Below are 72,089 nucleotides of genomic sequence, written 5' to 3'. Positions count from 1 at the left end.
TTGCAACACTTGCTGACTTTGCAGTGCCACCTAATGGACACATAAGGTTTCCCGTTGAATGTCTCACCTGATTCGAATACTACAGCTTCTCACCTTTCCACTGATGCCCAATATGTCCATATTTACTGTGGAAACTTGGAGAAAATCAACTTCAAAAATCAACATTTTGACGTTTTCATTGCAACACTAGCTGACTTTGCAGTGCCACCTAATGGACACATAAGGTTTCCCGTTGAATGTCTCACCTACAGCTTCTCACCTTTCCAGTGATGCCCCATATGTCCATATTTACTGTGGAATTTTGGAGAAAACCCACTTCAAAAATCAACATTTTGACGTTTTTATTGCAACACTTGCTGGCTTTGCAGTGCCACCTAATGGACAAACATGGTTTCCCGTTGAATGTCTCACCTGATTTGAATACTACAGCTTCTCACCTTTCCAGTGATGCCCCATATGTCCATATTTACTGTGGAATTTTGGAGAAAACCCACTTCAAATATCAACATTTTGACTCTTTTATTGCAACAGTTGTGGGAAGGTTCTTTACTTCTAAACTACCCAGTGAGAGTTTTCACTTTGTTCATTGATGTTATTACGTGCCAAGGTGCTGAGTGAGGCATCCTGTTTCTTGGTGTGCTTTGTGGGTCCGCCCATGTCTGCTTTTTCAACAGGTGCCTCAACTCAGCAATCAAGTGGAAGGCCATAAAGATGAGGAAAATGTGGGATGACTCTCTCTCTACCCATGGTGTCACCCTGTGAGCCTGCGAGCCACTGAGCGTGTGTGTGTTCTCTGTGCAGCTTGGAAAGCTGTGTGTTGCTGTCTCAGTGTGTTTTAACCATTCAACTTGGTACGTGAGATACTTTCTCCAGTGAGAAAGGGTGATCATTTTACTTTAGTGGTTTACGTCTGGTTGTTCTCTAAGTTAACAGCATTTTTTCTCTGTCTTGTAGGCCCAACAGCTACTTTTGGAGCAGCTCAATCTAAGTTTATATTATGTTTGTTTATTGTAAATAAATTGTTTATATGCGATTACGTTTTCGTTTCGTCTCAGCGTGTCTCCTTTTAAAATATCCCAATATCTTATTTTGTACGTTGTTACCCCTTCCCCGTATCCCCTAGACTTAACGGGGACGTAACAGATGTCAAAATATTATCCTATCCTCTTCCAAAGAACCCACTTCAAACTGTTAACTCCCCATTTCAGTTGTGACGTGCAACCACATAAACTCTAGAATTTTCTCACTTCACAATTGCTCATGAATGCACCTAATGACTTAAAGAAAGAAGGCACAGCAGGTTGCTTGTGGTAGTGCCAATTGCAACATGTAAACAATTCCCGATGAAGTGTAATACCTGAAACAGTTAATACACAAAGACCTATTATTTTTATGTTTTTCAATTAACCAGAGTGTGTTTATTGAACTAAAGACACATACATTTACATTTTTGTATACATTTATTACACATTTCGAATATGCATTTCTAAATAAACATTTATAACAAGAGTGGAGATGTGTACATGTGTAGACAGACCTGAGTGAGTGAGTGCACACATTCCTAATTAAGCAAGTCTCATCACTTGTGCATCAGTAACTTTAACAACTCCACCCCATTTTAGGAGTGCCATCCTTTATTGTAGTGCACATAACTATTTACTAATTAAACCTTAATTCCACAGTAAATATGGACATATGGGCCTTCCACTTGATTGCTGAGTTGAGGCACCTGTTGAAAAAGCAGTCATGGGCGGACCCACAAAGCACACCAAGAAACAGGATGCCTCACTCAGCACCTTGGCACGTAATAACATCAATTAACAAAGTGAACACTCTCACTTCAGAAATGGGTAGTTTAGAAGAAAAGAACCTTCCCACAACTGTTGCAATAAAAGAGTCAAAATGTTGATTTTTGAAATGCATTTTCTCCACAATTCCACAGTAAATGTGGATATATGGGGCATCAATGGAAAGGTGAGAAGGTGTAGTATGTGAATCAGACATTCAACGGGAAACCTTATGTGTCCATTAGGTGGCACTGCAAAGTCAGCAATTGTTGCAATAAAAACGTCAAAATGTTGTAAACACACAGTAAATATGGACATATTTATGTGTTATATCAGTAACATTATAACAATTTATATGAACAATCTCCCCCTCACAGAACTAAAAATATATCAAAATTAAAATGACTAAATATTATTGAATGCTGTTCTTCAAAAGTTTTTAATTTTTTTGTTGTTTAATAAATACAAGTATGCACCAGCATATTTTTATCTATTGTATGTATATGCACCTGTATGTGCTGGCAAGTTTTTTTTAACAAAAAAAAAAAAAAACACCCCCACATCAACAGCTGTGTGATCAGCACTGCTCTGCAGAATAGCTTGCCACCCAGTGGCCGAAACTTGCGCTTGCCACCCAGTGGCCGAAACTTGCACTTTTTAAGGTGGAACGGAAAATTAAAGAGAACCGGAGGCGAATGTGGTGCCAACTTCAGCGTCGTCAGTTACGAGAAGTGCTTGGCGATCATATACAAGCAAAGCAACGGAATCTTGGCAGAGAACACAAATTAATACAAAAGCAAATAAACATAGCAGAGTTGGCAGACGGCAGGCCGCACACGCTGGCACCATCTTGCGCAGACTCATCCAGAAAGAGTCTTCAGGGAAGTTCAGCTGTATTCACTATGCGTTGACGTGATCTCCTACTGTACTCAGTACAGCTCCCGCCCCACACAGTGATGCAGCTGGACAGGATGCTTTCGATGGTGCCCCGGTAGAATGAGAACATGATGGTTGGGGGAGCTTTCGCTCGCTTGAGTTTGCGCAGGAAGTAGAGGCGCCTCTGGGCTTTCTTCGCCAGTGATGCAGTGTTGGTGGTCAAGGAGAGGTCCTCGCTGATGTACATCCCCAAGAATTTGGTGCTTGTCACGCTCTCCACAGCAGTGCCATCGATGGACAGTGGTGGGTGTACAGTGTGGCCTCTCCGGAAGTCAACAACAATCTCCTTAGTTTTACTGACATTCAGCAGGAGGTTGTTGTCTCTGCACCACGTGGTCAGAAGGTCGACCTCCTTCCTGTACTGGGTCTCGTCGTTCCTGTTGATGAGACCCACCAGAGTGGTGTCGTTGGCAAACTTCACCATGTGGCTTGAGCTGTAGGTTGGTGTGCAGTCGTGAGTCAGCAGGGTGAAGATGAAGAGCAGGGGACTGAGCACACAGCTAGGGTTGCCACCCGTCCCGTAAAATACGGAATCGTCCTTTATTTGGCAATCAAATGTTGCGTCCCGTATTGAACCAATACGGGACACGGTTTGTTCCGTATTTCCTTAAATATCCAATCCACGTCACACACACATCAACACTAAAAAACACAGTGAATAATAAGGCCAGCAAACTTGTCGTGGCGGGATCTATGCAGGATCCCGGCCGCCCCGGCTCCAGTCCTCTGTGCGCGTGCTGCTGTCACGGTTGCCTAGCAACAGACGCCACACATTGGTGCTGCTCACAGTTAACTAAAGACATCAGCTCATCTGATTAATCGGTTATTCCCTTAATTACAACTAAACTAAAGCTCTTCTACAAAAAGATTGAGACCACGGAGTGAAAACAATGAAAAGTGCGCTGTTAAGAGTTGTCGTCATCGCGACTGTACTCGATCCTCGTCATAAAGATTATTATTGGATGTAAAACTGCGTGTAGAGAAATAATCCAGTCTGTGCTGATACGGAAAGATCGCTTGGAGGAAAAGTGCAGAGCTCAGCAGCGACGCACAACGCAGCAGAGAGAGAGAAACCACAGTGCAGGTGCGGTGCGCAGAAAAAAAGGCCCGTCTGCACCAGATGAGGGGGCGCACTCTATAATATAATATACTATAATTGCAATGCCTTGACCTTAGTGAGGTAAGCACACACAGTCCCTGCCATAACAACATTAGAAAAAAAACAAACAATGTTACAGAATTAGCACAATAACTTATTTCGGTTTTTCGTTTCGGCCAACTGTTTCCTGATTTTCGGTGCATCCCTAGTTATATTGCTCTTGCCAATAAAGACATTTCTTATTCATGTGTTCCCCCAGCTGCTTCCCAAAGTAGATGTTTTCTGTAATACAGAGTTCTGTAATGTTTTGAGTTACTTGGCCTTACTTCATGAGTCATCATAATGGTCCTTCAAAAAGCCTCAGAATGCCCCATTTTTACCTCAAATTTTCAAATGCTCCACACCAACCCGCCTCCGCTCGGTCGCTCCGCTCCCTCGCTATGTACTCACCATAGTGAAATTTTACTTGAAAAAAACCCAGACACCCTTACAACACGTGTCTAGATGTCCTAGATTAGTCGGCTCCGTGGTGGTCATGGCCCAGAGGAGCCGTGGTGGGGCGTCCCTTATTTTCATTTCTGAAAGGTGGCAACCCTACACACAGCCTTGGGGGGCCCCTGTGCTAAGTGTGATGCTGTTCGAGGTGTTGTTGCCGACACGTACTACTTGTGGCCTCTGACTGAGGAAGTCCAGCAGCCAGTTGCAGAGGGAGGTGTTGAGTCCCAGCTGGTCCAGTTTACAGATGAGCTGTTGTGGGATTATGGTATCGAATGCTGAACTGAAGTCTATAAACAGCATTCTCACATATGAGTCTGATGTGTCCAGGTGGGTGAGGGCTGTATGCAAATTGAAAGGGGTCCAGGGTGGGGGGGAGGATGGACTTAATGTGAGACATGACTAGTCGTTCGAAGCACTTCATGATGATGGGGGTCAGTGCCACAGGGCGATAGTCATTGAAGCAGGATGGAGCAGGTTTCTTTGGCACAGGAATGATGATGGTGGCCTTGAAGTGTGATGGGACAGCAGCTTGACTCAGAGAAGTGTTAAAGATCTCTGTGAAGACTTCCTTAAGCTCCTCTGCTCCTACAGCACACGTCCTGGGATGTTGTCTGGGCCTGTTGCCTTGCGGGGTTGATGTTGGAGAGTGACCTCTTCACACTGGCAGCAGACAGGCACAGAGCCCGGTCATGGGGGGAGGGTGATGTTTTCTGTGGGTTTGTATGTATATAGATGGATGTATATACTGCGACTAGCAAAACCGCAGTGAACTCCCTCGGCAGGTAGAAAGGACGGCACCTTATAATCACAAACTCCACCTGTGTTTACATACTACGTCAGTGTCCTGGCACCACGCATCCCGGATGTAAACACACTCCGCCGCCATACCTCCGTTAACGAGGACTCTGTCCGCTCTGTAGCATGTTAGCTGTTTCAGTTGTACAGCAGAGTCGGGGATGTTGTCATTTAACCATGTCTCGGTGAAAACAAGCACACAGCAGTTACTCACTGTTCGATTCGCTGACCTCAGCAGTTGTAATTGATCCATTTTGTTGTCCAAGGATCGTACATTCGCCAGGATGATAGATGGTATGGATGGGCGAGATACGCTAGACGAGCCCGGATACCTCCACGTTTGCCCCTCTTCTGCTTCCTCGCACACCGATTCCGATGTCTCCGTTCCGGGGGAGAAGTGGCAGTCGAGTCCATTGTTGTCGCAGGCCGTCGATATCTGCAGATGAACTTACATAACCATTTCCCAAGGAAATAGAGAAGGATATTTTATGATCAGGGTCTTTACAGCTTGCATATACTCCAAATGTGTGGGATACCTGTGACAGGGAACAAAATGTTAATCTATTTAATGTAACCTACCCTTAAAGCGTCAAACACCAGGGCTAATGCCATCCATGTATTTTTGTCATTGTTAAATTTGTGTTGTTTCCTAGAATGACACTGCGATGTGAACTGATCTAAAGGTTAGCTAAGGCTTATATCTAATATTACCTCCACACTTACATTGTGTATTGTGCCACAGCTTCATAGATAACTCTGATTATTGTGTTTCTGTCCTTTGGGTTTTTCTGCCATGATTCTTTGTTGTCTAGTTTTCTTTATAGATGTCTGAGGAACGTTGGGATGTCAAAACTAGCAGGCAGTCTCACATTACCTCCGTTGCTGTAATATAGCAGATTGTCCCTTTAAAATTTGTGTAGATCAACTCAAAATACAAAACGTGCATTGCTATGACTAGCAGTTAATAGACTCTACTAATAAATCAAATGCATTTACAGTCTTTCATGACATTTTTTACCAAGCTAGTGATAAGTAATATAGGCAATAATAACTAGAACCTCAATTGTGGTAGCTGAAGCTAAATAAATAGATGGCTGCCATTCCTCTAGGTACAGGCTCTAAAGTCAATGTTATTACTGGCTCTTTCAGAGCCCAAATTAATTTAGCTTTATTTGCTGAAGGATCCTTGAAACGGGTTCACATCATTCACCACCATCCACATCATTTTCTGAAAAAGTCAACAGAGAGGGGATTAAATAACATCAAAGATTAGATTCAGATTAGATTAAAAGCAGTCAACTGAGTCCCAGCTAATTCAACTTGGGAGAAAACACCAGATTTACGCCTAACCAGCTAAATTAAAAATAAGTAGTGTTTCCTCCACCATAATCTAGACCAAAAATGTATTCTATAGCTGTGTAAAAAGTTAAATTGCAGTACTACTGCAGTATACTCATTTCATTGTTTATTACTGTGTAAGGAAGTGTGATTAGTTAATGTCAACCACGTTAGCCAGCAAGTTACAGGCACCTTTTATAACAAGTCAACCTTGATGAAAAACAGGTGGCTTTTTTTACATTAGCCGACTATGTGCACAAGAAAATCAGATAAGTGTGCCTGTCTATGTAAGCTGACTCATTATCTTAGTATTAGCCACATTAGCTAGTGAGGAACTAGACCATAGTATAGATACATACAAAATAAATTAGCAAACAAGCTAAAGTTAGCTCGAGACAGAGACATGTCCTATAGGTACTGGGCAGGACAGGATTCAAAAAAAAAAAAAAAGTTTGTGCTGACATCTTAAAAGGTGCTGAAATAATAACATTAACAGATATTCTAATACTTATAATCATAATAATATAATATTGACTAAATCTCGATAAGGAGGAAGTCAAAAAAGTGTCATCACGAATTTGGTATGGATGTTATTCATATTTGGATGGATCCGCCCACCCCTATTTTGAAGTTTTTTATGATCAAAATGTTTTCACACAGTCGGCAAAATAGACGCGTACGTGGAGAAAAAAACAATTGTGTTGAATTGCTTTCACTCTGTTGCTTTATGGGTTTCCACCTTTGCTTTTAGGACAATCAGCTTCACCTCTGTGCTTTACAACCAAGTGCCACCTCAGCCCCTGTCATATAGAGTTAGATTTGTGTTTAATTAATCAATCAAAAAAACTTTGTTTCAAACAAAGTATATATTTTCAATGAATCCAGTAAGTTTCACGTTACGTTAGTTTGTTTACTTGACTGGGTTTGTTTAGGGGCTACCGGTTAGCAGATGAGAGGCTGACAAACTCATCTCATCTCTCATCTCATTGCTAAGTTAACTTTAGGGAATTGAAAAAAACACTCCTTATACATGACATCCATCCGTCCATTAACTACCACTTTATCCTCCACCGGAGGGTAGTTGGGGGTGCTGTGCCTATCTCAGATGACATAGGGCAATAGGTGGGCAACACCCAGGACGGTTTGTGATCACAACATTTGATATTAATATTGCAGTGATATTAATAACACACACACACAGAGATCTAGAGAGAGAGAGAGAGGACAGAGAGAGAGAGAGGGAGGGAGGGAGGAGCAGTAAAAGAGAAACTATTCTGTGACTTTTGTTCAGACTTTATTTTTATATTTAACCTGCCCTGCAGAAGGACATAAAAGTGAGTGTTCATACAATTGTATATGATTAGGGACCTCGCGCACAAGGGTCACTTTGTGAACTGTACCAGGCCATCATTGAACAACCCTATTGTAATTCAAGGAATTATTTATTTTTATATATTATTATAAATACAATTATATATAATTTAATAGGATTCTATATCATTTTGTAATATTATGATCGCCCCACGCTCCGCGACTCCAACGAACTGGACCAGACCCAAGGACGGCACCACACCCAGTGTTGGGGGTAACGAGTTCCAAAGGAACAGATTACGGAAACGAAGGTAAAAAATTACTTTTTTGGGTAAAAATTATGTTTATCTCGTGAGAAACATTATACATATCTTCATCGACTGGTCAGTTGGGAAATATCCTCTAAAAGTCATGATTTGCACTTCCCTTTGCTCCATCTTGCCATGGTTCAATTTTGCCACAGCTTCCGTCACCATCATTATGAAGACCTCTTTTAAAGCCTTTAATGTTGCCTGTGTTATAACCACTTTATCTTATAGTGCTATTATTTCTCATTTGAGCAATATGATTACAGTAATTATCACAATTATGGATACCTGATTGAAAAAAATCCAGAGTTTAAATATTAGACCGGCTTATCATTTGTCACACCGTATTTTATCTCCTACAGACATACTTCACAAAAATTAAGCTAATTCAGGTGTTATATTGGTTTGCTATTAATTATTCAGGTGTGCTATAAGTACATCCATTGCATACCAGAATACATTTATTCTTTTTAAGGCTTAAGCCTGGCTGTAGCCACTCTATTTCACTATTAGTTATTACTGTGATTCATTTCAATTTCTGGTTTGTCAAACAAAAGACATGAATAGTGTTGTTGTGAAGTCAAGACAGTGTTATGCCATAATTATTGTCCATACTTACCCTGACCATGACAATGTAGCTGACTTTACTCTTAGCTTTAAGCTTTAGCTTTTTTTTCATTAATGTGTCAGTTATCACAACATCACCCTTGCCAGGGTTGAGCAGTTCCATGGTAAAAAATGCCAGCAACCAGTTTGTAATGCCACAAAGTGATTCTTTGTTCCCAGGTGGTATGTCACTGCAGCTATCATTTGTGGATGTTTACAGTTTAGCAGAAAAATGTGATGTGGGACCACGCCTTCTTTTCAAAATGTTTATGGACTTGTAGTAAGATGGAACTTCCATTAACCCTTTAACACACCTAGACACCTTTTTGTGTTTTTGACTTTTTCTTTTTAGCATATCTTTTTCATTTTTTCATGCATATTGTTCAATATTTGCTAGGTTGTGAATTTTTGGGTGCTTTAAAAAAATGTTCATGTTAATTTTTTTTTTAGTCCATTCTAAACAACTGTGACAAATTTACTCACGTTAACACACCTTTGCACCAAAGTGTGCTCATTGAAACCCATTCAAATCACTATTTTTGATCCTGCTCAAATGTAAAGTAAAAAACATGAATCATCTAATTTTTTCACATCATTTGAAGCAAAAGGCTTTAAATGTGTGCTCTGACACATTTCCATCAAGATTACGTCATTTTTCTTTTTTTGGCACATGGAGAAAAAAACTGCTTTTTTCTGATCGAGGGCACTCCCACTAAACCCCGCCCCCCCTCTCTCCACATAAGGTCTGAGGCAGAAATTTTGTGTGGGTGTGTGAGTACATGTGTGTGGGCATGTGTGCATGTGAGTGTGCGCGTGTGCACATGCACGTGCGCGTGCCTTTAACGTGCACAGTGCATTAACAGTGTGACACAATGCGTAAAAGCGCAGGTGGCTTTCAAGTGGCACCTTTTCCATGCCCTCCTTTCATGTAAAAAATTTTTTTCAAACTTTCAAAGCACCAAAACTTCAAAGTACAGTCTCCAAAGCACCCCGACATCTAAATTGTGGGGTCCCCACAGCTTTTGAAATATCCATAATGCAGGCGATTTCCCAGCACATGAAATGTACAGCAAAAATTAGAGCCAAAACAAACCAGTGCAGGGTGTGCAGGGTTAAAAATATAAAAAATATATTAATATTTGATATGTATGGAAAGAACAGATGTTGGTCTAAAACCTAAAAAAAAAAAAAAGGCAAAAATACAGATGTATACTATTTTTATAGCTGTGTACTTTATGAGCACCATTTGGTGTCCTAGGTGTGTTAACGTGAGTGTTTTAGGCCATCTGACATTACAAAAAAAATAATAATGCAAAAAAAATGTTTTTTCTGCTAATCTATCACATATACCAGGCTGCAATAATCCAAACAAAAAAAAATCCAGTTTGCATGAATTATATTGAAAATATTTCATTTTTTGTCTTTTTGAGATCTTAAAATAAGGTTCATCATGACTAAACCTGGCAATTTAAGGGTTAAAAATAAAAAATATATATTAATATTTGATATGAATGGAAAGAAGAGATGTTGGTCTAAAATCTAAAATAAAAAAAAGGCAAAAATACAGATGTATACTATTTTTATAGCTGTGTACTTTATGAGCACCATTTGGTGTGCTAGGTGTGTTAACGTGAGTGTTTTAGGCCATCTGACATTACAAAAAAAATAATAATGCAAAAAAAAAATGTTTCTGCTAATCTTTCACATATACCAGGCTGCAATAATCCAAACAAAAAAATTCCAGTTTCCATGAAGTATATTGAAAATAATTAATTTTTTGTGTTTTTTAGATCATAAAATCAAGGTGCATCATGAATAAACCTGGAAATTTAAGGGTTAAAAATAAAAAATATATATTAATATTTGATATGGATGGAAAGAGGAGATGTTGGTCTAAAACCTAAAAAAAAAAAAAAGGCAAAAATACAGATGTATACTATTTTTATAGCTGTGTACTTTCATGCGCACCATTTGGTGCTCTGGGTGTGTTAACGTGATTTTTTTAAAGGCACGTTTAAGGGTTAAGGTCCGTTTTAATCCCAGGTCTCCTGTTACAGTTTTTCTCGATTGTTTACATTCATTTTCTGAAAGCATGCCTCATGCTCACAGAACTCTACACAAAATCCAAAAACACACAATGTGCAAAAACTCTCAATTCTCCTGCAAAATGAAACCTGAAAAAGCATTTGACACCGTTAACCATGAGATCTTGATAGCAAAACTAGAGAGATATGGTATTAGGAGGTATAGCACTGGAATGGGTCAAGAGCTACTTACGCAATAGATCCCAATATGCCAAGATATGCCCAAAACTGTTTATATTATATATACATGACATATGCAAAGTGTCCAATATTCTAAAATTAATATTATTTGCAGATGACACAAATATCTTCTGCTTCTGGGATGATTTGAATCAATTAGTGGAAACAGTCAATAATGAAATGGCCAAACTTCAGGTGTGATAAATAAATTATCACTGAACTTAGAGAAGACTTAATATATCCTGAGGGGGAACTTAGTTTTCAGACAGAGGAAAGTGCGGACAACACTAAAGTCTTTCATCATGTCGGTCACGGGGGTCAAGCTGTGGAACAATTTAGATGACGAGATCAAAAATTCAGCTACGCTGAGTGTTTAAAAAGAAGTATGTAAACATGATTATGACTGGGTACAGGGCGACCCAGTAAGATTGTGGATGAGGTCATAGTCAGATATGTGTTGACACTTTACGGAGATAAAATGACGGAATGCCTTATGTAACATGTAAACGTATAAAGCTGTGTTCCATCACCTTGAGATGAACTGCAACCTTATGCTATTGCTGCTGTGACGTCAATATTGTCAAAATATAAGAAAATAAGAAAAAGAAGAGAAAATAAGAAATACAATTTTCTGTGGTAATGGGGGCGGGACTAGATAAGCTTTGCTTCTCCCGCTTTCCCTTTCGGTCGTGTGTATGAATTTAAATGCTCATGTGTGCAGATGTTGATTACCTGTCATGCCCGAAATAAACGATTCATTCATTCATTCATTCAAAATGAAACTTTACATTCAAAACAATGGTATTTCTTCTCAAAATGGTATTTTGTTTTCAAATGACACACACAAACCATCATATAAATAGACATTTATAAGAACCAGTTGAACACTGATGTGATCAATGTAAAACACTATGATGAATGAAAAACACTTAGGCCTTTTTTTGTTTAGTGTTACACTTACTACAGACAGTACATACATAAGTGTGTTGTAAAATATTTTATAATATTGTTTTTATAAGCCCTTTGATGGACTGGCGAACTGTCCAGGGTGTGACTGTCCCCGCCGATCGCCCTATGTCACCTCGCGAATGAAGCGGTAGATAATGGCTCGATTGTTTTTATACTCAAAACACACAAATACACAGTAACAAATATATTTTATTTCCCACAAAAACAATGCACACAGTGTCCATCCCAACCAATACAAAGGTGCACATACAGTGGTCTACATACAAAACAGAAGAGCTCACCTTTTCAACCTCAACCTGTCTGACAGGTGTTTTCCCATGTGATGAGTCAGTTGGCATAATAAGGAAATTAAGTTTAGAATGTTGAATGCCAGTGTGTTCCTTGTGAAAACAAGATATTTTCTTAATGTGCCAAATGCAGAGAATTGTGTGTAGTGTTTTGAAAAAAGTGTGTTTTAGAACTGCAATTTGAGTGTAAAGCAGGAATTGTGCTTATAGTTTAGCAGAGTTGATTCAGCAGGCTTTGTCATTTTTCCATTTTAAAACGTATACAGAGGCTTTAATAATGTGCAATTTTTTTTTAATTATAAATATTGAATGTTTTGATTTATCTCACTGTCACTATCAGTAATAATACTAATAATAATGACTTAAATTTCCAGGTGGATTTTCATGTCAAGGCACACAGCAAATTCAGAAGTGTTAATTCAACTCCTAGGGAGTTAAATTCAACACTTTCAAAGTGTCTATATTGGTCCACTCTAGATCGAGTTAAAACAACACTTTGGAAAGTGTTAAACATGACAGTGTTGAAACAACACTCTCAGTAGTTGAAATTTAACACACACGAGTGTTGAATTCACCTAACACTAGTGTGTAGTGTGAAAAAATTAACACTGTCAAGGTATTGTTTCAACACTGAATAGTGTTCAAATTATATTGAAGGTCACATAGAGTGGTCCTGTTGCACATATATGTGAGTTATGGAGGTCTACTTACATATATTAAGTTGTTTTTATGGTCAAAATCCTCCTAGTTGATGTAAACGAGCCGATTGAAACCTGTCCTTTTCGGAACGCTTGTCAGTCGTGCTATTTTTAGCCATAAATCTCGCCGAGAAGACAGAGTGTGTTGTGATTGGCCAGCCAGCGTAGAGCCTTCCCACCTGTGTTGTGATTGGCCAGGTATCTGGAAGTGACGTAATCTATCACGTCAGCTCTCAGAAGCGCAGCTCCCTCTCTGGAGCGGTGGATGCATTGCTACTCATTATCAAAACATTGTTTTAACAGTGTTTAAAAATAGCTTCGTCACGACTCCCCGCCGCAGTCCCTTTATGACTTTAAACCGGAGTCAGACCCAGAGTCAGAAGACACTGTTGCTCGTGAAACACCTCCACAACGGACGTTATTCTTCTTCTGCGGTTCAATGTACGCAACCGGATGTGCCCGGACTACCGCCCGGAGCAGGACGATCGGTTGTTCAGGAGAACCGCTGCTTACGTAACGTTAACGGGATTTTCAGTGATCTCGTTGAGCCCCGAGATTACAATAAAACACAACTTTCTCAGCAATGGCTGAACTGTTTGTTTCGAACCGTCAGGCTTCATAAACAAGGTAATGACGCAGATACACACCAAAAAAAACAGCGATAATAGGAACTTCCGGTCTAGTTCCGCTTTAACACTGGACAGTGTTAGTTAGAACTCAATTTTTTTTTTTTTAATAGTTGATTTCATTATTAAAAAAATACTACTACCAAAAACAAGAGAGCCACTAGAATTCACAGAAAAAAACACACAAGTTGCAGTTTGAAGCAATCTGTATTTCAAACAAGCACACCACATAAAAACAGCAGGCTTCACAACCACAACACAGGTCAGAAAATATGACAATGTGGAACAATGTATATTTTTTCACACATCTCATTAGAAAACTGTTTGTCATATGGTCTGTAATAAATCAACTCCTTAACTGCAAAAACAGAAAATGAATCTGCTCTCTCATCGACACAGTATGCATTGAAATGATCATCAAAATAAAGAGTGTCAACTCTGCAAGTCAAAAGGAAAGTTTGTTCATCATGTATAATGATGTTGGTGACCTTTCTGAAAATTGGAATTTCTGTATTTGTTCCAGTACAAACAAACATTCCAATATGATATTCTGTTCCATAGTTCTTCACCCAATTAGTGGTTGACACTTCACAATATGCATTTACATTTAAAACAGACCCCTCCTTGAACTGGCACCTTATCGTGGTGGAGGGGTTTGAGTATCCGTATGATCCTAGGAGCTACGTTGTCCGGGGCTTAATGCCCCTGGTAGGGTCTCCCAAGGCAAACAGGTCCTAGGTGACGGATCAGACGAAGAGCAGTTCACTTAACCCCTTATGAGAAAACACAACAGCAAGACGAGTACGTCGCCCGGACTGGCGTTACCGGGGCCCCATCCTGGAGCCAGGCCCGGGAGTGGGGCTCGCAGGCGAGCGCCTGGTGGCCGGGTCTTTGCCCACGAGACCCGGCCGGGCTCAGCCCGAAAGAGCGACGTGGGCGCCCTTTCAAGTGGGCCCACCACCCACATGAAGGGCCATAAGGGGCCGGTGCAATGTGATTTGGGTGGCAGTCGTGGGCGGGGGCCCCGACGGCCCAATCGCGGGACAACAATCCTAGCTATGGGGACATGGAATGTCACCTCGCTGGGGGGGAAGGAGCCTGAACTTGTGCGGGAGGTGGAGCGATACCGACTAGAAATAGTCGGGCTCACCTCCATGCACAGTCTGGGCTCTGGAACCCAAATCCTTGAGAGAGGCTGGACTCTCTACTACTCTGGAGTTGCCCAGGGTGAGAGGTGGCGGGCTGGTGTGGGCTTGCTTATAGCTCCCCAGCTCAGCCGCCATGTGTTGGAGTTCTCCCCGCAGAGCGAAAGGGTCGCGTCCCTCCGCCTTCGGGTGGGGGGTAGGTCTCTCACTGTTGTTTCGGCTTACGGGCCGAACAGCAGTGCGGAGTACCCGGCCTTTTTGGAGTCCCTGGAAGGCGTACTGGAAAGTGCTCCAACCGGGGACTCCGTAGTTCTGTTGGGAGACTTCAATGCTCACGTGGGTAACAACAGTGTGACCTGGAGGGGCGTGATTGGGAGGAATGGCCTCCCCGATCTGAACCCGAGTGGTGTTTTGTTATTGGACTTCTGTGCGTCATGGTTTGTCCATAACAAACACCATGTTCAAGCATAAGGGTGTCCATCAGTGCACGTGGCACCAGGACACCCTAGGCCGGAGGTCAATGATCGACTTTGTGGTCGTGTCATCTGGCCTCCGACCGCATGTCTTGGACACTCGGGTGAAGAGAGGGGCTGAGCTGTCAACCGATCACCACCTGGTGGTGAGTTGGATCCGCTGGCGGGGAGGAAGCTGGACAGACTTGGCAGGCCCAAGCGTGTTGTGAGGGTCTGTTGGGAACGCCTGGCGGAATCACCTGTCAGGGAGGTCTTCAACTCCCACCTCCGGGAGAGCTTTGACCAGATCCCGAGGGAAGCTGGAGATATTGAGTCAGAGTGGACCATGTTCTCCACTTCCATTGTGGACGCGGCTGTTCGAAGCTGCGGCCGTAAGGTCTCCGGTGCCTGTCGTGGCGGCAATCCCCGAACCCGGTGGTGGACGCCGGAAGTAAGGGATCCTGTCAAGCTGAAGAAGGAGTCCTATTGAGCCTGGTTGGTTCGAGGGACTCCTGAGGCAGCTGACAGGTACCGACAGACCAAGCGGACGGCGGCCCAAGCAGTCGCAGAAGCAAAAACTCGGGTCTGGGAAAAGTTCGGGGAGGCCATGGAGGAGGACTACCGGTCGGCCTCGAAGAGATTCTGGCAAACTGTCCGGCGCCTCAGGAGGGGGAAGCAGTACTCCGCCAACACTGTCTACAGTGGGGGTGGGGAGCTGTTGACCTCGACTGGGGACATCGTTGGGCGGTGTAAGGAATACTTCGAGGATCTCCTCAATCCCACTGACACGCATTCCCTAGAGGAAGCAGAGGCTGGGGACTCAGGGGTCGACTCACTCATTACCCAAGCCGAAGTCACTGAGGTGGTTAGGAAGCTGCCCATTGGCAAGGCACCGGGAGTGGATGAGATCCGACCTGAGTACCTTAAGTCTCTGGATGCTGTAGGGCTGTCCTGGTTGACACCTCTCTGCAGCATTGCGTGGCGGTTGGGGACAGTGCCTCTGGAATGGCAGACCGGGGTGGTGGTCCCTCTTTTTAAAAAGGGGGATCGGAGGGTGTGTTCCAACTATCGGGGGATCACACTCCTCAGCCTCCCGGGGAAAGTCTATTCCAGGGTACTGGAGAGGAGAGTTCGGCCGATAGTCAAACCTCGGATTCAAGAGGAACAATGTGGCTTTCGTCCTGGCCGTGGAACACTGGACCAGCTCTATACCCTTCGCAGGGTGCTCGAGGGTTCATGGGAGTTTGCTCAACCAGTCCACATGTGCTTTGTGGACTTAAATGCTGACAAAGCACTGCAGAACATTTGTGGTGTGCCTTACAGATGTAACAAAGAAACATATTTGTATCCAAGGATATTTCTCACTTCAAGTGGTGTGCAAAAATCTTGCTCTTAGTTCCTTGACTCTGGGACTTTCCTTGGCACTTCCCACATCAATGTTAAACACTGTGGTTTGGATGAACGTATAGAAGTTGTAGAGGGATTCATGGTAGTTGACACTGAAGATGAAGTGCGCTTTGAAAAGCTCATCGAAAGCAGCCAGGGATGTATGTGCCTTACAAGGGATGGCCTTCTGGTCAATGATGATGTAGTATCTTTGGATGCTGTTCCTCTTGTCACCAACACACAGAAGGAAGGGCTGTCCCGGATCCACACCCTCAAGGAAGGTTTCAATACTGGCTCCCATCTTTAACAAAATGTAAATAAGAATCATGAGAAAATCATCAAATGTAGTGTCGCTACATTCTAATAACTAACCAAACTGATGTAAAAAAGCAGTTCAACACAAGAAGGCTCATCAGAATAAGTACACTACTATTTGTATACCTGCAAATATCTCACAACATGGTCAACTGCTTGATATGAGCTGATTTTAGCACTCTTCCTGTGGCCTTTGGAAGTAGGGGGAAGCAGGTGAACCAGCAGTAGAATGCTTTGCAGGTCACTGTCCCAGGCTAGGAGAAAAAGGAGAAATATATCAGACACATTCACATCATGAACAAAAGAGATATTTTAAAATGCAGAATGAAGAAAGCAAACCAGACATACATGAGTCGTGCTGCGCAGACAAAAGCTCCTCAATGTGCTAATTTGAAGTAAGTTTTTTGCAGTCTGTCAGGATCCTAGGTTTGAAAAAAGTAGGCCATTTTTCTAAAAAACGGCCCGACACGTCCGCTCCAAACATCAGGGTGAAGTCTTGGTCAATCTACAGAAGAACACACATTTTTATACTTTAGAACTTTAGCAACTTAAGAGAGTATACTTTGGGTGACAACTCATTTAAAAAAAAGTTATTTCTTACCAAGCCAGTGATGTCGAGGAATCGTGGGAAGACATCCAAGACTGTCGAAGAACAGTGCTGATCTTGAACCAGTTTTTGGCAGTACTGAAATGTGGCCCTCATCCTCTCTTTGACTGCCGCTTCATCAGTTGAATGTTTCAAGAAGGATATTGCTTCATGACAGGGGTCACCAAGCAGCTGTGTATCAGTGCAAAGAACCTCCCTCTTTCTCTTTGGACTATCTTGATAGGTTGTGCTGGTGGAGGATCTCGGGGAATGAGCTGCAGTGTTGCGTTGAACAGTCTTTATCCTCCAGGCCAAGAAGCCAGATCCACTCTGTGGGTCATAGAAGTGTTCCTGTAATATTAAAAACAATAAATTGTAGAGCATGTTCAGAACACATTACAACTCCATGAATTGATATAAAACCCTTTAATTTACAAACTTACATATCCATTGTCTGAGTATGGATCTCTGAGGCTGGGAAATAGAGAGATGATGCCGAAAGCATATTTACTTCGCTCAGAGACAGGTGGGCTCTTCCTGAAAGATAAACATGACATAACCACTACAATTCCCAAAACATGAAGATTTTATCATTGTTTGCTTCAGTTTTGTCCCAAAATGAATGTGCTGTTTTAAAAATATTTTATATATTATGCAATCATGTAGTTCTATATTATGTACAAGTTTGAACATTGAAATCTTACCCATGAATTTCAACCATGTTGGCCACAAGAAGATTTACCATCTGTCTCCTTGTGCTATCAGTCAAAGTTTTCATTTTATCATATTCATCCAAAATAACCTGTCCACCTGATTTAGCCTGGAGAACTTCTCTCACCATCTAAAAGATAGAAAAACAATTATTATATCCAACAACAAAACCACAATTTAATTGCACAATATTTTGTGTGTAATTTGATGGGTTAGGGTGAGTACTATCATTTATTACAAAAGCTGCACACCTTTCTGCCGATTCCCGTTCAGCATGGGTTCTCGTCCCTCCGTTTGTCTGAACGATCACTGTTGTATCTGATGAATCAGAGGATGTTTGCAAGGAGTCTTGTGACACTGACTCAAATGAGTTGTCTGACATGGATGACTCGAACGAAGCACAATCATGTTGAAGCACAACTGTAAATAGTTTGTGAAAAAATTACACAAACAGAAACAATTAATAAATCTCCACAATATTCATCGACAATACAATTCTTCCCATAACAAAGCTGTCTCACCTGTTGACTTTTCAGTTGTCACCCTAACAGTAAGCTTCCCTTCTTTCAAAAGCTCCTCAAACACATCTGCATCAACTTCTGTCCCTGATTCATCTGTTAGGTGCAGCTCAGTCTCAAGTGGGAGTTGTAGCTTTAGAATGACTAATGAAAAAAATTTATTTAAAGTTAAGGGAGAATTGCAATAAGAATATTACCAGATAAGCTTGTTTTTTTTTACATTTTAGGTCAAACTTCTAAAAGTGCTATTTGATCTCTCCTCAGGGCATTCCCATTAGCTCATGAACAACTCCATAATATAAGACATTTATATATCACATACATTAAGCAGGTATTATAGCAGTACTAGCAGTTTTTCACAAACATTCTGGGCTGTATGAAATGTGATGCCAACCTTTCTGTAGAAATGTGTTGAAGTCATCATAGCCATCTTCAGTCTCAGCCACTTTGACATACTTCTGAGTTTCTCCAAATCTCACCTTGACCAACATGATGTACTATGAAGAAAGGGAGAAAGGAAAAGACATCCACACAGTGCCATAATTTACTTTAAGCTCAATATCGGTGTGTAGAGACATGAACATGCTACTAGGTCAAATTGAGTCACGTTTAATGTCTTTATCATCAGAGCTCGTCTGACTTTCAGCAGTTGCTTCGCTGCCAGCTGCAGCACAATCCGGTTCATCACATCAAGACCAGACCATAGCTAATTAATGTGCATTTTCCGACCGAGAATATTCGGTTAACGCGGCGTACGCAGGAAGTGCCGCTAGTTAGCCAGTTCGCTAGTTAGCGACGCTTCGTGCATTCAGCGCCGGCACTTTGGTTCCACTTTGGTCTGGTTTTGGTGAATGAACAAAACCAGACCATAGATAATCCGACCGAGAATATTTGGTTTGGTTAACGCGGCGCACGCACGAAGCGTCGCTAACTAGCTAGTTACCTACCCAGTTATCAATCGTGTCAGTTAGCAAAATGTGTATATTAGTCGACACTTGTGCATAAGAGACATTAATGCCCCATCTAAAATAATATACAATAATCATATTAACTTTAAAATGGGACTTACCTTGTAACGATGTCAACTGCAGACAGGTCTAGTTGAGATTTGTTGTCGACACGTATGCTGTCGTTCATTTACAAAATACTCGGTGAAGTTGAAGAAAGTCGTGCTCTGCTACTCTATCCGTCCCGCTCTTTAGGCATACGCCCCACAAATATGTTGGATGCCGGGAGAAACTCAGGTAAGTGTTGATTTTAAAATCAACACTTACCTGAGTTGCTTGGATTTGAATCCCTGGATTAACACCAACTCTTTTGTTGGATTAACTCTCACATAGTTGAATTAAACTAAACAAGTGTTGAATTGACACTGTATTTTTAACATACAACACCAACACTGGAAATCTAACACTTTTGAATTTGCTGTGCATGCTATTCCACAAAGTCTCTCAAAGGTCAGTCTATGCATGTCAATAAAGAAAAAAATAAATGTCAACTAAGCTTTATTGGAACCTCGCCAGAGCATTTACTGAAAAAAGCATCAGGTACCACTATCACTGATGGAAAAGGGAAAAAACAACCTTAGAGTCAAGCTGTGCTGAGCCGAGTCATGTTGGAACCGTGTAGTGGAAAGCACCATTGCGTTGTCTTTTAAAAGTGACCCATTACACTGGTTAACATTTAGGGATACAAACCACAGGGTGAGCTCGGTTATTGACATCCCGTTTGGGACTGAGTCTCAAAGGCTGAGACATGAGTCAAATTGGGAACACAGAGCTGTATGCATTGAGTTACAGAATACTGAGGTTGGCATGAGAACCAGCTAACACTGGTAAATAAACTAGTCTATTGTTTGTTGTTTTCAGCCATGCAGATTATCTATGTGTTTTGTTCCCTAGAATTTTGCACAAAGGAGGAATTTGAATTTAATTCAAATGTCTCATTTACCTATATCAGACACATTGAGAGGCTTTGTCATGCAGCAGTTAACCACAGAGTCATTATTAGCAGGTGCAAATACTCATCCCTATTTTATATAAACCCTTAGAACTCTTGTACTTGTATCCTTTTTTTTTCATCACAACCTATAGGCAATCTGATAATTTTATTTATTTTAATGTTGACTAACTATATAAACACATCTGACCGAAAAACTTTTTTCTTTCATTTCTTTCTTTTTTTTAATGATTTTTTCTAAATATATTGAATTGTGCAAAGCAACATGAGCGGGCGACAGAGGCAACATGATCTGTAAAGGTCAACTGCTCATCAATCATGACACCCAAGTTGCTTGCAAGTATAATAGCCATATGAAGCATATACCGGAGGTTGTCCAATGTACATTTGTCATGGACACTGTTTGCTGCTCTATCGACCCTTCTCCTCCCCAATATGGACAGCATCCCTATCTTTTTTGTGGTGGCGGGTGTACTGCTGCATGTTTGATGTGACTCTTTGTCTTTGGATTGGACAGAAAATCTCCCGCTCTTCCGCAGGTCCACCTCTGTGCTTTACAACCAACTGCCACCTCAGCCCCTGTCATATGGAGTTAGATTTGTTTTCTTCTTCATTGTTGCTAAAGCAAAGAAATGTGATGACTTCCGAACACATTTATGCTGCTCTTCAGAGAGACTTGGTTCATCTGCATTATGTTGATCTTGTCTGTCTTCTGTGTCTGTATGGCTTCCTGCAGTGTTGAGAGATGTTCCTGACATGTTTTTGTCTCAGTCCTTGACGAGAAAACAAACACTAGGGACTTTATAATTGACAAGATCACACAAAAATCTGTGCCATTTTGGAGAAGGGCAAAGCTAAACAGGAAACATTTTTTTATTTATTTTTTGCACTTTTCCTGCTTATCATGTGAGCAGCACAGAGGTGTGTCACAGTCATTTGCACTGTCTGCTGCTCTTGGCACACTTGAAAACAAAGTTGCAAGTATTGCTGAATGTTGACCTTGTTGAATGCCTGAACAGCTGTGTGGGTCATGTCCCAACTGAAACTTGTTTAAATTTTTTGTGGCTTCAAGTCTTTCAGAACCAGTTTGCAATAATCCTGACGCAGGCAAGTCAACAATGTAGAATTGTTGCAGTGGTTTGGTCTGACGTCTGCATTTCTGCCACTGGTACCACATGCCAGTGAATATACCACGAATGCTACTACTCTTGTATCTCCTCCACAGATGGGCAGTGTACATCAGGGTACAAAATGATTTAAATAATGCTACTTTCACATAGGATGAACACATGCCAAATTTCCTTATAAGCATATTAGCCTGTGCATACACCGTATTCTCTATAGAATAGAAATATTGCCTAGTCAACAAATTAAAACAGCAAATTACGTTACTTTACTCAATATACATTTTTACTTCACTCCCAGATGCCTGTTCAAGTAAAATAATTTTTCGAAGAGGAAAGCAAAAGAAACACAAGTCTATATAGACTGTCCAACAAAGATTTATTCTCCAAAATATTTAATACCCTGTTAACACAGAGAAGAGGTATTTCTGTAATACAGTAAGTAATCCAGGGGCCTGTGATCTCATGCTGCCAAAACCTGAAATCAGACCTCAAAGGAAGAAATGAGCAAACATAAAAAAAACAAACACCCAAAATCCAATTCTAAACTTATTTTCTAATGCTGGATGCTTTTTAGCTATACTTACAGCGGCCGTTGCTCAGGAGGTAAAGATGGTCGTCCAACCGGAAGGTTGGTTCTGATCCCAACTCCTCCAGTCTGTGTTATCATATCATAGTGTCTTAGGCAAGACACTGAACCCATTGCCTACTTGCCCCCAATGAGACACCCATTTGGGTATGAATGTATGAATATAGTCTTGCTAAAAAGTCATACAATTTACTGAAATTATACATTTATGAATTTTCATAAATATAATAAAGGTTTCAAGGTTTCACAAATCAGAGACTGCGATTGTATGAATATTCAGAGTCTGTAGGATAATATAGTCCAGATTTGAGAAGTCTAGGTACAGTGGTTTTGGATCAGGACCTGGTCTAAGTGGTCTATGTTATGTTGAAAAAACGGTGAAATGTGCCTTTATTGCATTTTCACAAATAGATGAATGGTTTCACAAATCAGAGACTGTGTTTTTCTGAATCTTCAGGGTCTGTAGATTAATCCAGTCCAGATTTGATAAGTCTAGGTACAGTGTTTTTTTTTTTTTACAGTGGTCTAGGGATAAAACAAAAACGGTGAAATCTCCCCTTTAGCATTTTTACAAATAACATAAAAGTTTAACAAATACAACAGTGGGTGTCATGCAAGATTAATGTCTTCCCTAAAATATCTAAAATGTTTTCACATCAAGAAGTGTCACAGAAAACAGACAATCAGTGTACAAACAGTCGCACTGCGCATCAAGTTAATTTCCCCCTAACATTCCCCATTAAGTGCCAAATCGGAGGCTAACTTCAGCATTGTTATAAAAAGTCATAATTATGAGATAAAAAAAGTAATAAATGTGAGATACAAAAGTTGAAATTATGAGGTCATACAGTGACCCAGGTGACCCGCTCCTCGGGCAAGCCCCAAGCTGCTTTGGTGACTCTAGATAATCTTGAGCCGATCACTGGCCCTCCGTGCCAACAATGTCTCATTCGAATGTCTGCCCTATCAACTTTTGATGGTACTTTCTGTGCCTACCATGGTGAACGTGGGGGAATCAGGGTTTGATTCTGGAGAGGGAGCCTAAGAAACAGCTACCACATCTTAGGAAAGCAGACTGAAGAATTTCTTGCTCAGTTATATTCAATTGTCAAATTAGTTCACATTTTGCTGATAAATCCTATCAGCTCAATAGGACTCTGTGTTTCTCAGTATAGCTGTTTCTTCTTCACAGCAGTGTCACAGCAGATTAGTCCATGTCTGTTTTACTTTCAGCAGCTTGTTTTTTTGAGCTTTAGATCAAAACAAAACTATTAGAAAAGCCAATTTAGTTATACTTTTTCAGGTTCCTGAGTATTCATAACAAAACATAGAGCACAATAAAGATAAAACAATCAAATTATTTGCAGGTTTATTACATGGTTTTCTTCTATACATGACAGAAATCCTTGTTTGCCTAAATTGTCCTCAAATTCTGAATGACCCAGTAGTAGTAGTAGTAGTAGTAGTAGTAGTAGTAATATTACCTCTTGATTGCATTAATGACCTTGTTGAAATATCTAATTCAAAATGTGATTTCATATTCTGCCTCAGGTTTGGAATCCATTATATCTGGACCTTCGAGATGAAAGAACTAAGAAGGATCTTCGTCATCTACATTATTGCTGTCATGATCGTAATTTTCATCCTCACCCGATTAACAACTAGGACATCAATGCACATCCCAACCCTGGGTAGGCCTCCAAAAACTCTCCCCATTCAGATCTCTGAGCAGACCATCACCTGCCTCAACAACACGAAACATCTACTGGTGTCAGCCTTCATGGACCAGAGGAGGCAGGGCTTTGATATACGCATCATTGGCATTTTTAAAAGGGACAACGTCAAACCCCTTCACTGTTCTTTCTGGTGTGATGGTTCAACCAAGGACGGTTACATGTCAGTCCCAACTCCATCAAAGATTATGATACACTCAGACCACTTTGGCTTTCCCTACGCTGCTACAGATGTCATGTGTCCGATTCCTGAAAACTGCAGCGCAACACATGTTACGCTTGTGACTCAGCCAAACAGTGACATTGAACCCAATCAGCTTTGGTTACAGATAAGAAACAAAGAGTTGAAAGAGACTCTGAATCAAACTTTTCAGTTTAATTTCACAGTCTGCATCTCCAGCCTGTTTGGCGACTACAACAATGTGCTCCAGGTTGCTCAGACCCTGGAGATATACAGGTCAGTACAGCAACACCAGAAAAAATGTGGGGTGACCGTAGCTCAGTGGGTACTTTTCTCTTGGCTCAGTATCATCAGTATCAAAATGCCCCTCAGCCTACTTGCTCCTGGTTTTTCCATGGTTGTGTGATTTCTAAGCTTTCCATCAATGGCTAACACATGGAAATTTGTAAGTATTTGAAGAAGATTTGAACGTAGGCACTCCTCAAACTACTTTAGGGATAATTTTCAGAGATTTACACCTTCTGGGAATAAGTAAGTAACAGTATCATCACAATTACATAGTCCATCTCCAATAACAGGTCTAGCGACGCCAAGGTTTCTATGAAGAGGTCCCAAAGGGTTCCCAGAGAAAAATTTTATTAAATGTGAAAATATTAAAAAAAAATGAACTCTGGCCACAGCTAATGTGAAGTAATATCAACTTTAAATCTTCTCCAGGTTGCTTTCTGTGGACAGAGTGGTGATTTATAACACCAGTTGTGGGCCAGACCTCGACCGCCTCTTGCAGACCTACATCCAGGAAGGCTTCGTGGAGGTGGTTCCATGGCCCATTGACCAATATTTGATTCCCTCTCAAGGCTGGCTGTTCTCAAGGCATGGAGGCGAGGTGCACTATTATGGCCAGCTGACCACGCTTAATGAGTGTATTTACAGATCCATGGCCCGATCGCACTATGTCCTGCTTCACGACATAGATGAGATTGTTATGCCGTACCAGCACACAGACTTGATGTCCCTGATGAACATGCTCCAACCGCAGCACCCAGATGTAATTATTAAAAGATAGACTTAAAGAGAAGTTTATTGTTTAATGTGTTCATGATGATATTGTCTCCCCCTCTTCCATGCTTTGCAGACGGGGGTGTTCCTCATTGAGAACCACGTCTTTCCTAAAAAACACTTTGAACCAAGTAAAAGGTTCCACCTGCTGCAATGGAACGGGGTGCCGGGAGTTAACATTCTGGAGCACATTTACAGAGAGGAGCCTGACAAAAAGATGTACAATCCAAGGAAGATAATAATGCAACCAAGGTAGTGCGATTAATATACTTGAAAATTGAAATAATGTAAGAGGGAACAGTTGTGCTGTTCACAAATGTGACCCGCCACGGACCAAAAGGGAACAAGTCGGCCGAGCGCAAAAAGAGAAAAACAGGAAAACGTTTTTTTTTTCCAAAATTAGGGATTTTCGTTTTTTTCAAAATTACACAAGTTGAAGTTTTGAAGAAGCCACTACATGCTTCAAATCACAGTATTGTGGGTGTTAAAACCATAAACTTTGTGTTTGAATTAAGGTTGTTTTATCGCTGTGAATCGCTCCTAGTTTGGGTGTGGCGATCTCACATTCCAGAGCTTTTGTTGCTTTTTCAGCCAATCAGCTGACGATCACGGAGAATACACATGGCTAATTATACGGAGAGAGAGAGAGAGAGAGAGGGGGAGAGGGAGAGAGAGTGTGTCGAATGTCCAGCGTGTGTGCAGCGTGTGTGTGTGCAGTGTGTGTGTGCAGCGTGTGTGTGTTTGCAGTGCGAAATTAAAGCGTGATTATCATCAAAGCAGTCATCATCAAAGCTTTGTTTGACAAAGGAAGACAAAGAGAACAGGACAATAAGAGCTGTGGCTGAGCAGCTTCTTCACGGACAGGGACAGCTAAAGTACAGAGACGGCTGTGTGTGGACTGTTAGCATTTTAAGCTAGCGATCTTTATGCTAACAAAAAATATTTTCCCTGATAGTCTTCCAGAGAATTTAATGCTCTGGAAGACTATCAGGGAAAATATTTTTTGTTTTCATTTAGGTGTAAAAGTTGAGAATAAAGTCAACTTTAAATTACTTGTAGTTTACACAAATAATCACACACACGGGTTTGTTCAGCAATACTTTTAAGGACTCAAATTCAAATTTTTACCCTAAACATCCTCAGAAATTAGGTTCTGCCTCATTAAGACCAGTAAATGGCCAGTGAAGAGATAAAAAAAATATTGTATATATACACACATTGTGTACAATGTGATGTGTGTATATAATATATATATATATATGGGTCATTCTATGAAAACATTCCATTTTGCGTCTCTCACACAAAACCTTTCCATATGATCTGTTTTAATCAAAATATTCCACATTTTTGTTGGTATGATATGGTAAACAAATCATCTTCATTTTAAATATTCATATCCATACATTGATACTTTCAACGTATTTTAAAGATTTATGTATTGTATACCTGTAAAATATGGCAAAAATGGCTGTCCCTCGGTTACATTCCGTCTTTTGCAACAGGGGGGATAAGAGGGGATAAAATTATGAAAAGCCTCATTTGTTAGTTAACATATGACACTTCTTTTTTATTCTTAACCTTTTTGGAATATTGAAAAAAATAACATTTTATAGCTGTCCCTATGCGTTACTTTGGATAAACACGCCCCCAGGGACAATGCACTATCCCAGAAGTGACATCATTTTCAGGATGTGACATCATCTTCCTTTTGTCAAGAAGCTGCCAAACAGAGAAGTAAGTACTCCTCTCTTTTCATGATTTTTAAAATATACATATAAACAATCATATGAGCAGGTCTAGAATGCACACCATGTGATGTCATGGTGTGAACCACATGGCTAGTAATGGCTGCAAAACAGCATAAATCGTCAAATCTGTTACCGTTACACCTGTTAATATTAACCCTTTACCTGCCATGTTCCTTTGTTTGTTGTGTGTCCAAACCATAATTATTCATGCAATACATAATTATTAATCTTATTTATATTAAGAATAGCATGTTTTGTCCCTAAATAAGTTTGTAATGGTATTATATGTTTATAGCAAATTAATACCATTGTATATTGACCTGATATAGTACAGTCTTCATTAAACCATTAAAATATGTTAAAATGTAAAATTCTTAAAGACTCTACATTTGAAAGAAATGCACAACTATTACGCTGGGTAGCATTCGATAAGGAATTCATGCCAGCCAAACTGGACAGCCGGTTTACATTTTGGACAAACCTAGGTATTACCTCTTACTGTACAGTTTCTACTAATACTGTCTTGGTTTCTTTTGACTATCTCAGGAAAAAACACAATTTGGAGAAACAGGATCTCTTCAGATATATTCAATTGAGAAATTATTTTAATAAAAACGTCAAAGCAATTGGAGAAGAATGAATGAACCTGATAGAGATATTTGCTAAAGCCTACAAAGGAAATTTGAGCGGAAAACTGATCTCCAGGATTTATTCAGCTTTACAGAAGGACCGGGGTTTCTTCACAATGTATATTAAATCAAGGTGGGGAAAATACGCTAACATCATTAGCTTCTTTATTTAGCCAATACCTGAAGATGATTGGCTAAATATTTGCAAGACAATGTCCACTACCTCAAGCTCAGATCTGTGGAGGGAGTTCACTTGGAAAAACACCCTAAGATTCTTTTGAACTCCCAGAATCAAAAGTTTACAGACCAATAATCCAGATCAAGGACGATGTTGGAGAGAGAGTGGTAATGTGTCCACTGGCCATTTTCACATATTCTGGGAATGTCCCACAGTTTCATCTTATTGGTAAGACATTATAGCAGCAATCAATTCAATAATCAATTTGCAGCCTGACCTGTTTCTTCTATACATGACAGAAATCCTTGTTTGCCTAAATTGTCCTCAAATTCTGGAATGACCCAGTAGTAGTAGTAGTAGTAGTAGTAGTAGTAGTAGTATTACCTCTTTATTGCATTAATGACCTTGTTGAAATATCTATCTCAGGTTTGGAATCCATGACATCTGGCTCTTTGTTCAAGATGAAAGAACTAACAAGGACCTTTGTCTTCAACGTCACCGCTGTCATGATTGTAATTTTCATCCTCCTCTTTTAGGAAATATACCAACTGAGATGAATAAACAAGACGGATATCTATTACAAATTTTATTGGCTAGTAGCAAAAGGCAATAACCAGGAAGTGGCTGAACAAGGAGAGTCCAACAATTTCAGACCTGCCATTATATTTTGCTATGGATGACCCTGTCTATTGTACCTATTTTGTGTGTATATTTATATTTAAAAATCAATGAAAAGAAAGTTAAATGTTAAAATGTGAAATAATGTATTGTGAACAAGAAAAGTGATTTAATATGAATTTGTATTTTACATGCTTTTGTTAGGATGCCTCTGTCCGCAGCAGAAAAGCATGGAGGTTTTCCAAGGTACAACATGTAATGTTTTCAGCTGTCAAAATCACCATTTCCCATTCATAAAATCCATGTTTGGGCATATCATTTGTCGTTGTAATTGCTTTGAAAATTCACCAATAATAAAATAACAGTTTTACATGTATTAAGTGACAGTGTTCATTTCCATAATAGTCTACAAACAAACACATCTCTTGAACAGGTATTCTATGTCAATTGTCAATTGCATTACTTTTAGAATAGCTTCTCTTTATACATAATACATAATAAATAGAAAAACAGAAAAATGTAAATTACCTATTTTAATGTTTAGCAAAATATAACTATACCCCCTTGAGTATATAGGATAAGATTTTTTAAAAAGATTACTTTTCCGGATTTTTTCCTAAAAACTAACATACAGTGGCTTTCATTTCTCAACACTTTAAATGTACACAGGGATGATATATCTTTCATAATATACCAGATTTATTTAAGTGTCACTTCAAATACTTTTAAATACAATTTGGTGTTGGTAACGCGATTAACAAAAAACATGCGTATGATTGATTATTTTAGGAAATTAATTAGTATATAAGCTAGCCTGAGATGGCACGATATGTTTTTCTGACAGGTAAGGGTCTACTTAAACCAACTAAGTCCTTAAAGGGATACTTCACCGATTTGAATGTGGCTTTGTATTGCTAGAATAGCAGTAGCATTTTTTAAGAAAATGTGCTTCCCTCCCTCAGTTTTTCCCTGACTTGTAAAAAAATCTGCTTTCCCTTATCCATATGTGCCCTACTGTGAGTAGGAGTATGCGTTTTGCATCACAGTAGGGCAAATTTTGAAAATGGAAAACAGATTTCAAATAAAAATAATACTTTGAAAATCAGATTTTCAGAATGAAAAATGGCACGTTTTCGTAGAATGACCCATATATGTGTGTGTGTGTGTGTGTGTGTGTGTGTGTGTGTGTGTGTGTGTGTGTGTGTGTGTGTGTGTGTGTGTGTGTGTGTGTGTGTGTGTGTGTATATGACAAATATAAATAAGTGTCTCTCTGCATCACAGGATGGTGGAGCAAACTTCAGTGCATGAGGTGCTCAAGATTTTTGGACAGCAATTCAAAGTACCGCCGCAAGTTTGTCGGCTCATTCACGTCCGTGCGGCACAGCAGGAGGAGCTAACGATAGATCAGCTCCATGTGGACAAACGGCTGTGGGACTTCCACGAAAGGCTGATTCCCAATGTGGACAAGGTGCTGAGGAGAGCGGGACTGCTGAACACAGAGGGGCAGAGTTGATGGACGAGTAACTGCACAAGCGCTTTAGTTCACCGAACTGAATGTGTCCATCTGTCCCCACTGGCAGCCTCGTTCTCAGGCTGATTAGCAGTGATTTTCATTTTGTTTGTTTTTTTAAAAATTGGTATTTTCACGTAAGCTTCTCTACTGACTCACTTTTTACGGCTAAACCATGTGACAAATTTAAATCATGTTTTGAGCATATTTTCATTAATTTGTTTGCTGCTTTGAAAGTCTAACTTTTTTAATTTAAAATCAATATGTGACATCTTTATTAGGGGCAATCATCATTATCATTCATTATTTCATTGTATGTTGAGAAAAAAACTTCGGGGCCCACGGTTGGTGTAGTGGTTAGCACTCTTGCCTTTGCAGCAAGAAGACCCGGGTCTATCGCCCAATGTCTGCTGAGATAGGCACAGCACCCCCCGCGACCCTCTGGTGGAGGAAAAAGCGGTAGATAATGGATGGATGGATCTTTATTAGGGGCAATCATCATTATCATTCATTATTTCATTGTATGTTGAGAAAAAAAAATACTTCAGTGGCTAACAGCTTGATTAACATCAGACTAAATGTAGTAGTTATATGAACAGAAGTTGCTTATTTGCATTCGAAAAAACTCAATTCATTTAGTTTTAAGTTTGTCATTTTCTTTTTCAGCATGGCATTATTTTTGCAGATTTCATTATTATTTACAAACACATGGAAATATGTGTTTCTCTCAAATGATTGTGAAAATAACATACAAGTGTGTGGATTTCCTGCTCAGGTAACAATTTTGGGTTTTCTTTCACAATTTTCTTTCACTCCAACAAATGAAATCCAACAACCCACAGATCAAACAAACATTGAACTCACAAGCCAAAGGAAGATTCCCCTTCTTGGTTTGAGATTACAAAATTGTTTGGATAAATATTGAGGATACAAAGCTTCAGATCAAGCACACCTCTTTACCTATAATATACAGATAATATATAGATTTTGACCCTATTATGTCCAGAACTTTCCCCCAGAAGCTCAATGTGGGGACACTCCCACATACAGTGCAATAATGACCCTTTGTGGTCACCACTGCACTGCATGTGTCAGGAATATTGGGAATAAAGCGGTGCAGTTTAACTGGAGTAAAATACTGATGGGTTAACCACTTATATTGTAGCAGTTTTGAGTGTGTGTTTTATGGTTGGGTTTGAAGTAAGGACCAGACCCTAGCCCACTCCTCTTCCGTTATATGTCTCTGTCAGATCTGAATTCCAGGCTTGCAAAATAATGTTTGATGACTCTTTACACTTACATACAAATAAGAAGGTCACCTGTCCCTTTCCCTCTAACATGGATAAAGTTGGACATTCCAGACTATTGCCCTGCCTAGACATTATGAAGCTTTGTAGTTGAAGGTACCTTGAAGGAATGGCATCTTTTTTAATTTATTTTTGTTGTTGCACTGTAAACTGCAAATTGACATAGAAATCTGGGCCTGGTCAACTCCCTGGTCAGACTTTTGTGGTTTTGCGGACTGTCATGATTCCCAGAGGATGACACTGAGGCCACGTTTACACTAGCACAGGTATTTTTTAAAAACAGAGTATTTCCCCTGCGTTTCCCCTCTGTTTACACACAAATGGCGATTTCGCCTCTGAAAGCGATTCTTTCTAAAAACTCCAACAAATGGGGAGATTTTGGAAAACTCAGTTTTCACGTTTTACATTTTGTTATGATCATTTTTACATGTTTGCATTTGCAAATACAGCTCCTATATTACGTAGAGGAGCAGAGACCGCGTCACCGTCAGCATCGCCGGTTTTGGGTCCGACCTGGGCTGACTGCTGTCTGGTGGGAGAACTTTGAGAATGAGGTTATTAATGAGGTCCCGGAGGAGTGGCGTGAGAATTTTAGGATGTTGGGATTATCGCTTCTGTCACTTGTATAGTAGCCTAAGGTTAGGGTAACTTGACCTCTCACCACGTCCATACATCGAGGGTGAGAGGTCAGTCGTTGTTGTTGTCGATGAGGATTCTGATTGGCTTGTATGGCTTTCTACTTCTTCCTACATTACCGCCCACAGGCTTGGCGTAGTTATGATGGCTCTCGACAGCATATTTATGCGGGTTTATATAAATGGAATTTTTTATGAAAACGATGACGTGTGCACAAAGTTATTTTGGGAAAAAAAAAAACATCCAGCTAGTGTAAACGTAGCCTGAAGGTGATCTTTACTTAACATGCATTGAGTGTTGACTGGTTGCATAGCAGTTTCTGAGCATTCATAGGATCCTCTGGCTGGTGATTGGTGATCTCCAGACCTGAGAGAGCCAATGATCACTGCAGCAGATCTGAGCAGGTGTTTTTCACTCTGACCATGATCACCTGCTACAACACAGGAGAGAGCAACACAAAGGTCCTTTAACCTGAAAATAACACACTAAATCTGTGGCATGTCATACATGTAATGTTTGATTTTACAATTGGGTCATCAGGAAATAAACCTAGTTTTTGGGCCAGATTTCACTTCAGTGTGAGGAATTATTGGCTGATTAATTTTGGTTCATCTATAATTCACAGTGTAAATGACTCCAACCCAAACTGCACTCAGAATGCAAATGTAATCTGGCTGAAATTAAGAAAGAATGAGTCAGCTCAGCGTTCAAAACCCTTTAATGACATTACATCATCACATCTCAGATGAAGTAGTGTGAGACAGACATGAGTGGAGGCGACTTCAGATACTTATTTTTATGTTCAACTGCAGCCACTTAGGAAAACACACACATGGTAAGACACACCCACGTGATGCCCATTGGATCACAGAAGAGACTGAGTGTAAATGTTAGGGTCACAGAGTTGACATGTTTTCCTGAGTGGCTGCTACTGCAGCTAGAACCTTCTCCTCAGGGATCACCGTGGAGCTGGAGCGAACTAAGGGAAAGCTTTACTGAGGGGGGAGCAGGGCCTTGGTCTGATCCATCACCTGCTGGAAGAACTTCTCCATCATGGTGGTCAGAGGCTGCACCTGGGCATAGAAGTCGTCAGTCAGAGGCTTGACCTGGGCATTGAAGTTATCGGTCAGAGGCTTCATCTGATCCTCAATGTTGGCGATGTAGGGCTTGACCTGCTCCTGCAGCTTGGTGGCTTCAGCTTGGACCTTGTCCACCAGGGGCTGGATCTTGGTCCTGCTGTCCACTATGTAAGTCCTGTGGGAGACGGAGGAAATCCTGTTAAAGAGTGTCCAGTGTAATGCAGGGTTTCCCAGATGGAGGCCCACATTTTAAAAGTGGTAGAACTACGGCGACCAAATTCACAACGTAAATCAGAAGTAAGGCAAGTTTGTGTATAATATGATTTTTTTTACTCCATTTTATTCTAAACCAGACTTTTCCAAGAGATCTACTGATAAATTAATCACAACTTATACTTACTGGGCAGTGTTGGTCAACTCAAGCACCTTAACCTTCTCCACCATCTCCTGGGTTGCAGCAGTGATGCTGGCAGACATGTCTTTGATCAGCTTGGTCACCCTGTCCACCTCGGACTGGACGTCATGCTTCAGCAGTGACTTGGCCTCAGAGCCTGTGAGAACACACACGCACATTTATGAAGACTTAAGCTAGACCAGAAACCCACTAATCAATCTGTCTATGTAAAGACACTGCACTCCCTGAACAAAGCATTATCCCTAACCTTAACCATAACCGGTTAAAGTTTAACCCTAACCTTACTCTAACCACAATTCAGATCTCAGTCCTAAACGTAACCATTTTTTTCAGAAATTAGGTTCTGCCTCATTGGGACTAGGTTTTAGTATCTGTGAGGACTACTGGTCCGGACAAGATCAGTGTTTATGCCAAAAATAGTCACAAAAAAGATAAGACAAATATTAGAAAACCACACACAGAAATGTTTTTATATCTTAGTGAGGACACATCATAGACATCATTTATTCACTAGCCTAGCCTCTAATCCTGGCCTAAACCAAATTCTAACCCTGAAAAATATAGGTTTGTACAATTTGTGGACTTCACAAAGATACACACACACACACACACACACACACACACAATGCTAATTATTAGTAATTATCTCTCTGTTTCTCTGTATAGTGGTGTTTACATTGGAGCTGCCAGGTTAATCACAAATGAATGACACTGCCAAAAAACAAGACACCGCAATTACTTAATAAAGATAAATTCATTGTGATGAACTTAGTAGTGCTGCAGGACTTCAGTGCCACGATAGTCTTAACTACCACAACAGCCGTCAAAATGATAAGAGTGTTTAGGTTTTGTGTTATTATAGACGGAGGCAACAGCAATATGTTGCTAGCAAAGCGAGTTGACGCTAAAGAGTAGCCACACAGAGCAGCGCCCACAAAAAGTTTCAGAAGTGAATTCTACTGCTCAAGAATGAATGCTTGCTTCTTGTCCCCGCCTGTCTCTGCGCTGCTGCTGTATAAACACAAATGCTCAATCAGTCAGGTCTGATAGTTTTGCCTGGCAGAACTTGTGTTCAGAAAAACGGTCGCAGCATATAAATAATAGTAAGTTGTTTCGGTTCGTGAAGCTCAAACAGAGGCAGGGTAACAACATCAACACCAACAACAATAACAACGGTCTTTTTTTAGCTGAGAGAATTCAAATCAAGTCTTACCGTGGGCAACAGCCAGTACAACAACAAGAGCGGCGATGAGGGAGAATTTCATGGCTGCAGTTGAGCAAGACCAACCTAAAGAGTGTAAAAAAAAAAAAAAAGATTTGTCAGCAAACAGGTAAAATGTCAAAGTTTCAACAGAATGAGAGCAAAATGTACAAAGAGGACTACGGTGAATAAGGAAGACAGAAGCGAAGCAGCAGGACAGACACTGTACCTGAACTCCTGCCTGGACCTAATAGTGGCTTCTGTCAGAGAGATACTGGCTTTTATACAGACGCTCCACACATTGAGGCAATCATGACTAATCACGACTTCATCAATCACACAAAGAGGTGATGTCACCTGATGAGTGCAGCCATTGTGCTGGCTGAACCTTGATGCTTGATAACTGTCACAAGGGACGAACAAAGTCCTCAGAGATCGATGTTCTCTTCATCCTCTGTTTTGTGCCTCAAAACAAAGGTCTTCAACACGGGGTCTGCCAACTGCATTTTTTAAAAATTATTATTCATTTTCTTAAAACAACATGAATCCAACATCAATTTAGCAATTTCAAAATAAAAACATGAATCTGTCAGTTATTTGAATAGCTCAGTATTGTGTACCCAGCCTTTTGCCCTATGTCAGTAAGGATTGGCACCAGCACCCTCATGTGGAGGATAAAGTGGGAGAAGATGAGGAATGAATGAGTATTGTGTGCAAATAGAATAGGCCATCACTCATTTTCTTTGCCACATTTGTTTCAAATAAAGACATCTTGTATTTATTTTTATTTTTTTTAATTTAACCTTTATTTAACCAGATAAAAGACCCATTGAGATCAAGATCTCTTTCGCAAGGGTGACCTGGCCAAGAAAGGCAGCAGCACACATCAAAATTTAAATAAGAAGCAGGAAATGCAACATTTACAAAACAAAACATTGAAATATAAAAGTGCAACTAGATAAACATAAAGTGCAGGAGTTGTGATCACAGTAACAATTTAAGAACATAGACACTGTTCAAAGGATTTCTGTTGTCTGTCTTTTAAGATGGAGCGGAAAGCTCCTAATGAAATAAAAGCTGGCATTTTAAGTTCAGTTTGGAGAGTATTCCAAGCAGCGGGGGCAGAGAAACTGAAAGCTTTTTCCCCCATTTCGGTCCATTTACAGACAGGGAAGACAAGAAAGCATTAGCATACTTGTTGACAGACATATTTTCATTGGTGTTTAAAATAAAAACAGGATATATATATATATATATATATATATATATATATACATGGAAGTTCACAGACGTCACCTGTATCCAGACTATCTGCTAATTTTCAGTCAATTTTCAGAGTCAGAAAACTCACAACTGAGACCATTAACTCCTCAGGAAACTGTGCTTTACTGTTCTTTTCTAAATTTACCTAAAACAAACCTAATCAAATAAAAATGCTTTGATCAAAATGAAAAATTTGTTTGAAAATCTTTTTTCAACAATTGGAATGAGAAAAAAGCCATTAAACAAGATGTTACACTAAACAAAATGATGCAATGTGATGATGTGAAATGTGATTATTTCCCATTTACAGAAGACTTCACTTACGCATATATTTGAAAGAGACGCAAAGTAGCGTTTAATCACCCAAACAAACTGAAAACTAATAAACATATTATTATTATCTAATTAGTTCACTGAAACAGAGCTATCATTATTGATTTACATGCCCTAAACATTACAATCACAACACCCACACAATTATTTCACAAGAATGTTGATCCTGTGCTCGCCCTGATCTGATTTATAGTCTGAATTAATAAAAAAAAATAAAGAAGGAAATAAAATTAAAAAACAGGTTTTAGCCAACAGTTTCACTTTGTCAGAAGTACCTTGTTTAAGGAAGAGGAAAGTTTATTAAACAAATAAACTCTTTAACTATTTAATGTGTGGGTCTGGCTTTAAGGCTAGATGCACTCACAGTCAGTCATCTCACTGGGTAGAACGATGAACACCACTAACACGTTTAACATAAAGGGAATAAATAATGCTGTTCAACTTAATAAACTATTATGTTGGCTAAAGAAGGAAAATATGGAAGCAAATGTGTCTCATATTCCAAATTAAAATGCATTAACAGGAATGCTTTTTTATTTTCAAAATGTAGCTGCATTTTTGACTATATATTCCAAACTGCATTTCCATTTTCTAATTTAAGACCGCTCATTCTGTGACTTAATCAAAATTATTAGGAAAAAGCTAACATAGTCCTGTGCGTAGGACAAATATAGTAAGAGAGGGGTGGCCATCCTAGTAAATAAAAACACTCCATTTACTTTAGATATGTGTGTTAAACATTGTCAAGTTTGATATGTGAACTTAGTATCTTATTTTGGGAACATAACGACTGGATGTGTATATGCTCCAAATGTGTACCAAGAAGAATTCCACTCTTTCTAAAGTGTTAGCTGATGCCTCTGCAATGTCTGCAACATTCAGTGTACTTGCAGGAGACTTTAACTGTGTTATGAACCCTGAGGTAGACCAACGCCCCCTGACTAAAGTCACATCAGTAGTATAATATTGTTATTAATAATATTGTTGGAATATTATTCCAGGTTAGTAACATTTAAGGACAAGAGTTTGTCTCTCAGAGACATCACATTTACTTCAGTTTTACGCGAAATATTAACTGAAGGCTCCATCAACACTAAAGAGGGGCAGGAGAACTGTGATTCAGGACTTTTAACTGTAGAGGGCAGTGTTTAGCCTCTTGGTGTACAACCTTGTGGATTTAAAAGGAGAAGAAGGGAAACCCGTGAGTTTTGTGGGTTAGACCCATAATACATCCATGGTTAAACCGTCTCTAATTTAACACAGCGCATGACTTCAGTCTCTCCCTGAGTCAGCCATTCCTCCCTCGGCTGCAGACTTCACAGGCTCCAGACCCTGGACTGAGACACAGCTCGTGTTTTTACAGCTGTTTCCTGATTTGATAACTTCGCAGCACATGCATGAAGGAATCGTTCGAGGCGTTTCCTTTTAGTCCCGCCTTAATTAAATTTGATTGGATATACCGTCATTGTCATGCGTCCATCATTATTCTTCTGCACTGCAATTGGTGGAAGGAACACTTGACCTCGTGGCTCCGCCCACTAGACTGTTGTTAGAACGGAAACGTGTACTTCCGGGTATTGAAAGGACCACATCGCACACTCTGAGGCAGAGACACAAAACGAGTGAGTCAAATACAGACAACTATGTTGTTTCCATGTTGGCTGATACACCTAGAGCATATGTGTATTTTAGTTTGCGCCAGTCAGCTGCTGCTCACGGTATATAACCAGTAAAAACATGGGGCTCAATGTGACTCATGACATCTTGTGTGGAAGCAATTCCACATTCCAAGGGCAAACAGTGTGGCAGCGTAAATAACACCTCGTTGCATTTTTTATCTGTCACGTGATTATTGTCTTGAGTAGATTAATTATATCGCAGACATTGTTTTGGATTAGTTATGGGGGTGTGTCTTGTAACACGGTGTAACGTTGACACTGGCTCACAGTTTAACGTGACTCCCGAGTCCATGTCTGTCTGTCTAGAATGGAATAGTATAACCTTTATTGTAATTATGCCGGGTAACATCACAACAAAATTGGGCAGGCTGCTCCGTAGGTGTGTAACAATGACATACATCTTCAATAAAACAAACAACATGCAAGCAATCAGCACCAAGAAAAATTCACAGAATGAATAAAGTTGTAGTGAGGTTATTGCACGAGGTAGTGTGTTGTGGTGTTGGGGTAGGGGTTAGTGCACATGGGAGTTTAGTCTGATTATGGCTTGGGGAAAGAAGCTTCCTCTCAGCCTGTTGGTCCGGGTTCTGATTGACCTGTAATGCCTGCCTGAGGGCAACAATTCATAGAGGTGGTGGGCAGGGTGGTATCTAACCCATCTATCTGAATCCTTTACATCTATCAATGTAAAGGATATAGAGGAGGGGGCTCAGCACGCACCCCTGTGGGGGGCCCGTGCTTAGTGTGTGGGTGGAGGACAGGTGGGGTCCAACTGAGTCTTACTGCCTGGGGACGTTTAGTGAGGAAAATCCTTGACCAGTAGCAAGTGAGTGAGTGGAGTCCCAGGTCAGACGGTTTGACCAGGATGTCGGGATGATGGTTTTAAATGCTGAGCTGTAGTCCACGAAGAGCATCTGTAAGTAGCTCTCCTGTTGCTCCAGGTGGTTCAGTGCAGTGTGGTGGGCGATGGTGTCCTCTGTTGACCTGTTTGCCTTGTATGCAAATTGGTGTTGGTCGAAGGAGGGAGGAAGGCAGTCCTTGATGTGCCTCATGACTGCTCCAGACACTTTGTGATGATTGGTGGTGAGAGCGACCAGCCTGAAGTCATCCAGTTGGTTTGTGGCTGGTTTCCTGGTTATGGGGATGATGGTGGTGGACTTCAGGCAGGCTGGGATGGAGGCCTGTGCTGGGCAGAGGTTGAAGATCGTAGTGAAGAAGACCTCTGAGAGCTGGTGGGCACAGGCTTTAAGGACTGTCTCTCTGCATGCTGTCTGTGTGTCTGTCTGCAGTGTGTATGTCTCTCTCTCTCTCTCTGCAGTGATGCTGTCTGTGTGTCTGTCTCTCTGCAGTGATGCTGTCTGAGGTTGTGCAGGTGCTGCGTGGAGCAGGTAAAGTGGGCTCTGCTCTGCTGAGCACACAGGGGGAGCAGCTCTGCCTGATGACCTCTAACTCCACTGTGGGAGCAGGGGTGAAGGTTGCTCAGAGTCTGGTGCACACCTTATTGGGAGCCAGTAATGAGGTAAGGATTTTGTGATGAGCATCAGAAAATAAATACGTGAACACATGGCCCACTGTCTGGGGCCCCAAACTAAGTGGATATGTTGATATATTTTCATATCATGCGCTGTTTCAAAACTAATTAATTTGTAATGTAGTTAATATATTCACAGAGGAATTAATCAAATTGTAAATACAACATATCTGTGTATGTACTGTATATATGGCCGTGTGTGTATGTACATGTTGGCCTGGGGCCCGTTAGAAAATGAAGTTGATGATGTGAAAGTGGGGGAGATGCTATACGATTGACTCTTTATGTTATTTTCATGTTCAATTATTTCATTTTTCTATGACTAATTAAAGTTATAAGGACACATTGTATTAACTTGCTCTATGACCTCTTCCACAGCAAGAGTCAGTAAAGGAAGATGTATTTCCTGATGCAGAGGGCTGGGAGAATGTGAATGTGGATGAAGCAGCTAAATGGGCTGTTGATTCTGACTTCCACTCTGATGCAATGCAACAAAGCCACACAGAAGCTGGAGCTGCAGTAGATATGTCATCAGGTAATGGAAAAACACATTTTATGCATTTAGACATGTTATTCCAAATATTTATAAATGAATCTATAAATATGCAGCAGCCCCCCCCTATTCAGAGCCTTGCCCCCCTAACTCTTGTGTTTTAAAAACTCCACTTGTAAAATATGGAAGCAAATCTGTGCCATTATCCAAATATGCAAGACAGAGGGTGTTGTGATTGGCCAGCCAGCATCGAGCCTACCCAACATTCTTGTGATTTGCCAATACCCGGAAGTGATATAATCAGCACACCCGCTCAGAAGCGCAGCTCCCCCCTCTGGAACGGTGGATGCACTGCTACTCATTGTCAAAACATTGTTTCAAAAATGTTTAAAACAGATACACATTAAAAATATTAAAATCTGTCATGTTTTAATCCATAACGTTTCACGGGATTGCCATTTCGTAGGATTACTTCACAAAACACTACGCAGCAGTAGACCTGCTATAAAACCACTTACTGTCACCTATCACAGCAATGAGTTAAACCAGGTGACATCCTTTACTGTCTAATTGGGAAAATAACAAATACAATAGCATAAAATAGTCTAGCCATTACGGTTCTGTGTAATAAATATCTTATGATTTTAGATTTGTTATATGTATTAGTTACATGGCCCTACAATGTAGTGATACAAGGATAACCAGAGCTTCTCACAATGAAAAGGAGAGCAAAATGTTGAAAGGGTTTTTAGTAAGAAAAATGCACAGCAGAAGAGAATGGGGGAAATGAAGGAGAAGGTAGACTGGAGAGACCAGGAGGCTCAAAGCAGAAGAAGACCACAGAAGGAGATGAACAAATAAGTGAAGGAGAAGAGGATGTGAGGGATGAAGAGGAGGAGGCTGCTGCAGATTCAGAAAGTGAGACAGAGGCAGGGTGTGACGGGGAGGAAGAGGGTCCTCAGCCTTTTAAGTTGGATTTTTAATATTTTTGATTATTGCACTTTTTATTTTAGATTTAATTTTTTCTATTAATACTTATACTTTTTAAGAGATTCACTGGGCTTGTTCCTGTTGTTCATGATGAAACAGTAATTTGTTTTCAAGTATTTTTATGGTTGTTATGTTAAATCCATTTACATTTGGGGATTCTTGCGTACCGTCCTCCCATGCCACCCTGCCAAGTCCTCTTCCCCCCGCTTTGTCGCCCCATGTAGATGTTTTCTCGATCTGCCACTGCCTAGTATTAACTCCTTTCACGGCCAGATAACGCAAAGTACAGATCTGAACAGTCCTAATTTGATCTGGTCACTGAAACCACATTTGGAGGGCATTTGGAGGACATTTGGCTTCAGGATGGTCATTAATTGACATTGTTTGACCAACAGCATTTCATTAGAGCTCAGACATTAATTTACAGTATTAACCCTAATCACCGAATAATTAATTTTTTCAGAGCAAGGAGACAAGTTTTTTTTTTTGAAACCCAATTATTGTTGTTGTATGACTTGATAAGAAACACAGTATGGCTCTCTCATTTTTTATAAATGACTAATGGCATTTAATAAATCGCCCCACAGATGTACATCCGCCCTCAGGTGGAGCAGGAGGGGGAGGGGCCAGCTGGCCAAGACAGAATGCCCGCTTCCTCCACACCACAGTTTCACACTTTCACAGGTTCCACTGCCAGAGCAGGTCTGTGCACGACACTGTGGATGCCAGGCTTACAGCAGAGGACATCCAGAAGGCCAGGGAGGCCAAGCAGTCCAGAGTCAAACCTGTCAGACAGAAGGTTGGTAGAAGGTCTGCAGATCATGTATAGAAGAAACAAGGTCACACATGGTTTACAGCTGGTTTGCAATTTTAGGAAGCCATCTGTGAATGAATGGGGACACAAGGCAAAACTGATTTTAACCACTGAAGATAAAATCTGCATGTGCTTAAGTCCATGGTATGTTAATATTTTATCATATAAGAAAACATATAAGAATATGTTCACAACTGTATCTGTCTATTAGACAATAGACGAGGCAAGGCAAGTTTATTTGTATAGCGCCATTCTTGCACAAGGCAATTCATAGACCTAAACAGGCAAGGGAATACATTGGAAAACAAGATCAGTTAAAAAATCAGTTATAATTAATTAATATTAATAATTAATAAAACATTGGAATGTATTTAAAATCATTTTAATCATTAAACGGGAAAGTTAAAGTGGTTAAAATTGGCAATACATTAGTCTATTCTGACTGGAAACCTAAGTATATAAACATCCATTCACCCAAACAAAAAACACAGTCGTGTAAGAAGCAGTGGGTCAACAACTCCTGTGTTGCGATATAAAAATGCACATTTCCTCAATAGACTTTGGTGAGGAATGTTGGGAGTGAGCACTTTACAGAGACGGAGACACAAACTGAACAATCTCTTTGGGTGGATATACATTAGTATTGCAATTATAGTGGTGGTTGTGTGTTGCACATGATTTCACAAACAACAGACAGTGTTGTGTGTGTACTATACTGTTTATAGTTAAAGGCTCATTCAACACAGAAGTGATTTCAAACTAATGTATGAATTGTTTTTAAGAAATGGCTTGTCTTCTTTCAGTTAAGTGACCGTGCCAAAGAGAGGAAGGTGCCTGCCACTAGAATCACCAGGCTTGCTAATTTTGGGGGTAAGAGCACTTTATTTAGTTTGTTTAGTTTGTCTCATCTGTATTGACAATGCACACTAATTGTCACATGGCTCATAACACAGAAAGCAATCTGCTATGTACCAATACGTCGTATCCTATGAAAAACACTGTTACAATCTGCTGAAAATAATAATAAAAAAAAAAACATTTTCAGCTGTAACCACATACTTTGCTTCTACTCATTCCCTCAAATCTACCAGCACTTCTAATACATTAAAAACAACTAGTGATTTGAGACTGAATGACATTTCCTCACCTCCTCTGGGGCTTTAACAACCTCACAACCAGAGCGAGGCCAGCTCTCCTCAGAAGAAGCCGGGCAGTGCACAGCCAGCAGAGGTCGCTGTCAGCAGCTCCTGTGCACTCTAAAGATAGCAGTTCTGGACAATGTGTCCCTGTACCTCCCTGTCTGATGCTCTCAGCCAGTGCTGACCAGGCCAGAAGAAATGAACTTGGAACTGCTGCACCTCCTCTAACAGACCTGACAGTGGCACCAGAACAGCAAGTCTGTGGCCACAGAGTCAAGTCAGCCAGGTTATTAACTATCAGAGCTCTCTGTCTGGCAACTGAGAGAGCAGCCATTTCCATTGAGACAACTTGGCTTCAACCTCATCCAGCACTCCCACCTAGTCCTGTCTCTGCAGCTCAAACCCTGCTTCCCCTCTATCCCCACTGAAGGATCTGGAATTCAGGTCCAAAAGTACCATGGCTCCAGTGACCAACCAAACAGACCTCACTTTCTCTCCAGTTCGCCTTAGCAGAGGATGTTTTATCATAATTGAAACGTTCCTGGATGTTCCTCTGATCATGAATGAACAAATTAACATAGTTTGCGTAGGCTGACATAACTTGGGGTCCTGTGGTTTACTCTCCAGAGTGTTGTCACAGTCCAGACCTTCCTGGTCTCCTGCATCCAGCTGAAGAAGACTATGAAGAAGCTCTGCAGCAGACCCCTCATCACAGTCCTCTGACCTGAAGCTCAGCTGTCTTCTCTTTACCTGTAATTCAATGTTCTGAGAATCACTGTGTGATAAGGAGACACTTTCCATGTCTTTCTTAACTTCAGCAGTGGAGTAGGCAGAGTACTGCTGACAGTAGTCCCTGATTTGGGCTGTTCCTACCTCCCACCACTGACTGAGAGACTTACCTGATCTTCCCCTCTGATCTCCACCTTGAAATATGGAACACAAACACCACACACACAACAAAACAAACAAACAAACAAACTACAACTGCAACTATGCGTACACAGTACTACACCATCACTTAATAAAGACGTTTAAAAATACTCTCAGACACACTCTCCACCACCAAACTCCCAGGAGCATGCCATGAGCAGGATTAGAAATTAAAAGAGTAAAAGTTAAGATGGTTTGGTCACATACAGGGAAAGGGAAGGGAAGATCAATATTCCTGAAAGAAGATGAAGGAGTAGTTAAAATTGAAATATATAGAAATATATATATACCAGACAAATGTAGTTTCATTCTTCATACATTAGTGTGTCAGATCTCTTTAGTTGTCACTGTCTCTTTACTGCAGGACTGGCAGTGGGGCTGGGACTGGGTGCCATTGTAGAAGTGGCAAAACAATCACTGGGAGGCAAACAAAAGGGAGGTAAGAGTACAGTATTCGCTTCTCACATTTCCTTTACTTGCATCCAGTAAAACAGTTACTCGTCGTGCACTGCACACAGTAGACAGAACAGTGTTATCCCTTGTGGCAGTAAACCTCATATACCAGCCAGGGGCTCAAAGGTTATTGAGGCCTATCACCATGTCAACGATTGTACAACTACTTTGTCAATCCCTTAAGATCTTGACACACAAGTTCATGGTTCAGTGAGAAATCATAAAGATCAGCTGATACTTTAATGACTAAGTGAATTGTTTCACTGTTGTAGACTTTCCCTGTGCTAAAAACAAAGGAAAGTCCATCACACTAAATGCATTTATAATAAATAAACAAGTAGTATCGCTTCATTTTATTTGAATAATATTCATTGATCTGAATAAAATCTATTTTCTCTGTATCAGCAGCACAATCCACATGTTTTCATAGTTTGTTCGTCATCAGACAAAACACTCAGTCACTCATAAAGTTAACATTTTCAGTGTATTTAACACACTTATGGCGTGTTTCCACCACCTTGCCTCGCCACGGCACTGCACGGTTAAGTTGCGATTCCACTAGCATAGTACCTGGTACCAGATACTTTTTTTTAGTTCCTGCTCTGGTGAGGTTCCAAGCAAGCTGATTTTGTACTATGCAAGATGGCACCAGACTGCTGGCCACTGATTGGTCAGAGTGCCATCACAGGAAGAGACGTCCGACACAAGGATCAAGCCGAACTGTAGGTCAGTTAAAAAGACTTAACAACTCTAAAAACGAGTCTGTGCTCCGGTCATGGAGGAAGTACTGAACTAATATTTTTATTAACTAATTCTAATGATTCAGTTACACTGAAAACAACTGCTTTACAAGTCACTAGTCACTCATTTGTGTTTGTGCTGTGCAGTGATGACTCCGCCCACTATTTTCTAGTGGAAAACCAACCTAAACAGTGCCTTGGAAAAGGGGCTTTAGGAACAGATATAAGAAAACAGACATTAGCCTGTATTGTATTCATGTTTCTTTCAGCGTCACTTATAATTAATGACTCCACCTCTTCCACATTAACCTACAGACAAATAAACACAGGTATGAATTAACCATTTGCTAAGAAGCTTAACCAAAAAGTTGTCTATATTTCACATTTAATATCACTGCTAACTGTATTCTAAATCTTTTTTGCAGACACGAGGGCTCTGCTCGACTCTGTCCTCCTGTCAGAGGCCAATGCTGAGCGAATAGTCAACACGCTGTGTAAAGTTCGCGGTGCTGCACTGAAGATCGGACAGATGCTTAGCATTCAAGGTGGGCACTGGAGGGACTGTTTTCATGTCCACAGTCGTAGAAGGAAAATTCTCGCTGAATTATTCTGTTTTCATCACTTCAGATAACTCCTTCATCAACCCCCAGCTGCAGAGAATCTTTGAGCGGGTACGACAGAGCGCAGACTTCATGCCCACTTGGCAGATGAATGTAAGTGGAGTCGATGATGTTGCAGATCAATGAAAATGAGCTGTATTTTTTTTTTTCACCAAATGACATGCATTCGTCTTGAGAGAGTTCCTGTGTCCTTGTATGTGTGCGTAGAACGTTTTAGAGGAGGATCTGGGTCCAGGATGGAGAGAGAAACTGTCCTCTTTTGAGGACAAACCATTTGCTGCTGCTTCCATTGGCCAGGTGCATCATGCAGTATTAAAGGATGGTCGTGAAATAGCCATGAAGATCCAGGTTGGAGGCTACTCATACACACACTCTATGCTTGTTTCCTACAAACCCTCAGTCTGATGTGTTCTTACTCTCATATTTATCCTAGTATCCTGGAGTAGCAGAGAGTATCAACAGTGACATTAATAATCTGATGTCTGTGCTGAAAATGAGTGTGGTCCTGCCAGAAGGTAACGCATACATCACTGATTGTTGTTGTCTTGATTATGCATCATATTTTATCAATGTGTGTGAGCTGCCAAATTAAGATTTTTGATTATCTTAATTCAGAGTCATCTTTCAACTTAATATGTTGATGTGTCCTTGGGCAACACACTTAACCCCTGGCAGCATGTGAATGGGTTCTAAAGCTAAGTGATAGAAAATGTGCTGCACATATATGGGCTGTATGAACGTGTGAGTGAATGGGTGAATGGCAAAACTGTAGTGTAAAGCAGCGTTGGGTCATTTAGAGGACAATTAAATTGCTTTTTTCATAGACGATTGAATTTTTTGATCAAACCGTAATTATTTATTTATAATAATTACTTTGTAATTAAAATGAATCTCTTTGAGTGGATTTTTAAAAAACAACTTCTTGAATGTAAATATTTTCTGGTGTCTTTGCTCCTTAATCAGAGGAGTTGACAGAGGAGTTAACTAACGAGTTTAGTCATTAATTTGATTAATTGTTGCAGCCCTACAATAAAGCTAAAATCTTTTCTGTAATATATTCTGAAAGTTTTAATTTACTGCCGTTATCCTTGTCTGCTGTCCCCACCACTAACATATCCCATAATCGTTCTATCATTCCAGTTATTACCAGTGGTTGGTGCCATCGTTGGAAAGCAAAATGTGATGATGTTACATGTTTATTTGTCCAAACATAGATAAAACATTTTAACAAATAATGAAATTTACTTTGAGTTTGGGAAAGGAGAAATCAAAGCTGAAAACCGCATGATCCAGTCCACCTGGAAGGGTTCACTGGAAAATCCTGGCTTAATCACTGAGTTTGGTGTTCTTTCATTTTACACAGGTCTGTTTGCTGACAGCAGTTTAGAGGTTCTTCAGCGTGAGCTGGTGTGGGAATGTGACTACAAGAGGGAAGCAGAGTGTGCCAAGAAGTTCAAGTATGTGAAGCAGTGACTCATATTTGATCATATGACATCTCGTATTTTTATGTATTTTTATGCCTGGTCTTAGTAAAACATTTGCACGCACTCTAAATTTCTAAATAAGAAAAAGGTTATATGTTTCACAATCGTTACGATTGTTTTACTGAAATAAACGGCCCAATATATTTAGTTAACATTTAAACACATTTAAACAGAATACTGAATCCAACATAGTTTACAAGTCACATTTGACTAACTGAATTTGCATATTCTCTTGCCTCCAGGTCCCTGCTAGAAGGAGATGAGTTCTTCCAAGTCCCTGACGTGATTGATGAGCTGTCAGGAAAGAGGGTTCTGGCCATGGGTTTGGTACACGGTGTCCCACTAGACCACTGTGTAGACCTGGACCAGGAGACCAGGAACCAGGTATGTGTCGACTGACAAGACTCATGGAATTCCTCAATGTCTCTTTAACATCAGTCGTACATGTTTTTATTTGGTACACTGACTTTTCTAATTACCTCTGGCTGAACAAATTTGATCAAAAATACTGCCTCCTGCAAGTTGGATGGAGAACTTTGACATTATACTTTTTCATATTTCTGGAAATTATTTCCAAATAAATGTTGTTGACACTACAATATATTATATTATGGTGAAGAAACGTTTGCTTTGTCAATCTGATCACAGTCCTGTAGAACGGCTCGTCCAGATGAAACTTTGGTATTACTTTGGTAGGAAAAATACACCCCTTGTGTCACAATAACAATAACATGTGTTTTAATGTGTGGCCACATGATATTTTCTTCCACAAATGTCACCTCCTGTGCTCTTAAGTTTACCTTGTAAAAAGGGGAGTGCATTGACAATGTAGGAAACTGAGTGGCCTTGGCAGACGTTTGCCTTCCCCCAATTGAAATACAGTCTAATAATATGGCATCGTCAAATTATCAAAATATGATTGCATAAAGTGTCCAGTGGTCTCTGTCATCACTGACCTATGTGACTTAAAGGAAACCTAAGAGGGTTAACTATGGTTAGATCAGTCAGTACCTAATGTTGCATTGTGACAGTGGCAGTCTTTCATGAAAGACATCACAGCTCAAATCTGACATCTATTACAATAGGAACAGAAGTCTGGCAAAAAGAAAAGTCGCCTCCTGGATTTAACGAAGCAAATATGTAAGGGGTTGCTGCAGTTGGTGAGGTCTAGGTTAGGCAACATTATGGGCTCAAAGAATGTCTGTCAGCCGACTACCTGAATATACTGAATGACCAGATCATTCCATCAATGGATTTTTTTTCCATCCCTGATGACGCGGGCATATTCCAAGACGGCAACGCCAGGATTCATGGGGCTCAAATTGTGAAAGAGTGGTTTAGGGAGCATGAGACATAATTTTCACCACAGAGTCCAGACCTGAAACCCATTGAGAATCTTTGGGATGTGCTGGAGAAGGCTTTGCACAGTGGTCCCATTCTCTTATCATCAATACAACATCTTAATGCAACACTGGACGGAAATAAATCTTGTGACATTGCAGAAGCTTATCGAAAAACAATGCCACAGTGAATGAGTGCCATAATCAAAGCTAAAGAAAGTAAAGTTCTGTGGAAAATGTAAATCTTGCTGGCAGTGGGATTTTGTCACAGTCTGTTAAAAGTGTGAAAATGGCAGACATTTATTTTTAGCATGTAAAGGATGGCAGCAGTGAAAATGAGGCATTTTGGCATACAGTCCCATTGAAAATGATATGATGTACAGTACATGGATAATAACAACATGTGGTTCTTGGTGACAAAAACTGCAAACCCTATACGGTCTTGGACATAACAGTGGTAAACAGAAAAGCCTTCTCTCAAGATCTCCTTCAGGATCCTCCAGCTGTGTCTCAGGGAGGTGTTTGAGTTCAGGTTCATGCAGACCGATCCAAACTGGTCCAACTTCTTCTACAACTCAGAGACCAACAAGGTGAGATGATCTGCTGACGACGATGAACCAACATCACACACACAGCGGGTACATGATGACACACTCTGGTCTTTCTTTCAGGTTGTTCTGTTGGACTTTGGAGCATGCAGAGGTTACCCAGAATCCTTCACAGATGACTACATACAGGTAATGATTTATCAATTATGAATCCATAACTAAGTCATCCAACTGTTTTAACAATCAATCGATTCATCGTTTTAATTTTTCCGCTACTGAAATGTGAATACTTTATGGCTTCTTTACTCCTTAGAACAAAAAAAATGATTTAACCTCAATCATTGTGGTAAACACTTGTTTATCATTACAACATTAATTGCGATTCACAACATTGTTATAATTTAAAAATGATAACATAGATGTATTTTTAATGTTCTAGAAAGGGCTTTAAAACACACTGAAATCACTTAACCACACACGCATGTTTTTGTAGTGACCATATTCAAGTGAAAAACATGAATGTTAAATAATTCTAAATCACAAGGTAAGATGGAAAGATGCAGGTTACCCCTTTTGGCATATAAAAGAAATCACTAGGACTGTATGTTGGTGAGCTAGACAGCATTCTCGAGTCACTCGGGTCAATTATTAATTCCTGATAATCCAGATCATGTAAAATCAGCACATTTATCACTGTGTGTTGTGTTAAGGTGGTGCATGCTGCTTCAGTGGGGGATCGGGCCACCGTTCTTTCCAAATCGAAGGAGCTGAAGTTCCTAACAGGCTTTGAGACAAAGGTAAGCTACTTATTATTTATGTTTTATGCTTCTGCTGCTGCACCTCAGATTCCCTGCGTTTGATATGGTTTCTTTTCAGTCCACTTCAGTCTGCTTTGTTTTAATCTGCTTGTGATCACAGTAACGCATCATCTGTCAGCAACTCATGTTTGCCATTAGTAAAGATGAATAGTTATTTTTTATGTGGGTGGAGAGAAGTGAAGGAATGACTCAGCTTTGATTGTTTAATTAACTTAATTATCCAAAATGAAAAATATGACCCTCTAACACCAGGGTCATTCTTTTTAAAGTAAGGGTGTAAGGTTACACAAGCTAAATTAATTAAAGGTGGATAATAAGTGTGAGATTGCAGCGGAGGAACATATACCACCCACCCAACTTTCATTTTGTTACACCCATATTGGAATCACTTGTTATGCTTGAATAAAAACAGTTTCTCTCTGGGTTCTCTGGTTTCCTCCCACAGTCCAAAACCAGAAAGAGGTTAATGAAATGAGTCTTAAGGGAAGATGCTGTCATCTGTTTTTCATTGTGTCTGTGGCTGGTTCCCAGCACAGGTTGTGTCAGCAGTGACTGTGTCACTACCTCACTAACATTCTAGTTTATAACTACTTGCCTCTGGAAAGAATGATGCATTTATAACACACATTACTGTTGCTGTTTGTCATATATAAAACCAATAACATAACACGTTATTAATGCATGGCCACACGTTTTTTCTCCCAGACTTTGTGTAAAATCAGAGTGCAGCAGTCATTTAACACTTTCTCCTCCCTCTGCTCAACATCAGGCATTTCAGGACGCCCACGTTGAGGCAGTGATGATCCTCGGTGAAGCCTTTGCTTCCTCAGAGCCTTTTGACTTCGGCAGCCAGAGCACCACCCAGCGCATCCAGAGCCTTGTCCCCGTCATGCTGCGCCACAGGCTCACCCCTCCTCCTGAGGAGACCTACTCCCTCCACCGCAAGATGGCTGGCTCCTTCCTCATCTGCTCTAAGCTGAAGGCACGAATACCATGCAAGGACATGTTCCTGGACGTGCACAGTGCCTACAATCACAGGAAGTAGGCAGCACAGGCCAGAGCATAAACACTCAGGAACAAGGTTACTACCTCTCTTTCAGCGTGAACTTCTGTGAAGAGGAACCCAAGGATTGATTCATGAATCCAGACATTTCCAAAACTCTACGCCATGTCAACATGCATCTGACTGTAAGCTCTAATGAATGTGACTAGTTTTTGACATGAAATTGAAAACCATTATTAAATACTGTAAATCATTGTTATATACCATCACTCATACTAATGTAATAATACATTTATCAATGATTAAATCTCTATGTTGATTGAAGAGAATGTTACTTACTTCTCTCTGTCACAGTAAACACAGTATAATGTCCCTGTTAACTGTAAACGCAAACCAAAAAAAGCAAGCTATATTCCCTTTTGTGTTGCCATGGTTGAAGTGAATGAATCATTACGTCCTGCTCCAGTGTATCGGTGAGGACAGATAATACGCCCTTTAGTGCCAATATAACACTGCCAAGTGCTGCCTTTTGTCAGTGGTGGTTTGTCTGCGGCCTGATGAGTTGGCAAAGACGGCGTTGTTGTCAGCTGGCAGATGAGATGAGCAGATTATCAGAGGAATTAGTGAAAGCAGTCTAATGGTACCCCACTGATAATGGCTTGGCATTGTGACACCATCGTTTATTATGATTATGATTATTTTTAGCTTTTAAACTTGGTTCTATAAAAGACAGCATGCTTTAAAAAAAAAAAAAAAAATGGAGAACGTTTTTCTGTGTCTCACAAAGTCAAGGATTCCTTTCCACTCCATATGGATTTTTCCCTTTCAGTCTCATTTGAAAGCATTATCTGGAGGCCATGTATTTATGTCTCTCCTCATATTGACCAACTGAACAATATCACGTGCACCATGGAATGGATTATCCAAAGGCAAATGGTGGCACTGACAGGTCTATTTTTGTTTCAAGGCCTTATTTGCCTAAGTTTGGGGAATATGGGTGGAGTTAATGACTATAACACATATTGAGAAAGCTAAATTAAAATGCACATTTTTCGCTTTTGTTTTATGCATAAGTTGGACTGTGGATTTTTTCTGCAGAATCACAAGAGTTGATACTCAGACTCACTGGAATGTCGAGGGTTGACCACTTTTCCCCTCCCCCTCCAGTCAGGTTCACTGTTGAAATCGCTGTGAGTTTATATTTTAAACTTAAGCTGTTTCATACACAATTATTTTCTGTGCTGTTTACATTTCAAACACCCATTTTCAAAACACCCATAATGAGTGAGATATTCAAATCAGAACTAGAATTCATTTACACACACACACCAATTAGTGAATTTGACCTCTGCATGTAGTTAAAACACAACCCATCGCAGGTGCAGTGGGCAGCACTGACAGTATATGCACCTTTGGATCAATGAGGGGATTGATTACCTTGCTCAAAAGCAGCGCAGCCCTTGGCCTGCCTCAACTCTCTGGTTATAAGCCACACTTACTTTTTTTTTTGCTTGTTGTTGTCTTTGATTGACTGTTATTTCATCTTCCTCCATCAATGGGTTCTCCACCTGTTAACTCATTGCATGTATTCATGTTCTTAAATATCACTGTTCCCTTCACCCTTCTGTTCATCCTCCTTTCATTGTATCACAACTTTCACTTTTTATGACAAAGACTTGTCATAAGTGCCACTGCACTTTATCAATCCATGGTCGCCACCATTTAGCGCAACACCTGGCACATGTTTTCTGTCTTTCTGGGGATTTTTATAGTTTTTATAGTAGTGTTTTCATATATACAATTCCCTCCAAAAGTTTGAGGTCACCTATACAGTTTTTTTTGTGTGTTTTCCATTAAATCCTTCACATGTATTCATCAAAAGAGTTGCAAAATGAATAGAAAATACAGTCAAGACAATAATAAGTTTGCCCTTCAAACTTTTCTTTTGTCAAAGAACCAGTGAAACTGTTTTCAGCTGTGCTAACATCGTTGCACAATGGTTTTCTAATCATCCAATAGCCTTCTAATGCGATTAGCAAACACAATGTACCATTAGAACACTGGAGAGGTTGCTGGAAATGGGCCTCTATACACCTATGTACATATTCCATTAAAAACCAGACTTTTGCATCTAGAATAGTCGTTTACCACATGAACAATGTATAGAGTGTATTTCTGATTCATTTAATGTTATATTCATTGAAAAAAGTGATTTTCCTTCAAAAAAAAGGACATTTCTAAGTGACCCCACACTTTTGAATGGTAGTGTATACATATGTATTACCATACCATAGACACAACATCTGAGGTCAGTTTCACCCATCATTCAACTACTGCTGACAGAAAGTCATGCAATGACTTTGCAGCTTTTTTCTCAGATAAAGTATTAAAGATAAGACAAAAAACCTGCACTTCCAGCTCAGGCAAAATGATGAGGTCACGCCTTCTTGTTCTCTGGCTACTCTGACACAATTTATCCTCCTAGATTAAACAGTGCCAGCAGAAACACTAATAACCCTCAACATGCTCAACTCAAAACCCTCAAAACTGCAGTAATCCAACCTCTTCTGAAAGATCATTGAGTTGTTTATCAACAAATATATGCTTTTTTTTGTGCAAGTTTTGAATGAATTTCAACCTGGATTCTGAGCACACCACAGCACTGAGACCACACACATTTGAAAATAAACTAACAACTTACTTGAATACATTCTCTTTTTGAAGACCAAGTCTAAAATCGATCAAGTTTTAGAGAATATTCAGAGGATAATGGTCAAAATGTCAACGTGGTGTAACCATAAAAACGTCGTACCAAATACTTAAAGGTGCCATATGTAAGAATGTGGTCAAAAACGGAAACTACATTCAAATTCAATATACAGAGGTCTTTTAGGTTTCATTTTCTGATGTAACTGGCTCGGCAGCTGAGACTCTACTGACAATGGCAATGATTGGTAGACGGCGGTAGGTGGCGCCACATGCCAAAACATGATTTCAAAGCATAAACATGATTTGCAGTCTGCAAATACATTATTCCTGAGTCTCTGTGACATATTAGGAGGATTTTATGGCCATATGATTTAGTAGATTTATTACATTATGCACCTTTGAACTTGTTCAAAAAGGGTGAGAATCTCAATAAAACACATTATCGACTAGTTTGGCATATTGGCATGTGAAATAGGCTTATGATGCCAGCTTTATTCAAGACATGCTTGAGCATCACATAGACATTAAATGTTGTATGAGTTAAACTAAATGACAACTTGATAATATTAAAGACAAACTCACATTATTCCAGTCCAAACGGCAATGATCCCAGAATTTGACAGACATAAAAACAGCAAAGCTGATGTTACCCTAAAGCTTTCTCTTCTCTGCCATCACTGCATCAAGTGACAGTAAATGTCAAAAAAAGATTTCTGTGATTTCTTGCAGCATGTTCAAAGTACTTAATTCATGGTTGTGGTGATGTTGCTTGTGATTCACAATCAGCCTCTTTGACAAAGTGCTTGGGAAAATGTTGACTGAGCCAGTTGAAAACCAGCTTCTTAGAGTAGCATATTCAAAAGGAGAGGGGGAATTCATCAGAGGATGGATTTCACAATGGATTTTAGTAAACGACACTCACATAATAGTTTGTATTACCTGTAATTTACAAATGTACTAAGCTCTCACACAAAGAAAGAGGATTATCACCACCACCAAGATATCTCTCAGGCTCATTGTTCCTATGAGTAAAAGCCTATGGAAATATGATATGAAGGAGGGTCACTCCATCTACCAACAAGCTGGTCCTCTTGTGATTATTCTTGTAGGAAGGAAGAAAATGAAATAATCCATGATTGAAGCAAAAGATTTTGATAACTTGCACCCAGGGTGAGGGGGTGACAGTGGAGGTCAACACATCTGCTGCCACACTCATTAAAAACAAATCCCAGTGTGTCAACTCGAAGCAACCTCTCAAAGATTCAGTTGCCTCTTCATTCCGGACTCTGAGGGATTGTTTTATGGGTTCATCCTTTCTCGGAGCGTGGTTTGGAGATGTATGCACCAGGAACATTGCCATATCATAAGCATCCAGCATGTTAGTCCATCTGGTGGGATTAGTGACATTAGTGCTCCAAATTGGGTTTAGGATGTGTGGTGATGTTGCATCTCTTAAAATCCCCCAGTCAAAACACAGTGAGGTCATTGTGATACCAAGATTACGCACTGAGGGGGGGAAGTGATCTGATGACAATCAGTGAGGAGGGAGAAGTCCTGATGGAGCTTTGGGTCCAATGAGATGTGTTTTGTTGCTGTTAACTTTCAGGGGGTTATTTGATGTCAGTCAGACAGTTAGAGACGGTGGACTGTCTCAAACTGTGGAAATGTACAGTTGTGTGTCATAGGTGTGTCAGTGAAAAATGAACAGTGTCTCCTTCAGTGTCAGTCGGATCGCATGACTCTCTCCACAGAACTGGATTGGCACATTGTCACAGCAGCTCTTCGGCCACACGGTGGCGCAGTGCGGGGCCTGACACACAGCTACGCTCCTCTTTTCTTCCCACTGTGGAAAACATCAATGGATAGAGTAGATTTGCATGTCCGGCCGTCTGTGCCAATGGCTGCAGTGCAAAGCCTGTGTGAGCGGGTGGAGCCGGAGGAAGCAGGCAGTGAGTGAACAGTGAACGGCCGAACATTCAAAGCATCCGACAGGGAACACATTCAGCGAGCTCTGCCTCCTTTTGTTTTGCTCGCGGTTGTCAAAGCTCCATCGGTGAACCGTGCGGACAGCAGCTCCATCCCCGGGTCCGCGTTCACCCGCTTCATCGCATCCACAGCTCGGATGAGGATGGTTTTGTGAGATTACTACTTGATAGAGAACGTTGATTGGTGTGTGCGTGTGCGTGCGTGCGTGCGTGCGTGTGCGTGTATGTGCGTGCGTGTGCGTGTTCGGGGTCCTGGCTTCACACAGAGCAGAGCAGGAGCGCGGAAGCAGATCATCCGTCCTCTTGGGTGAGTTCACCGGATTTCCTCCACTCTCCTCCACTACTGTGACTCTTTTAGGTTCATCTGCATACGGAATTAATGAATGAATGAATGAATGAATGAATGAACGATTAACAAAGTCAAATCGAATTGAACGAGTCCATGATGAATGACTGTATGAGGGTCTTGGCTGAGTAATAGTGATGTTTGAATTGAGGCTACTGCTGGGCTTGTGCATCACCAATGGGCCCATATCTGTGTGCATACACAGTAAATACTCTATCTTTAAACTTTATAGACTCCTGTAATAACACTGATAGGCACAGTTATTGTTACTGACCTATAACAGTGTATAAATCAATCCTGCTGTCCTGCACCTTTATTTCACTGCTATTATGGTCAAACAACAACAATAATTAAGTCACCACAGGCGTGGGGATGGAATAATGTTGTACTGATTATTGTACCAATTGTTGGTTTATATGTCTTCCTTTTTTCCCCTCTCCATGATGCATACACACACACACACACACACACACACACACACACACACACACACACACACACACACACACACACACACACACACACACACACTTCACACATGCCTTCATATATGGACCCAGTAAATGCATGCTACTCTATTGTCTGTGGAGCTCCATCTGTTGTGTGACATGGCAAGACAGACACACACACACAGAGAGAGAGAGAGCATCATATGGTGTGTGTGTGTGTGTGTGTGTGTGTGTGTGTGTGTGTGTGTGTGTGTGTGTGTGTGTGTGTGTGTGTGTGTGTGTGCGCGTGTGTGTGTGAACAGGCGGTGCAGGGCTCAGGGTGTCTCTCGACCAACTGCATGGGCAGCTCCAGTTTGTCCCAGGCTGACTTTAGTTGTATTCAGTTCAGTTTCTATGTTCTCGACATTAAAGTGATAGTTCAGTCTTTGTGAAATCTCACATGGTCAGCGCTGACTTGTACCTTGTACACTGAGAAGCAGCCACATGAGACACAGACACTCGTCTTCACTTAACAAAAGCTCAACAAGGGCCTTTCTGCATGGAGTTTGCATGTTCTCTCCTATGTGTGTGTGTGTGTGTGTGTGTGTGTGTGTGTGTGTGTGTGTGTGTGTGTGTGTGTGTGTGTGTGGGGGTTTTCTCCTGGTTCTCCAGTGAACTCACACAGTCCAAAAACATGCAGATTTGAGGATTAGGTCAATTGGATGTTCTAAATTGACCGTAGGTGTGAAGTGAATGGTTGTTTGTCTCTATATATCCCCCTGCGATCCTCATGTGGAGGATAAAGCAGCAGAAGATGAGTGACGGAAGGAAATGTACTCCTAGACCTGAATTCACAACCAATATGCTACCTTTGGAAAATGACAATGTCATAATCCCTCTCTCTTGTGCGTGCATTTGCTGTTGCTTATCTATCTTCGTCATTGTCAGCTTCCTCTTCTTGTGTTTGCAGAGTGTTTGGTCTGTTCCCTTTATGACCATCGCCCTGCCATGGTTCATTCTGTCTCTGTGATTGTATGCACTGTAATGTAGACTTGTTCCAATTAAGCCTTTAATTTAAAAAAAAAAGGCTTTATACTTTATACGCATGCTCAATTTCGTGGGGTGTGTGGTTCTGTGTGCATGAAGACATTACCTGAAACATTGCGGTGTATATGGAAAACTTTTTTTTAAACAACAAAGAAAAGTTCTATTTCTGTTTGGATAAGGCATCCACAAACTACAGGATCATAGATTTGACAAAGGGCAAAAACAGAGGTGTTAGTATTTGAAGTCAAAACCAAGGGCTTGCTTGATTTAAATGGCTTCTGCATCAGTGTTGCGAGACAGAGTCACACACACACACACACACACACGCACACACACACATACGCGTGCACGCATTAGGCCATTTCCTGTCCTCCACACACAGCTCAGACTGCTGCATTAGGACTTGGCTTTTTTGTTCACACACACTCATACACACTCACTTTCATGTGCACACTCACATTTGAGGGGGGAGGGCCGGCCCAGCTGAGACCACAGAGAGAAGCAGGGATCAGGGATCATCCAGCTGGCCAATCAGGCTGGTGGAGGAGGGCGTTGCCCCTGCCTTTTGTGCCGGTCAGGGTGAGTCTGTCAAACAAGTAGCTGAAGTCCCAGCCGCAGCCTCACAGGGCTGAGGCAGCTGCAGGTCAGGGGACTGTCCAGTCCTCATGAAGTCCCTTATGTTTTAGTGTATGACCAATACAGTATGTGCGCGAGTGTTGATGGGTTTCTCAGTTTTATTATAAAGATTTAGGAGATAAGAGAGTCCTTTATTCGTCCCGCAGTGGGGAAATTACAGTTAATAAATAAACATAAATAAATGTTAGTACCTCTCTCTCCCTCAACCAAAGCCTCTTCTTTTTTGTGTTTACACAATCAGCTGTGGACTGTGAGCTAGCCGGGCCAAAGGTTAGCCACACGGCTAACGCTAGCCACAGACGGCAGGCTAACGACAAGCAAACACTTTTTGAGGAGTCGCGAGTCAGAGGCTGACCCCGTTCAACGGTACATTCTTCAGCTTTCAAATAAATCCCGGGGGTTTGACCAGGTGCTTCATCAGGTTTGAGGTGTTTCCCCCGGCCCCGCCTTTCATTTTGCGTCGCAAATATTACATTGAACGCTGTGTGCGTCTAACTTTCGCCATTATTGCTGCCGTGCTTTCGTAGTCTCGCGACACGTAGCGCTCATATTCTCGCGCTCTCGTGTGCTCTCCCAGACATTTCAAGTACCGAAATTTGGTACGGATTCATTAAAAGCGAACCGATACCAAAATTGGTACCAAGTACAAAATGTACTGGCTGTCGGTACCCAACCCTTGTGAGTGCCACCAGTTGTCACAGTCAAACCAAAACAAAAAATGATAGTGACAGCTACTTCCAGTAAGCTAACATACCTATTCTTACCAGGGTACAAATGGAAAAGCATGTGATATAATGTATGTATTCAAGGTGTCAAAAAAAAGATTATGAATCAATTGAAAACTTCAAAAATCCACTAAGCCTGTTTCCTTTTAAAGGTGAAGTAAGTAGTTTATAGTGACATCTAGAGGAGAGGCTGAAATTTACAACAACTAACTGTACCTCTGCTCACCCCCTCCCTTCCCTGAGCGCTACGGTATCCTCAGCCGGTCAAATCCTCGTCGTCTTTCTCCGTGTCGGCTGATGAGGTTCTAGTATTTATTCAGATGTGTAAGTGTGTCTTTTGTATATCGTATTAGCACTGGTCTTAGACATGGGATAATGTAATGCAACACCGATGTTCACTCGTGTTTTCTGCCGTCTTTTGTCGCTGTCACTTTTCCTTTTCTTTGCGGGCGTACGGTCAGGTACTGGTGTTCCTTTATCCGCTGTAAAATACGTGTGGTCCTCCATTCTAAACGCGTAAAAAGATCCACTCTCAGCCTCGTCTCGGCGCTCTCTCCAGCTGACCAGTACTTTTTCCACTCTGTTATATAAACCCATAAACACTACGCAGTGTCCCTTTAAAAGAGCTGCACCCTTACAACATTTTGTGATTATAACTGAGCCAAGGTATGTCCTCAACTTAATTTCTTAGGTTGTACCCAGAATATAACGTTAGCTTAAAGGTGCCATATGTAAGAATGTGGCCAAAAACGGTTACGACATTCAAATTCAAAATCCCGAGTTCTTTTAGGTTTCGTTTTCTGACGTAACTGGCAACCTGTGGTTGCTCGGCAGCTGAGACTAACTGCAATGATTGGTAGATGGTGGTGGGTGGCGCCACATGCCAAAACATGATTTGCAGTCTGCAAAATATATGTTGTTGTTGGTGAGTTCAGTTTGTTATATAAACATTATTCCTGAGTTTCTGTGACATATTAGGAGTATTTTACGGCCAGTTGCTTTAGATTTATTACATAATGCACCTTTAATCTCGTCATGGGTCAAACCATTAATTAATTAATTTATTTATTTATTCATTCATTCATTCATTCATTCATTCATTCATTGTCTCCCGCTTTATCCTAAAAGAGGCGTGGGGCTACTGGTGCCAATACCAGCTGACATAGGGCGACGAGCCATCATTCACTCACACAGTCAAAACTCCTAAACTCCTCAAAGTAATTACAGAATGATATATCTGACAGAGGGATTCACTTATTGAGGAGGAGTGGTGAGGAGAGAGAGGATGCACAGATATGAGTGAAGGAAAGACGTTATGTCGATCTACATTCAGAACAGGAGTGAGAAATATGGAGAGAGGCTGCAGGACAGAAAGAGAGAGCAAGTAATTATGTGGAAATGAAGTGGCAAAGATGGACTGGGGATGGAAAAGTGCATTTACGACAGAAACTCCTCTCCTAATTAGACATGACCTGTCATTTCTTACGGAACTCTCCCACACACACACACACACACACACACACACACCCCCCCCCCCCCCCCCCACACACACACACACACAGACACACTTCCTTCCATCTTTGGTGTCTGATGCCTAAGTGCCTTCAGTATGTGCTGAGTGGAGTTATCTGATTTCTACTTGCTAGTTAAATGCAACCACTCCTCTCTCCCACTTACACTAGTTCCATTAGTGCACACACTAATAGCATGCTCACAGACGCACGCCTGTTGTTGTGTCTGTGTCTGAGTGTTTGATTTGCTCTAATTGCTTGTTCATTCTTCTTCTGGTTGATACTTGTTTCTGTTTGTATGTTTGAACTTATGTGTGCACAGAGGGATGGTCACTGTGTGTGTGTGTGTGTGTGGTCAGTGATAATCGTTTTTGTTCCATTGTATCAGTTGCTTTTTTCTCTGCAGATAATAAAGAAAGTGGAAATGGGTCTTTCTCAGTAGCCACAACTTCAGCGTATGAAGCTGTTGGAGATGAGATGAACTCTAACAGATGTATCCAAATTATGCTAAAAATGGCAAGCCTCAGAATATCTCTCCATCACAGTCTGGTTTGATCTGAATTCTTTTATGAGCATTTATCATCGGCTTTATTCGCTGCTTGTCAATTGTTTTGGCACATGGTTTGTTCCAGATTACGCTTACATGATGGAGATTATGTTCTACAGCACACACGGGCAACATACTGCCTTGTACCTGCTGTCTCTTCGTTTGTTAAGTTTATGTCGTCTCCGTCTACTTCTGGGTCATGATTCTGGTGCATGAGCAGAACGCCAATTCCGACTCCAGTCCGACCAAGTGTGGAGATGGAGATGGTACAATGAACTTAGAAGAATCTGATCTCTCTAATCATGTGTTATTTACAGTGTATTGACAATGTGTTTGCACTTTGAAGGCAAAGAAAAAGCCACACTTTCCTCTGACAGTTAGAGAGAGAATGTGTGTGTGTGTGTGTGTGTGTGTGTGTGTGTGTGTGTGTGTGTGTGTATGTGTGTGTGTGTGCGTGTCAGTAGTAGACAGAAGCCATGTTAAATATTCCACAGCACAGAGGAGCCTATTCACTGTGACAGGAGAGGAGTGTAGAGACCCAGAGAAAGAGAGAGTTGGCAGCCAGTGAGCTGGGTTGGGGGGGATATCAGGGAGTGGGGTAGATAGAGGAGCAGGATGACACTTAAAGCAGTTTTTATTGTTGACATGGTGCATCTGATGGACGTGTGTTTACGTCGCTCTACAGGGCCAGTCTGAGGAGGTCAGAGACACTGAGACAGAGTTAAGGATAGAGGACACGCACGGAAAAAAAAGCTCTTTATGTGTGTGTGAGTGAGAGAGAGAGACGGGGAATCAGCAACCTTTGCTTCCATCCGAATAAGAAAAAAAACGATGGAGGAAATGGACATGTATGGTTAGGAGGAGACCTGACTGTGTGAAAATATTATAGGACCTGACAAAATAAATGTCAGGAAACATCAGCGACATCTTCACAGTGGAGGTGATGATCGTGTCCACATCTGTCACTGACACAGTGGAGGTGATGCTGATACATTACTCGCTATGGCTGTCTAATGAAGCACCATACTTAGTGTTAGCAGTGTTAGAGCTGGACTGATGAATCATGATGTCTCCATAAAAGAACAGCTTGTTGCAGATATATTGGATCATATGCTGTTGATTTATAAACATAAGCACAGGGAGGTCTATGACTGATGTGAGGTCTCACCAAGATTATTTTTAATGATATGATGACAATATTCATTTAGTAGGCTACAATATTCAATCCACACTGAATAATCCTTATTAGTTTATTTTATAATGGACAAAATCCTTATAGAATATCTGGTTATATTATGTGATTAAAAATAGGTTAATAATTTTTGTCAAAACCCAGTATTTCACTGGTGGAAATGGTGGAATAAGTCTGATTCCAATGAATTAGATTTAGTTTTTTTTTTTCTTCCCTGCAGCACTGACTTCACTCATGTTGATAGAGGCAGAAAAGGCTCCGCTGTCGTGCCTGTTTCTGCAACACTGTCAATAAAACAACTTCCATACAGCTCCTCCAATCATCATGTACCCACGGCTCCATTGACTCCCAGAGAAGCTGAGCTTCTGTGGTAGTGACGTTTTTGCTGCATTTGTCCAATCAGCGTGGCACTCACAGCAGTGAAAAACACCTATTCTGTGTCCCTTAGAGAACAGATGAAGCAGAGCTTGGAGGCTGCGACGGGATTATGAACATCACGTAAGACGCTCCTTCATAAACAGCTTATTCAGAACGAACCAACGGCGCTAATTACGTTCTAGTGCACGTTTAGTATTGAAATGTAAATACAACACATTTTAAGTTGAACTTCCCTTGCTGTCTCAGAGCAATTGTCACTGATAAGTTCCCTTTCCATGGGGGGGGGGCAGTTTAGCTGGTCAATGAGACTTCCACTTCATAAAACATTCTCTCTGTTTCCTGGTGCTATGACTCATGGTCGCCATGGCGAGGAGCTCTGGCAGCAATACAGCTGATCAGGAGCATCTGACTTCACATGACTGTCCTCCTTTCATCTATCTAAAGTCGTCCTTTTTTTGCCCTCATCCTTTCTCTCTCTCTAATTGCCACAATGTTGTCTTCAGTCTTCTCTCTTTTTGTCGACTCTCCAGTCTTTTCCTTCACTCTACTTTTTGAACTGCAGGTGTCACAACCTTCTACACCTCTCACCAAGCTTTATATACCACTCTTCTTCTTCTCTCCTCTGTTTACATACTCCTCTGTCTTTCTTTCTATAGAGGCCAGATGTATACCACATGCGGCCCAGCTGTTGGCTCATGGAGAACAGAGAAACAAAATGGAAACGGTCTCTCCTGAAAGTCAAGTCACAGTTATTCTGATAACACATGCGGGAAAGAAAATGTCAGAAAAAAGAGATTTAAACAGTGAACACATTCCTATACACTGGGTGGCGCTATTCACTTCTACGTTGGTTTAGATATTCTGTCAAACAAAACTTTATTTACAACCATTAAAAATCAATGGCAATTCTCAATACCCAAGTACTTGCATACTTGAGAAGTACTGCTGGAATACATACTCGCCAAGTACAGGAGTGCACAAGTACGATCTCTTCAATTGGAACAGCAGCGTAACTTCTTTGTTCTAAGTGCTTCAGCCTCATTACCGAGTGTTGATAAATATCCATCCATCTACCGCTCTACCGGTCACTAGTGTCACTCTACTGTCAGGTCAAAATGTTTACACTAGAAAACAAAATAATGTGTCAACAACAAATCTATCGATCACCAATATCTATTCAAGGCCTGTCTAACTAACTGTCTCGGTGCTCTCGGACAGAAGAGTCATACAAATGCTTGTACGAGCTGACTTGCTCGGCCAGTCTTCCCTTCATTGAAAATGAAGATTTGGCGTTACAAAAATTCAGAGGTGCACAATGGATCAGACTAGATCAGCATTAGCCCCGCCCACTGACTTTGATGGGTGAGTTTGACAGATAAAATAAATTCATGATGCACTGCAACATAGGACCATGAAATAATGAATTAAATAGTGAAATAATTGTATATTTTTTTTACATAAAATGAATTGGTATTTTTTATCATGACACTTTTAATAACACATTAAATTCATTATTACATTTAATAACACATGTATTTATTTATGTATTTATTTATTTATTTATTTATTTAATTAATTAATTAATTAATTAATTAATTAATTAAAGACTCATATAATTAATTAATGACACATTTAAGTATTAAGTTATTTAATGGTGTATTTATTTATTTAATTTATGTACTTTCCATCCTCCATATAGGATAATTCATATGTTATGTCTTTGTAACAATGTTTTATCATACGGCACTGTTGCACAGTACATCAACAGGGTGGGCTGCTTATCTCCACATGTAGCGGGAGATAATGTTGATTGTGCTGTACAGCGCGCACAATCCACGGGGTGTGAATGACGAAGATGGTAGAATAAGATGGTTGATAATAAGTAATAAATTCTTGGTGGGTACGGTCGTCTGGCGTAATTTGTAGGCGACATTGGCGTGACTGTGGTCTGACCGCTCTACATGCTGCAAGCCACTTGGTTATGAGGGAGGGACTGAATTTGTTTATGCAACCAAACCTACTTCATCTATTTCTCTCGCGCTTTTCTCTGTTATTAATTCATGTGTAAAAATACATAACAAGAAATTACATGAAACATGTATCAGAATTAAACGCACATTGTCGCACAAATTTTAGCGAGATAAAACGCTCAGACTCATTTCCATGTGTACAGCCAATAGACAATAGTAGAGTACTGCTGCATCCCCCTATCAATTTGTCACTATAGTCTTGTTAACTTCCGCAGACACTGACTCTAGATCACCTCTGCATCGTTGGCTGACAGCTTACCGGAAATAGTCAGTCTGGCTTATTGAAAACCAGGAAGTGACCTCCACAGGAGACCCTTCCTTCCTGTGCATATCCACTCCTACAATACCTCCTGTCTCCACTAACTACTGTTGACCTACATTCCACTGTTCATTCACTTGACCTCTGACATCACAGGCCTTATCCTGTTGGTCCATACTGTGATTCTGTTTGACACTGTTTTATTATATTATTATTATTACAAACTATTTATTTGTATATTCACAGTTACTTACTTACTTCAAAATAGTTTCAAATTAGTCCTTGCTCTCCTTCCAGTCTCTGTGATTAGCTAACATGCACATGTGTACAACATGGTACACTGATTACATAATAATACCTGATACATTTGTCATAACTGGTATAAAATAAATGCAGTATTACATACTTAAATGTTGTATTTTTGACTGTTTGTAGCTTGCCACTGCCACAAATATTACCTGCTATTATTACCTGCCATAATTTCCTACTTTTACGGCTCTCCCATTGCTGTACATCCCACAAGACATCCTCACATTTTGGGAAAGAGTGCTCATTGGCTTCAAATGTTAGAATAGTCTGTAGAGAATGACATTAAATGTAATACAAAGAACAAAAAAGAACAGTATTTTAGCAAGTGACAAATCTGGGAAATGACTGGGAAAATATGAAAGGAGGGCACTTTTTGAGAGCCTTAACATAAAGGCCACATTATACTTCTCCGACTGCGTAATGCGTTATCCGACTGCGGCCGACACAGAGCAGCTTCGCTCGGCCTGTCCTGAGGACCAATCGCAGCTCTTGCCGTCTCCGTTGTTATTTAATATTTCGTGCAGTCGGAGACGACGCAGAGCCTTTCGGGGAGCCTCTGTGTCTGCGTAACCTACGCAGAGCACTTTACGCAGGAGTATAAATTGGGCTTTAGAGGGATGGCAAGATATCTGACACTGATACCGTCATCACTAATACCGTCATCACTAATACCTTCATCACTGAAACCATCATCACTGAAACCATCATAACTGATACCATCATCAGTGACATGTCATCACTAAAGCCCACATTATAATTCTGGAGAAGTATGTTCGCTGTCCAACTGCCTGACCATGTGGTTCCGGATATGCACTGCAATATCTCGCCCGATCAGTTGGGGTCGCTACGCAAAGTTGGCAGAGAGAAAGACTGTTGTTGTTGTTGCAGTTGAAACACAGATACTTTTGATACAAAAATGGAGACGTGAAAGACTGAGTAGACGTGTCCGGAGGTGGTATGTAATACCTTCATCACTGATATGTCATCACTGATACGAAATCACCGATACGTCATCACTGATACCGTCATAACTGAAAAGTCATCACTGATACCTTCATCACTGATACCAACATCACTGATACCGTCATCACTGATACCGTCATCACTGATACAGTCATCACTGATACAGTCATCACTGATAGCAATACCACTCATTTTAGACCTTTTAAACCATTTCAAGCTATTTGAAAAACAAATATTCTTTTCCCATAAGAACACACAACATGACACGGCTAAAATGCTGCTGTTGATTTTTATTTACATTATTACAGTCTGTGCATAGTGAAGCATGTGAAATACAGGATTTTTGGATTGTATCGGGTTTTACATTTTTATCTCTTCATCAGTTCCAGTGATTCTGGACTGATACTGACTATTGTATCGCATTGGCTCATCCCTAATTTAGAGTGGATTGTTCCTATTGTGGCAGCTTATAGGGAATGTGAATTCTGAAAAGACTGTGACCTGTGGGCATTTTCTCTATACTTTCATTCTCCTCCTATAATCCTTTCTGTATTTTTCTCATTTCCTCTTAACCCCTGCCAGGGTTTTCCCTGCCTGAGTAAGGCAAAGGTGGGCCGCCTGGGTGATTTTGGCCGCCTGGGTGATTTTGGCCGCCTGGGTGATTTTGGCTGCCTGGATGATTTTGGATGCCATTTTGGTTGAAAAAGGGCAAAGAATGATGTTTCCAACGATCTTGGCACAATAGAAATATGAGCATTGTAGTACCTCTATAACGTGGAACCGCACGAACTTCACATGCATCATATGTCGCGAGCGTTTGCATCGTATGCGCGTGCCGTTTAACCTTTGGAGTTAAACTCCAGATCTATATATCCAGAATCCAGAAAACTCCAGAAATATATAATATCTGTAAATTATAAATATAATAGACTATATATAGAGAATAATGTAAAATAGTGAATATAGTAAGAGCCAAAGAGAGATTTATTTTTTTGCTTAAATCCCTGTAAAGATAAGAGATTATCCTTAATTTAACTACATCTGTATTTACCACAACCCTGTATAAGTGAGTGAAATATTGATGAATGAGCAAAATACTACTTACTTTATATATTTGTGTTATAGTGTTACTAAGTTAGTGAAGATATTGAGATATAGCCTAATACCTTGATGTATGCCGCAGGGTTGCTGTGGACGGCCCAACACCAGACATGCTTGACGAGAAGGATCTGGTTAGGCATTTTCACAAAGTCAAAAAAACTGCAGATCGTGACATGCAAGGACAAACATTGAACATTGTTCCTAGGTTTATTTCATGGCTCCAAAATAAATAATATCATAATGGTTTGGTTTGTTTTTTTCTATTTTTGATCATCTTGATGTAAAATTTAAATGATTTTCATTGGTCAAATCATGATTTTTCACTTAATACACAGCGCTCTAAAGGTGGGCTCACACAGTTTGCACACCGCACACGTCACCCAGGTTCTCCAGCCTTTGGCACCTTGGTCTAAAAAAAACAGTGAAAACCCTGCCTGTTTCCTGAAAACCTCCTCTTCCCCTTTTATCTGTCCAAGTATTCTCCCAATCCTCTCCAAAAAAATCAATTTCTGCATCTATCTCACTGTTGTCTGCCCCTCTCGGTCAGGGGACGTGGCAGTCTCTGCCCGCTGGCTTCTAGAGGAACAAACGGGCCTTTGTCTGCCAGAACTGGAAGATGAGTAGTTTGCCTGCCCAGTAAACCCCACAGGCCCAATGGGGATTTAGGATTTGTCTTTTGCAAACTAGCCATCCAGAATCGCCTCTAAATCAAGGTAGGACCTTCCTGGTCAGCTAGCAGTAGTGAAGCATTATGTTAGACACTGATGACTGCTGGGAAGAATGGAGGACAAAGGCAGAGTCCAGTTCAACACATTTTTTTACTGCTGCAAGTTTAAGCAATTCTTTAAAGGAATACTTCCTCAAATTACATTTAGCTTTGTATTACTAGAATAGGGGTAGTATTTTTGAAAAATTGTGATTCCCAACCTCAGTTTCCCCTAATTTGAGAAATATCTTCATTCTTTATTTTTTTTTACATGCCCATCTTGTAACACTTGGTCACTTGGTCCGAGCCTTGGTCCGATGGTTTAAACTTTTTAGACCCACCTGTAAGGGGATGGGATCTCATTTTCAGAACGTAAAAAGTGTCCTCCATATTAGCTGACAGTTACACTAACAGGACTACTAACAGGACCAAGTGTCACAGGATACACAACTACAGTAAGTAGGTCGCTTTTTATAAGTACTTTGTGCTGTTTGCGCACATGCTGTCCTTTTCTGACTTTGAGCCCCTGCCCCTCTATAATCATGTGTACGTCCCTGTGTCCTTTAGTGATGTGAAGGTTCTCTCAGGAAAGATGTAATGTCTCTCTGCATTGGAACTTGAACTTCATACCACATCCATGTTCTTTTGGGACGGGAAACCACAAAGCTAACATTGATTTTCCTATCACATCTCATAGATGAAACTACTCCACGTTATTGCGACTCGACGATCCTTCTCATGTCATTTGCACAGCTTTCACTGCTTTCTGAAATAAAGCTAAGGTCATGTTTTTCACTTTGTCTTGGCTCCAGACCTCATCTCCTCTAACAAGTATCACAGAGGAATATTTTGGAGATGCTTAGGCAACATTCAACTGATGAGGAAATTATGGGACTATGGGTTCTATGGTGTGTTCATTTATCGCTCTCTCTGGACGATCACTCTTCTCTATGTGAAGTCAGTATGTGAGTATGATGGCAAAAGCATAGAGTGAAGGATACGTGGTTAGGATTTTTATAAAGTGAAAATATATAGCTGAAGGGCTGGACAGCAGTGTCACTTGATATAGCTGTAAATATTGTTTTAGGCTATCACAAGCAATATATGAGATATATTGTGATATATAGCTGCTCACAGGTTGTTTCTCTGGGCTCATGAAAGGTTTTATTATGACATGTTTGTGCTTCTCAAAGGAGAGCGACAACACACACTGTCAATAAAATATATACTGTTTATCATCTGTATCACATGATCTTAAAATACACGTATTACCCTTCATTTCTGATAATACCTGCTCTATTTCTTTGGCTTTTAATGTTGAAGGATATTTACGTGCGATAGAAACAATGAAATTGTCTATAGTGTTGTTAAGTTGCATTGGATTACATATATATGTGTTTGTGTGTGTGTGTGTGTGTGTGTGTGTGTGTGTGTGTGTGTGTGTGTGTGTGTGTGTGTGTGTGTGTGTGTGTGTGTGTGTGTGTGTGTGTAATATTTTAGTGTCCAAATGTATTCAATATAATAAATATGATTATTATCAATGCAACAGCCTTTAAAAACAGGAAAAGTTATCACAAATACTTAATCACAATATGATGATATCCAAAATCTAAGACAATACCTTGTCTCATGTCATAAATATTGCTCAGCTTATCCCTGATTGTTCAATTCACCAGACATCAGCTGCTGATTGATGTGCAGGGAAAACAGGCCAATGACCATCAAACTCTCTGATTCTGACTGTGTGTTTTTGTGTGTTTATACGCAGTCTGTCTGTCTGTACTGTGTTGTTCACTATGTTCCGCAGGGAACGTGTTATTGCTCTTGCTCTGCATTCTTGAGAGCCAGAGGAAAATCTCAACCTTTTTAACCCCCCCCCCCTCTTACTCTCAGCTGTTGACCAGCTTTGAAGCTCCTTTTCTCACACACGCAGGTTTGCACAGCTATTTTTCTTAGGACACTGCAGTGACTTTGATTCGTTTGGACAGCCCAAACAAAGCGTTATCCCAAAACCTAACAGTAACCAGTTAATGCCTAACCCTAACCTCAACCTTCACTGCTAAATGCCTCACCTTAACCCTTAACCTAACCCTGACTTAAACCCAACTGTGACCTGTGAAGTCTTAGCCCTCACAAAGCACATTAAAGTTGTGAGGACCAGCCAAAAATTGGCCTTTCAAAGGTCAAAATGTCCTCATAAAGACAGGTTTGAATCACAGTGAACTGAAAGTTTCCTCTGCATTAATAGTTCAAATCCTATTTTATGTTACAGCAGTGTGAGCAGAGCACTCTTTTTTTGGTCTCTCCCTGTCACTCATACACACACACACACACGGGCAGAAGCATGCACACACACACACACAGATCCTGACACATCTGCAGAGAATATAGATTTGTTCTCATGCACAGGCGCGATGTGTGTATTTACAGTGCAGGGGTGTGTCACAGGAGATGCATGGAGGAGGGCGGAGGCTACATAGATGAGTGTGTTGTTATGTCACAAAGCTCCATGTGTGAGACCCTGTAGGACTGTGTTATCTAATACAATCTGTTCCTGTTCATCTAATATTCAAACTGTTCATCCTTGAGGGGAAGAGACAGAGGAGAGGAGAGGAAATGAAAAGAAATGAGAAACATTGCCAATCAACCTAGTCTTACTGGAACTACTGTGACTTTAAAGGGGGGGTCACATGGTAAACTGATGAATAATGGTTGTGCACACACGATCTCACAAATGCTGTTTCACTCACTCATCACCAGTGTGTCTGCACCGTCATGGAAGGTCATGGAGTGTGTATGCCAGAAAAGAGTACACACACACACACACACACACACACACACACACACACACACACACACACACACACACACACACACACACACACACACACACAGTAGTAACTGTAGTAACGATTTTAGTAGCTGAGCCTTTTGGCCAGTGGTTAAAATCCGCTTGTCCCTGTGTCCTCACTGACAGCCATGTGATCCCTGAAAACACACCTTATGCAGTGCAATTAGTCATTTATACAATCACATTTTAAAATAAACTGTTCCTATGAAATCCTTCGACTAAATGAATAAGATTCACTACAGCTTCTCAGTGACTAATAAACGCTGTCGTGACGACCTTGATTCTTGTTTCTTTATCTCTCTTCTCTCAGCTTTTGCTTTTTTCTCTCTTTTGTTATTCTTCTATGACACAGAAGACTCCACCTGTCAGCCGCACAAGATGGAGTGCAAAACAAGAACAAAGATCGATGCACTTCATTTCACCGTTGTCTAAATAAGCTATAAGCATCAGGCATTTTTATTTACACACATTAGAGCCGATTCATTTTGTAAACAATCCACTGTCCCAATAAAAGCAGGTAAATTTGAAGGTAAGATCCTCAAGTCATCCTCCATTGACTATTGATAATCCATCCATTAATTATAATGAACTATAACAGCATACAAAAACTGTTTTCATTACATATTGTAGCACCAAGGAAGATTGAATGTCCCAGCCTTGCTTCACCGTGCTGTATGAGTCACTGGGTTTGTGCTGCAGTGAACTGTCGAGAGAACCTGTCTCTGGGTTGGAGATGTCAGAGGAGGATTAAGAATAGTTTTTGTGTGGGGTGTGGTGTGCTGCGTTTCACCATGACTGAATCCATCACTGTGTTATGGAGCAATCGCGGAGACGATCTCCTCCTCCTGACAGATGGTCGTGTGTGTGGTGTGTGTCTGCGAGTCTCTGCTGACATTTGGGTGAGGTTTCTTTGGTCTGTGTGGGGGAGGGGAAGGGAGGTTCCTAGAGGAAGAGGAGGTGGAGAAGTGTGCGGAGAGGTCAGCAGAGGCACAGCTGCTGAGACCCCTCTCGAACCAGCTGCTGCCTCAAAAGAGGCTGTCAGCAGCCTGCCTGCATGTCCCTGCTCCTCCCTCATCACTGTCCCCCTGCAGCTTCAGCACAGCTGTCCCATGTTTTCTTCCACCACTGCGTGCCCTGACCTCCACAGAAGAAAAAGAAAGAAAACCCCTTCCTGCATTTACACCCAAACACACACACACACACACACACATGAACACTCAAACTTGCTACTGTTCAAGAAGTTATCCAACAGTTATCCCTTTTTTCCACTACGTGGTCCCAGCTCGACTCAGTGATAGCACCAGGTACTTTCACTGAGGTGTGTCACTGTGATCGTGAGCTGTGAGCGGCATCACAAACCCTGCTATTTCTTCATCTTTTTAATGAACTGATTCTAATGATTCACTTACACAGAAAACAGCTGCTTTACAAGTCACTCATTTGTGAGTGTGTGTCACGTATAAAACAAAGTCACGGCAGTTTCATGCAGCCGCTCAGTGATGACTCGGTCCACTTTGAGGACGTACTACAGTAATGGAAACACAACCAAACTGTAGTGTAAAGCAGCAAGAGTAGATTAGTGCTATA

At 40.7% G+C, this 72,089-nt stretch overlaps 3 protein-coding genes across 3 annotated transcripts; 2 read left to right on the top strand and 1 right to left on the bottom strand.

The window, feature by feature from the left end:
* Positions 1-23,889: 23,889 nt before the first annotated feature.
* On the top strand, positions 23,890-29,966 carry LOC310924993 (uncharacterized protein; the record flags this gene model as incomplete). The annotated part of the gene is made up of 4 exons (XM_083886859.1): positions 23,890-24,497; positions 24,939-25,269; positions 25,357-25,532; positions 29,735-29,966. 4 exons carry the CDS (start codon positions 23,890-23,892, stop codon positions 29,964-29,966), a joined length of 1,347 nt encoding a protein of 448 aa, XP_083742985.1.
* Positions 29,967-32,898: 2,932 nt separating this feature from the next.
* Positions 32,899-34,683, bottom strand: LOC310925291 (type-4 ice-structuring protein-like; the record flags this gene model as incomplete). Its single annotated transcript, XM_083887200.1, has 3 exons — positions 34,614-34,683; positions 33,386-33,536; positions 32,899-33,160 (listed from the first exon to the last, which is right to left on the bottom strand). Exons 1-3 carry the CDS (start codon positions 34,663-34,665, stop codon positions 32,899-32,901), a joined length of 465 nt encoding a protein of 154 aa, XP_083743326.1. The 5' UTR covers positions 34,666-34,683.
* A 3,098-nt stretch (positions 34,684-37,781) lies between these two features.
* coq8b (coenzyme Q8B) lies at positions 37,782-52,455 on the top strand. The gene is made up of 16 exons (XM_083887201.1): positions 37,782-37,819; positions 39,226-39,395; positions 39,786-39,942; positions 41,478-41,689; positions 42,508-42,574; positions 44,138-44,212; positions 45,392-45,511; positions 45,594-45,679; positions 45,794-45,934; positions 46,020-46,101; positions 46,950-47,043; positions 47,313-47,454; positions 48,893-49,000; positions 49,082-49,147; positions 49,669-49,755; positions 50,546-52,455. Coding segments are annotated over exons 1-16 (1,884 nt in total). The 5' UTR covers positions 37,782-37,818; the 3' UTR covers positions 50,822-52,455.
* Positions 52,456-72,089: the final 19,634 nt, after the last annotated feature.

Source organism: Microchirus variegatus, assembly GCF_963457635.1.
Source record: "Microchirus variegatus genome assembly, chromosome: 3".
Lineage (NCBI taxonomy): Eukaryota > Metazoa > Chordata > Actinopteri > Pleuronectiformes > Soleidae > Microchirus > Microchirus variegatus.
Note: the sequence above shows the minus strand (reverse complement) of the source record. Positions and strands in the feature narration are given on the sequence as shown.

Bases quoted from the DNA above. Each gene is read 5' to 3' on its own strand.
- coq8b (XM_083887201.1), top strand. The intron at 39,396-39,785 runs GTAAGGATTTTG...CCTCTTCCACAG, and splicing joins TATTGGGAGCCAGTAATGAG to CAAGAGTCAGTAAAGGAAGA. The intron at 45,680-45,793 runs GTAAGTGGAGTC...ATGTGTGCGTAG, and splicing joins TGCCCACTTGGCAGATGAAT to AACGTTTTAGAGGAGGATCT.